Source organism: Cajanus cajan, chromosome 11 (assembly GCF_000230855.2).
Source record: "Cajanus cajan strain Asha chromosome 11, NIPB_CcT2T_4, whole genome shotgun sequence".
NCBI lineage: Eukaryota > Viridiplantae > Streptophyta > Magnoliopsida > Fabales > Fabaceae > Cajanus > Cajanus cajan.
In genome coordinates, this window is record NC_138527.1 from 40,796,183 (window position 1) to 40,868,271 (window position 72,089).

Below are 72,089 nucleotides of genomic sequence, written 5' to 3' on the forward strand. Positions count from 1 at the left end.
CATACTGTGCATATGAGACAGCTTTGGGTATGATTTCTCGACCACCTTTCTTTTTCCTTTTTTAGGAGTAGCATAGCATAGCGTAGCATAGCATAATCTAGTCTAGTGTAGTGTAGTCATTCTAAACACGTTTCGTTACCCTTACGAATTGTAATTCTGTTACCATTTAATGAAAACTTTATTTCTTACTTGTACGATTTTATTTTTTCACTGAAAGTCTTCAATTCTATCATGTCACGAACACGCATAAATTGAAACGCGAAATCGTGCTAGTTCGAATAAAAAGGATCCATAAAACGAAATCCACCGTAAACACTTTTATATCAATCAGTGTTGGTTGAATGAGTATGAAATGATTAACGGTGTATACCAACTTTAGGATTGTACAAAGCAGTGGCAGCATTAATCATGACTCAAGACGTGCATTTCTAATTTTTTACTGGGTTCGAGTGAACACTTACAAAAATAAATTTACAAAATTAATTTTGAAGAGAAGTGAATTAAGTTTAAGTGAATTGTATGTTATATATTGAAGGGTTTTATGTTTAGATGGATACCGGCTATAATATAGATTATCATTTGAGGAAAATGAGATTTAATAACAATCCTATAACGACAATCAACTAGAACTGCAAAACAATAGGGAGGGAATGAGGAAGGAAAAAACTAGAGAACAATGTGTGTGTGAGGTGATGGAAGGTGGAGGAAAGCAAGTTGAAGAAAGATAAGGTTGAGTGTACGACTATCAAAATGGTTACCTCAACTCATTTTTTGAGTGGTTTGATTCGATTCATTATAGGTTAGAGAGTTAAATGGATCAGTCTATTGACTCATTTAGTTTTTTTATAAATATAATTTAAAATATAATTTATTAAACTAAATATCATACATATAACATTAAAATTAATTAAAAATATATAACTTTAAATAATCAAAATAAAAACAAACAAAAAATTCATGTTATTAAAGTGATTGACAAAGATGAAGAAGTGAAAAAATGAGAGCTAAGAAGAGAAGAGTGAGTCGAGAATGAGAGAGAGAATCAAGAGTGATGAGATGATGGGTCATTGGTGGATTGGCAAACAACATGTGAAAGGAGGAGGAGGGTACTGTAAGTGGGTTAGATGGTCAGTCTAACCCATCATCGGTTAAGACTGGCTGGATAGTTTGACCTATCATGAGCTCTATTAGATGGGTTGAGTCAAAAGTGAGTTAGGTTGAGTTTAATTCTAACCAATAGTGAATTTCTTGCTTCTTCTTTTTTTTTGGCTCAACTCAACCAATTTTAAAGGTGGACTAGGATGACCATGGGCTAGAATCCACTTTTTTTTGTACGATGGTATTGATAGGAGTATTTTTCGATTTCGCTTGGAACTAGTCTCTCGAGACCTTAACTACATTAAGGTTGAAACCCATTTTGACAACTTTAGTTAAATATTTTTTCACAAACACATTTGGAAGGAAAGGGGTAGCTTACAAGAGAAAAGAAGAGGAAGAAGAGAGAAGAAAAAGTTTAAAGCTAAAAAGGAAGAGAGATTGTATTTTGTTTTTATTTATATATTTTTGTTGTGTGACCAATGGAAGTCATGTTTTCCGAGCACATATTATTCTTTAATTATCAGATTTGGATAACATATAAACTATACATGCATAGAAAAAAATACAAATCATTTTTTGTTTGTTTTAATTCTTGTAAGTTATTTTTATTTTTGTACCGTCCGACTCTCCAACCGATTAAACTGGCCAACTCGAGACTCTTCGCGCCCTTGACGCTCGAGCCTGGAGGGCTGTGTAGCCTCCAAATCCCCAATTGACCGAATTGACCAAGTAAAGACTCTTTGCACTTTTAACAGTTAAGCATGGAGGGTCACGTATCTTCCAACTCCCCATCCGACCGAGCAAGTCGAATTCAAGATCACTCACGGATTTTCTAAGACTGATTAAGGCAGTAATTTCCATGATTCTCGCACATATTTGATTACGATTATAAATGTGATTTATAGGCTCATTATGAGAAATAAAATGAAGACTTATTTCAAGGGGTTGAGATTGGAGAAAAAGATTCGTATCCTTAAATATGACACCCATATATATAAAGGAAGAATGATTTTACTAATAGTAGGTTACACTCATCAAATGTTCTAGGTTAGGACGACGGCTAGGTTCTCTTAGAACTCATATCACTAGGGTTTTTTTGACCATTATCCTTTGACCGGAACAATTTTGATTTTAGGACTTGCTTATGCAAACAACTTATTTAAGATATAATTTAATAAACTCTTATATAATAAAAGTTTATGTTATAAGTGCGTAAAATTCAATAATTAGTTGCATTTGAATATATATGTTAACAAACACTTGTACAATTTTAGAGTGTTTGGATGTATCATTATTTAATCACTTATAAAATGTTATCTCATTTTAAAAATTAAAATATTATAAATTAAATTTTGACAGAAAAAAAAAAAAAAAAAACGAGACATTCTTACTTATACGACTTAGTGGTGTCATCATTTGGCAATAACATGGCATGCATGGTGACATTATCAATTTCATTTATTATATCACTTTTTAATATAAAAAATTGATGATATAGAAGAAAGAAAAAAACTTGTTGAAATTTGTGGAGATTAAATATAAAAAAAACAAAAATAAGGATTAAAAAAACTAAATTATAAAGATTAAAAATATATTTAAGTCTAAAATTAATTTTGAAAAAATCAATTCTTCAATGTATGTATAAGTAATGCCATTTTTTTATTGGGTCATGGTGATATAATTTTGTTTTCTTAAAATATCAACTATCTCACCAAATTTGGGTACGGTGTTGGATATCGAATATCAACTTAACACTATTTAGAAATTAGAATAGGGGAGAATTTATACGTTATGCAGCATATTTCTTTTTCTACATATACTTTTTTTTTGGGCTAAACTTTATTAAAATTATAAAATTATGAACAAAGTTTATTAAATAGTGAGACGCAATGATTTCAAACAAATTTTAATTATTAATAAAATATGTTAAAGAGTGTGCTTTTAATTTACTAATTAATAAAATGATCCCTAATTCTCTATTTCCTTTGACACATTTCTCTTTGTTCGCAAACTGTTCATTATATTTTCTCCCACAAATATCTAGTGAGCAGACAAGGTTTTACAAAGTAACCCACAACACTGTCGTATTATACGTAACTTGACATGTTGTGATGAGTTGTCAATCATATGCACCGATCAAGCCTCTGATTTCTAATTGCTAAGCCCTTATAAGATGAAAGTATGCATGCACGATGATGATATCCAAAGGACAATTAATGTATGTCTATATCACACGTACTGTCTTTACACATCTCTTCAAGGTGAACTTTAGCCACTTCAATTTCTTCCTAAAACTAAGTTTCTTATAATTGGTCGAAAATGTAGAATTGATTTGCTATATATATTTCATTGGCGCTATTAGTAACATAACCAGAAAAACTAACATGCAAATGCAGGTAAGTAACGAAGGGATGTGAAATATACATTAAATGCCTCAATGAACCTCAACGAAGGAATATATTAGTTTGCTATCGTGAATTAGAAAATTATGTCAATAAAAATACTTGTAAAAAAAAAAAAGATAGAGAGAGAAACTAAAGATGAATGTCTAGTCAACCGGATAAGAAACTAAAAATCCACATTCAGTGTCGGCGTATATCCTTGTGCAATGGGCTAAACGACCACTGTAGCGCATTTTTAAAAACTTATTACCAAAATAATGCTGTTTTGAAACAATTTACACCTTTGGGGCTCTTTTATTGGGTGTCGCTATTGGCCATAGCGACACCCATGACACGTGGGTTTTTTTTTTTTTAGGCTTGATTGGGTTGGACTAGTGTCGCTATAGGCTTGCCCAGTACGCCTAAGTGGCGCTGTGGCTCACAGCGCCCCATTTTTTTTTTTTTTTTTTTTTTTTTTCGTTTTTCAATTATTTTTTACATTATTTTCTTAACAGGCGCTGTGGCCCAGTACGCCTGAGTGGCGCTGTGGCTCACAGCGCCCCATTTTTTTTTTTTTTTTTTTTTCGTTTTTCAATTATTTTTTACATTATTTTCTTAACAGGCGTTGTGGCCCAGTACGCCTGAGTGGCGCTGTGGCTCACAACGCCCCATTTTTTTTTTTTCGTTTTTCAATTATTTTTTACATTATTTTCTTAACAGGCGTTGTGGCCCAGTACGCCTGAGTGGCGCTGTGGCTCACAGCGCCCCATTTTTTTTTTTTTTAATTATTTTCTACATTAAATAAAATTAAGACAAAATTAAATTAAATTAAATTAATTAAAAATTTAAATAAACTTATTTTCTAATTAAATAAAATTAAAACAGAATTAAATTAAATAAATTCAAAATTTAAATAAACTTATTTTTTTTAATTAAATAAAATTAAAACAGAATTAAAATAAATAAATTCAATATTTAAGCAGAAATAAATTAAACGTATTTCAAATATAAATCAATTTTTTTTTTAATTAACACGTGTCAGCCTCTGTGTGGTCACGCAGGCGGTCAATTAATGAGGCGCTATGAGTTGCAACGCCTCAAATTAGCTGTGGACACGTGTCAGCCTCTGTGTGGTCACGCAGGCGGTCAATTAATGAGGCGCTATGAGTTGCAACGCCTCAAATTAGCTGTGGACATGTGTCAGCCTCTGTGTGGTGACGCTCTGGGTCATAGCGCCTCAAATTTATATATATATTTTTTCGTTTTTAATTATTTCTCACATTATATTAGTTAAGTTTTAAAATTTATTTTTTTTAAATTTCAATTATTATTTTGCCTTTTATCAGAAATTTTTTTATAATTTTTTTTTAAAATTTTATATTTAAAAAGAACTTTTACATATAATTTCAAACTTCTCTCAGTCACGAAAACGGCCCAGTGTTTAATTTTTTCTTACTTAAGTTTTAACATTTTTTTTTTAAAATTTCATTTCTTATTTTTCCTTTTATCACAAATTTTTTATAATTTATTTTAAAATTTTTATATTTTTAATACAGGCGCTGTGGCCCATAGCGCCTGAGTGGAGCTATGGGCCATAGCGCCCCAAATAATTTATTTATTTTTTTAAAATTATTTTTTACATTTTATTACTTATTTTTTAAAATTAACATTTTTTTCTTATTTCAATCTTTTTTCCCTTTTACCTGTTATTTTTTTATAAATTTGTAAAAAAAATTTAAATTTTAAAAATATAAGATATATTTTAAAAATATTAGATATATTTTTAACACAGGCGCTGTGGCCCATAGCGCCTGAGTGGAGCTATGGGCCATAGCGCCCCAAATAAAAAAAAATTTCTTCGTTTTTTAATTATTTTTTTTTCGTTTTTAGCCGATTTGAGTCGCTATAGGCTATAGCGACTCTTTGAAGGTCTCCACCAGCTACAACGACTCTATCAATATGGCGTTCATGGCTCATATTCAGACCAAAAAATGCCACGTGTCATGGGTGTCGCTATAGGCCATAGCGACACCCAATAAAAGAACCCCAAAGGTGTAAAATGTTTCAAAACAGCCCCATTTTGGTAATAAGTTTCTAATAGTACCCCACAATGGTCGTTTAGCCTGTGCAATGTGCTACGTCAAATTAAGGATACAGCTTTCGGCAAACATTAAATAAAGTTGTATGTAACCACAAAGATTAAGTAAAGCCGTATGTATGTAGAAACCCAACTCTCCGACAACGAGTCAAACATTAGCCCCTCTTTGACGCAACATTTGTTTATAAACCAAGGTGGACTATATATATATATATATACACATTCCAAGATCGTATTGTTATATCTTGTACCTTATGTATTTTTTTTTCGCTATTACAAATTTATTTAACATTTTTATAACACTGTTTTTAATTTTTTTATTACATTAACTATTTTATATTACACCTCTTTCTTTCTAAATTTTTCGTCCAGTTGAAATACGATAGATTGGTACTTTTAAATTTAATTTTTATGTATGTTAAAATAATATTTGATTGGTGAAAATCATGTCTTTATAATATATTTTTTTTTATTTTATGCTACTGTTTATGAAAAAAATATCACACCTCTTTTTTTTTTTTTTTTTTTCTCGTTCTTATTTTTTTATTATTATATAATCATATATATAAAGTATTCATGCATAAATACAATTTCTCATCTAGTATTCAATAAAGCTCGCTCGTGACAAGCGCATATCCGGCCTATTCCAATTTATTGATCACATGTTCAACTAACAATAAATAAATAAAAGGGATTTTGATGTCAGCGATATTACCTATATACTTATTCTTGGACGTGAAAGGGACAAAGAATCATTAATTAACTGTTGTTTCTCAATGTTGACCAAACAATGGAATAAAAGTAATTATTATTATAGATGGCTGAATGAGAGAAAGAGAAATTTAATTAAGAAAGAATTTTGTTGATTTACATATAAATATGCCAGTAACATCCCATGTATCATTGCATCATTTAACTTATGCTTAGTTGCTTTATATATTATTTATTTGATTAGTTTACAACTTTAATTATTTGTCTAAATAAAATTATTTAATAATTAATATTAGCTTTAATTAGTGTATGAGTTATCAAATATATGTCGATGTTTTCCATATTTACAACGCTCGTACCAAATAAGTGACAACTTCATGCATGGTATCTTATCTATCTGTCATTGGTTTAGTGGTTATTTGAATTCAATATGATAACTAACGGCTTTTAAGTTGAAATGTATATATATATATATGTATATATTATTTATTTTATTTTATTTTATTTTTTTATTTTTATTTTTTTGATAAATCACATTATATGGGGGCAATTTCCTTCGTAAACAAAAGTTGATGATTTAGCTGGTCTAAAGAAAAACTTTCGGTTGGTAAAGTAAAAAGGAAATTCCTTCTTAATCTTTTTTGTTAGAGGGTACTGTTGCCCCTTTTTTTAATAGTCAATGATATTGCAACTCATATACTAATTAATCACATTCACTTTTTGTTTGAATTTTTTTACCTTTTTTTAAAACCTGATGAATATAGATATAGGTAAGTACTTAAAAAATACACTATGTTACATGAGTTACACATACGTCAATCTCCTACTTAATTATCCTTAATTTTCTTCTTTCTCTTTCAGAACCACTAGAAGTTGTTAAAGTTAACTCAGAAGTAGCCTCTTAACTCTAAAGTTCTAACAAAAAATGTCATCTTGCATTGTGATGGAGAATGCTCAACCGACCAATGTCACAGCACCACTGTATTTTGACCTAATGGAACAAGATGACCTCATGTGTCACTCTGTCTTCAACGAGATGTCAACGCGCAAAAGGAAGTCATTAGCTACGAGAGCAAAACGGTGCTGCACTATGCTCTCGACATGGCTGACAATGACATCATCAGAATTGAGCCTTGTTTATTTTCGTCGTTCGTCCTCTCCTTTAGCAACATCAAGGTGCATCGCAAAATAAGCTAAGCTTCTCCACAATCCTCTCATGTCATCGAGGCGGGGCAACTATGGTGACGAAAACTCCTGATGTGATGTCGAGGAGAGCAAGTTTGCGTGGACAAAGACATTATTGATGACAAAATTTCAAGATGCAATGGAGAGAACTATTTTGGACGCTTGGAACTAACTTTGCTAAACACAAATGAAGGAACTATAATACATGTGTTCACAACAAAGAAAAAGGAAAGGAAATATAGTACATCTGGAACTCATGTAATACACTTTGGAAAAAACATGTTCTTGTATTCGGGTGAGTTTTTTTAAGAACTTACCTGTGTCCATATTCATCCGATTTTGAAAAGAAAACTGGTCAAAAATTCAAACGAAAACTTGATGTGTCTAATTAGTACACGTGTTGCGATATCATTGGCTATTAAGGAAAGGGGAATCAATACCCTCTAATAACAATCATGTTAAACTTTACCCGTCAACAAAGTTCATCAGTACCAAGTTTTCACATTTCTCTCTCTATATATATATATGACATAATTTAGCATATTATTAACACTTTGTTTGATTATAAGAATAGAAATAAAATGAGATGTGTAAACACTCTCTTTTTCTAAGTAAATAAAAGTAAAATATATGGATAAAAAAGAAGAAAAAAATTGGAAAGTTCATGACTCCATTTTTTTTATTGAACACTACTAAAAAAACACATCATGTTTTAAGTTATTGATATTCGTTTGAGGTATTTTTTTTCGTCATTATAAAACTTAAAAGAAAAATCTTTGATTTATCTCGATTATGTAAAAATAAAAAACTTATAATTTGATGAAAATTAATTTAAATTAAATTATTTGATTATATTAGATATTATAGTCTCATCTTCCTTTCACTTTGACCTTCTTTTTTGCATAGACATCTTACATTGGGAAAGATAAACCTAAGCATCATCTACTTCTCATAATAAGGAAATCACCAAATTAGAGGACATCTCAAAAAAAAAATATTGGCATAAAGCAGAGCGTGAAATGCAATACTTTATTCATCCATTATAGATTACTGAACATGTAAGTCAATTATTAAAATTATTCTAACTTAAGTAAAGGCTTCGAGTTGAATTTATGGATATACATATTAAATCTTCGAAAGAAGAGTTTTACCGTTCAAAATGATTCTACTTAAATTGAACATAATCACTTCTAACAAATGATACTATTGTGATCTTAAAAAAAGACTAGAGGCACATATGTGTAATATATTTTTGTAAAATGTTTTATCATACAAATAATATTATTTCGGTGTGAAAGACTACGTCAAGAGAATCTCAATAGCTGTACAAGTCCATAACATTTAAAGAGTAACATTCTCAATCCTTGTATATTTGTGTATGAACACGCTAGATTTTGTAGAGAAAATCCCACAAAATCTCAACATCATTATATCTGTATCCATTTTTTGCGTTGTAACTTTAAAAGCTCAATCGATCAACATAAGAAAGTGAATTAGTTCGATGGTTATATAGGATGCAGTTAGTTGTTTGGCTCAGGTCATGGATAGTAAGACCAAACGATACAAATGTAAATAGATGATAATGAATCTCTCTACCACACCAACCATGTGTATTCATTTGGAAATTTAGAATCGTAAACGTATTATTATTAACTTAGTAATGCATTCTTAACTCAAGGGGAACTATATAGCCACAATGTTTTTTTCTTAATCCTAATTGCTAAGCGTAAGAACGATAAATAAATAAATAAAATTCAGAAAACAACAAAGTCATCCCCATTTTTTGCGTGGTTTTTTATCTTGTGGGCTCCAGAGAAGAAAAATCAGAAAACAACAGATAAAAATGCGTAATATTTCTGACTTCTTTGCAATTCCCTGATAAAATGAAAACAGAGAATTGACTACCCATATAAACACAAGCACAAGTTGATCCCCTTTTAGTTCAATTTCTCTAATTTATTTTCAATATTGAACATGGATAGGCTTAGACATCCCTATTACATTCATATACATATGTATGGACATCATATTTGGTGAAAACACAAATATACCCTTATTTTTATATTAATTTCAATTTCAAGTACAATGTTATATTGATTTGATTATATATACAAACCATTCATTAGTGTAATTGTTATGGAAAAACATCATGAGGGTAAAACGAGATAATTAGTCGAAATATCCTTTATTAATCTTTGACAATCATATTCGTACTTATCATCCAACATGTTGATCATCGTCGAGGATTGATCCGAAATACCATCCAAGTACCTTTTATGTAAAATAAAACAAAACAAAACAAATTCCCATTATGAAATTTATTTTGAAATTCTCATTCTAAGAAAAAGAAGTTCAGCCGAATAAAGTTTATGAATAAAAAGTAAAAAAAAAATATTTTAAAAAGAAATAGTCTTTTTTAAAAATTTGAACTTTAGAGATTTTAACTTTTATTTACTTTATTTTTCTCTATTTCAGATCGTCAAATTTAAAAATACATAACTCAAGAAACTTTAACATGAAAGTAATTTTTAAAATCAACATTCTACTCTAAGCATTTATAAAACAAATAAGGATGTGTTGTTAATGTCACTCTGATACAATACTAGCTTTATACCATTGCTAATTAAGTCACTATTGAGTTTTAAACTTCTTTTCTCTTTATTTCAATTTTGAGGATCCACAGACATACTGCCTAAGAAATTACAACTTAAAAATAAATTTTAAACTTACAAAATTATATACTTATTAAATATCTTAGCTTTTAGATTTTAAATTTATTATTTTCTACTATTTAACATAACTTTTAAACTACTACAAAAAAAATTGTTTCAAATTAAAGTAAAATATTACTACCTCCATTATTTTATAATAGGTGTTTAAAGTTATTTTATACATATTAAGAAACAAAATAATTTTTTTTTTATTTTTTCATAGAATAATTTTGATATTTTCTATTATAACCTCTTTCATTTTCGCTTTATAATAAATACATATTAATTACAAGAGTAAATTAATTAAAATTTAAGTAAAGTATAAAAATACAATCGATAACATAACAATTATTATTCTCTTAAAACTTGAAAATGATAAATAAATAAATAAAAACAAAAAGTTTACTAAAATTTTGATAAATTAAAAAAAAAGTACTAAAATTAAGTTAAACCCTTGTGATAAGTTGATATCAATGATGTCTATAAGAGAGTGAGAGTCATAGTTTTAGTTTCTTTTTATGTTAACCTCACATCATAGTGCTCAACGTTATCATTTATTACAACGGTAGTTTGTACTCTTTGGTTAAGTGCCACATTAATCATTAGGAAAGACTTACGTTGTGTGATCAAAATTTTATAGGGGTGGCTTATTAATTTCTTAATTCTATAGTTCTATTAGTATAAGGTTTTTAAATTACTCTCGTAAAAGAAAAATGTTTTAAATTACGTATTTAAATGAGTTAGTTTCCGGATTATTTTTCAATGTGGATATAGATGGGTCTAGTACGATATCGAGACACACTGGTCTTTTTGTTTGGCCTGGTTAAAATAAACCCATCAATAAAATAAGGCCTTCCATGTGAAGATAAACCAATCTGGGCTTGCTCGCAGAAGTTCAGGACCAATTTTGAAAAATTCAAGCATATATACAAGGCTCATGATATATACACCTCCTTTTTTTTTATAAGTACACCTCTTTTTAAAAAAAAAGTATTATAAAATATTATAATTTTTTTTATAAAAAAAATTAATTTTACACTTTTAACTTTCAATTTGTTACTTTCTTCTTCTTATTCACACACTTTTTTTTTTATTTTTCAATTTTCACATGTTACCAAAATAGATAGGGTGAAGGAAAAATAAGGGAGTGCATGTAAAAATTGAAAAAAAGAAGAAAAATGTGTGAAAAAAAAAGTACTAAATTAAATGTTGTGAATGAAAAATTAAAAAATGTAAAACAAAAAATTAAAAATATTTTAAAATTTTAATTTTTTTTTAAAAGGAGCTGTGCTTATGAAAAAAAGGAGGTGTATATATCATGAACCTATATACAATACAGCTAACGCAAACAACTTACTAAGGCCCAACAATAAAGTACCTAAAATGTCTATAGTGTTTATGTGAAATTGATTTTGAATTAATGAAATTATATATATATATATATATATATATGATAAAAAAATTCGTTTATTTTACGAATAAATTTATTTAAATTTATTTCTTTCAATAATATCAAATTTTAATAATACAACTATTAATTTACAAGTTTTTAATATTTAGATCAAATTTACAAATTTTTAAAAAATTTAAAATTATTTAATATTTTATTTTATTAATTTAAAATCAATATATAAAATTATTTTTTAGGTAAATCATAATGACGAATTCGTTTGGCTTTAATTATTTCTAATTTTTTATCTATATTAAAAAAATTTTCATTTTAAACTCATCAATAACTTATACGTACGCTCAAATTATTTTTTTTCTTCAAAATTTACTCATTTTCTCCTAAATTTAAGTTACTTCTATTTTTTGTATTTATTCATTTAAATTAATTACGAATATTAATCTTGTAATTTTAATTTTAAAAATTACTTAAATTATAAACCTGTTTTTTTATTCATAATTATAAATAGATGCGTAAAAAATAATACATGGGACACTTGCAAATAATTCAGCATGTCGTTGTTCAGACTTTCTTTGCTATAGCTAGCATTTCCATTAAACGTTGTTTTGGTTAATTTAAGAAATTCGTTCCCGTACCTGATTTTATGTTTTATAAGGAAAAATTTATATTCTACTCATTCAAAATGGTTTTTTACGAATTGATTAAGGCTCGGATATTGTAATGGTGTTAGATTTGACTTGTTTGCTTGAAATTTTTGCTTTTAACTTATATTAGATAAAAATTTACACTACGTTTGACACGCACAGAAAAAAAAATCCAGTATTTTTTGTCCTTGTTCCTTACATTTATTTTATTTTAATACCTGTAGTTAAAAAATTTAACATTTTTATAATTTACACAAAGAGTAAGAATTAATTTGTAAATATTTTTTTTTCTTGTAAAAAATAAAATGTTACATTTTTTAATTACCAAAAAAATGTAACAATTTTATGTAGGGATCAAAATGTATAATGAGTGAAATATAAGGACCAAATTTTTAATCTTACTTTTAAAAAGAAAGAGCACATAGTGTTTTCTTCTTGTGTGCCTCGTTATCTTAATTTGTTACTCTCTTAAAACAGACAACAAATGTCTAACGAAATGAAATTGTAATTTATTACGTGTCATTTCGTACGTGCTTGAACAGACAACGTCACTCCTATGGAATCCATGATAATTAAGAATTTTGGTACCTCAAATTATGTGAACAAATAAATTTTAAAAAATAAATTAAAATAACGTAAATTTTAGATAAAAATTTATAAAAAATGAATTAATCAAAAAGACTATTTCAAAAAAAATAATTAAAAGATTAATTTTTATAACAAATTTTCTTAATATGTGACAAAATTAAAAAATTAAAAACAAAAAAATATTATAATATTACAAAAATATTAAAATAAGAAAAAAAATACTAAATAATATAATTGAAAAACTAATTTATACTATAAATTAAAAAAATTAACACTAAAAAAATATTAAAACGTATGAACAAAATATTAATATTAAATTATTTAATTATAATAAATACTATATTAAGATGAAATTTAAAAAATATAAAAATAATTTAAAGATATAAAAAAATTTATAAATATAAATTATTAAAAATAATAAATTAAAATAAAAATAAAACAAGTAATTACAATAAACAATATAATATATATATATATATACTACTGTTCTGGTACCCCATGACTACGTAGAGTTTTCCAACTTTCAATGCGAGAATCTGAATCACAAAACAAGCATAAATTGTTGACTCACTTGAATCAAGAAAATTTTGAAAGGCAAGCTCGAATGAAAGTCAATTCCCTAATTGTTATCTATCCTTTTTTCTTTATCAATAAGCAAAATTTTATTAAGAAACACAATATATATAAAGAGAACTTCAACCAAATGCAAAAGTCTAACAATATCATATCACAGATATAAATAAAGATAAGTTACAATTTTAATTTACCAAATAAAACAATAAACACCACTATACTTATCTTGATATTAAACAAAGTCTGCGATATAACTTGATTCGTACCTATCCGATTAAGAGATGGAGAGATCGAGAAAGAACCCGAAAAAACTAAGACACTGATAATACTGAAGACTACAATACTGTGCATGCATGATAGCTAGCTGGTAAAAGTACGTAGTCCCCAGCAATATTGTATCAGCTGGCAACAACAATGTTTTCTTCAGTGTGCCCGGATCCTTTACGACCACTTGTATACAAAAATGATACAACATTTTTTTCAATGAATTTTCTAGATGATGAGAGATTCTACTTTATGAATAAATAAATAAATAAAAAGAAGAAAATGGTTGGTACTATTCATATTAATTAAACACACCGGACTTTGAAGAGCCATATTGTAACACTCTTAAAATATGAAAATATAACTTTTTTTTCTTCTACATATAAAAATATGTGTACCGGGTGTGCTTGGCTAGGCTGAGTATTAGTTATACATAAATTGATTGTTTTATAAAATTAGTTTATAAGTTGATTTAACATATATATAAGTTATGCGTTAAGAACTAAAAAGTTATTAATAATTTATAAGTTAATTGACCGAAAAATCTTTATTAAATTAATTAATTAATATAAAATGACACATTTATTTATTTAATAATGAGAATAAGATAATAACATATAAAAATAATAATTTCTAAATTAAAAAGGTAAAAGAATAGTTTCAAATAAATTAATAGTTAAAAGAGGGGGAAAAGTTAATTAGAGATTATAAAATATTTCAATTAACTTAAAGAAATAAGTTATAAATTCTTAAAATAAGTTTCAATCTTTGTTTTGGACCGCAAAAAGACATATTAAAAAAGTATAAGGAGTACTTAAATCCTTTTACAAGAAGCAAGAAGATCTTATACCAAAATATCTCAAGATATATTCTTGTATAAGAGCAAATTTTTTGGCTAACCAAAATTAGGACTAAGTATATGTTTAACACTAGGCATGGCTATGGGGTGGGGGTGGGTTTCATGTTTCCCGCATACTTAAATTATCCCCGCTCCCGCTCCCTTACTTACTGGGAGTAAAATCTGGGTGCCCATTTCTGTCTCTGGCGAGGTTTGGGTTTTCCTGCCCCGCCTCTACCCCTGTCCCTGCTCCTATATATCTTTTTATTTTTTTTTATTTTTTTTAATAAATATGAAAAAAATTAAATAAAATAAAATAAAAGTAAGATAATACAAATTTTTATATATAAATATTTCTAATTTTGGTTTATATATATAAAAAATAATTTTTTAATTATATTATTAAGCGGGGCGGGAGCGAGACTGGTATTAACATTCCCGTCCCCGATTTTATCAATCGAGAAAAACTCGAACTCAATAAACGCAAATTCGGACAGTACCCACGAGGGCAGGTTAGATTACCCTACCTATTCACCCACGACATTCCCCACACAGTAATTAATTATCTCCACCTAGTAAAGTAAAATCCAATCAACAATGCTATATTCCTTCATCTCATCAAATCATCCAAACCATATCAACACTTGCAGTACTTCAAACTCATAATCCAAGCATTAACATATTCACCATTTTGACAACCCCCGTAGATGTTTCTCTTGGTGTTGATGAAGTAATTAAATCTTGTATCCCTCTCTTATAAGCTACTGCCATGAGTTTAAATTAAAAGAACTGTTCCTTAAATCCTAAAATAAGTTATACTATCAAACAAGTTTATTTTAATGAAAATAGTTTATAATTTGGTTAAATAAATTTATAAGCTTCAAATATCTTACTAAACATTCTGTTAGTTTAACAATTTTAGATAACTCCCGAGCTATTTTGAAATTTCACATCTATCAGTTATTTCTTGACAGAATCCTCATTCAGAGTTAGTAAAAGAGTTAATTTACCTCTGTACAATATAAAAGGGAAAAATAAAGAAAAAGGAAGAAGGTTTTAAATGATTCTTGACTGGATTTAAAAGCAACTGATTTCAGGAATCATTATTACTTGCTAACTTGAAGGTCAAAATGTTTTTGCAGATTTGCCTCGTCACCTTGAGAAGCATGGACAAGAGGAGGGATTCCAAACTCAAGCAGCTTCAAGCAAGGCACTTTGTGAGTACAATTATGACTTTGAGATTCTAGTTAACTTACAAATTTGTACGTATTATAAAAAAAATTGTATAATTGATTAGCATTTTCAACAAGCACCTGAATCTTACTTTCTAAAATAGTTCAATTTTTTTATATTAAAAGTTAATAAAATATTTAAACTGAAGATAATGATGATAATAATAAAGTAAAGGGTGGTATTGTGATTCTAAGGGTGATCCAACACCCTACCATCAAAAAATGAACTTGTTACCTACTTTGCAATTAACTAAGTAAATCCCAATAAATTAGGAATTAGATCTAGTCTTTTCTTAAGTCATCTAAGATTACTGTAACTCACAAATATTTAGCTTTCAAATGTTTGTTTACAATAACACTCCCCCCTCTGCGCCCGCCCCCCTTCCCCTCCTTTTGCTATTAGAGACCAAAAACAAGCCTAGTTAGATCCATATCCAAATCAAAATTAGGTGATGCTATGTAATTGTTTACATCTTAATTAATCACCACGTGTATGTGATGGACTTGCGTGTTCTACGCGATTTCGAGAACAGCCTCGTGCTTCATGCCTTTCCTCGAACATAATAGGACCGGGTCTACCGAACCAAAAGCAAAAGAGGTAGCTAATTAAAGCATCCTCTTGCAAATCTCTTTTTTCCTATAGCTCTTACTTTGTTGATTTTTTACTTTTCTATTTTCATCCAAATATCTTGTTGGTCCTCTTCTACTTTTTTCTCTCTTTCATGAATTGTTTCCTTACCGACTTTATATCTCCTTCCTGTGTTCACATGGTTTGCTTACCCGCGTTCCTCTTTTTACTATTATTTTCAACAATCATTGTACTCTCACCCCCTCCAAAATAAAGCCAGCTAGCCACACTATGAATGTGAGGCCAAGTCTATCGAAATTTGTTTAGATGTTGTTTAACCATTCCCTTGATACGAGTCTATATATGTTCATAAGCTCACTTTTGTTTAATTAGTTGCGTCCGAGATCGATAACCAACTTGTTATTGCCTTCTACCATATTGTAGCTTCATAATAATAAGAAGAAAAACTGACATATTTGATACTCGAACCCTACTAGACAACCCTAGCTTCTTTCCTCAAGCCATGCACACCAAGCTATGGAAGACATTGGTACAAAATCTGGCCCGTGGTTTATGGCCCATATGCTAGGGAATCTTGTTAAATAGATATGTTGCAGCTTTACAGTTATCATTTACAAACTCTGCCTAAGAATATTCGTCCCAATTATTAATAGTATTTAAACATGTAAATAAAGATTGCGTATACACGGAATGCCCTAACTTTTAATATACCCAGTTCTCTTAATAATTTAGTACTAATTGCTAGAGCAATAATGAGTGATTCTCACCAGCTATATGTGGCTGCGGAGAATCTCAACTAATTAACGGTTTGTTTCCATTCCAGTTTTCGTATAAAATAATTTTATACGGAAGTTTCTCACATTTGTCATTATTTATTTACTCATTGGAATATATGCTAAAAGCACACCCTTTGAAGGGGAAGCAGGGTAAGTTATCCAAAGAAAATATAAGGGGTCGGAAATTGATAAACAGTAAACAAGATTAATTAAACTCAACCTCAATCATTGGGGTGTTGGAATTAGAATAATATATATGGAAAGTCTTAACTTTAAATTATTATTATTATTATTGTCATTATAATTGTAATTATTTAAGTTTAAATTATTATTATTGTGATTGTAATTCTTATAGATAAAAAAAAATCAATTTCTTAACAAAAATACCAACTCAGTCATCAATTTTTTCTTTCTAGAAAAACAAAGATTTAAATATTATAAAAAAAAGTATATGAAAAAAGTTAGCATCAGTATTGAAGAAAAAATTAGTTTTTACAAACAAAATTGAGTACATAAAACAGTGTATTTACAAACACGCTGTAGTTGATACCATATATAATATGCAAAACAGCAATATTGAGCATAATTTTTTGTTATTTCTTTGGCTTTTAACACTAATATTAGTTATTCTTTAAAAAATATATTATGCATCCACTCATATTCACGTAAGGTTCCTCATGGCTCGACAAAATGACCTTTAACCTAATCTAACAATTCTAAAGGTGAAGATGTCTCCCTTGTAATTTAACCTCGTATCTATATGAGTGGATTGTTTTAATTACGGATTTAATTGTAACCCATGTTACAACTAATTGAGTAGGAATCATGGACTCGTCTGTCTCTTTGAGTTGTCTATAATTGTGCATTTGAAAAGGGGAATTGATCGAAAAATATCTCTTCCAATAAAATTATAAATTAAAATCACATTACAGTTTAGTGGAATTAGCTGATGTTGAGCTATCAAGCGCGAGCTCAAGTGTTATCTTATTTATCTAATTTAAGTGCTGGCATACATTTGCCTTGCGAGACTTGGGTTATGAAAAGCCACTATAGGCTTGATAAGCCGTACGTACATGGTTATTTAAAAGTGTGCTTTTATCAATATAGTCACCTAATTATAATTTAATTCAAAAATTTATGAATTTTGTTAGAAAATCTCACATATTCTATCTCAATTCTTCATATAAGAATTATATATATGGTAGATAACTTCACTTAATACCAATTTATTTTAAGATGAAATCTAATATGATATTATAATTTAAAATCCATCTTATTGATTTTCTTATTATGATAAGCACTATTTAGACAACTTCATTTAATGTCAATTAATTTTAAAATGAAATCTAACAAATTTAAAATATTTAATAAATTAATAAACTTATCTCATTAACTCCTATAATAATTTGTTTTCATAATCATAATTTTTCAGAAAAGTTATTTAAAACAACCTTTGAACATGACTTTTTAACTTTAACTAGCTTAATTCTTAATTTATACCTCTCATAAAATATTAAGCCAATCAATAACAACAGGGAAAGAGAGAGAAAGCAGAAAAAGATTTGTCTCAAATGAAATAAGATAATCGTCGTTCTTATATTCTTTTTCCAACCTTCTTTCCCAACTCCTATGATGATTCTAGCAACCTAGAGATTCTCCTAGCTCAGACTTTGAGTAGCTTTATTCTCCCAACGATTGCCTGTCTCACATACGTAGTTGCATTGCCATCTCCATAGAAGCGCGTTGAATACGTGCGTCCGTAGCAGACACGCATGTCTATGTTTCAATGGAAATATGTATCATGCATGTTGTTTAATAAAAAGATTATCCATCCTGCGCCCTAGCAAAAAGTATAATAGAAGAAAAATAGAGCGAATTTCGTCAACCACTTCTTTTCGTGTATATTAATTTTACAATTGCGGTTAACGACTTTGCTGTCTTTAAACAAAGTGGCACTGGCAGATGGATAAACCTAATAAAATTAAACGATGCTTTACATTATTAATCATATATACGTAGAGATACTTAGATCGATATCAGATATATGTACCTACAAAAAAATAGAGATAGAGAGATATTATTTTATTTGAACTCCACAAGGGCGTGGGTGTGATGAGCTATCCCAAAACTGGCCACTTGTGTTTAAATTAAACGGTTGGGCATTGAATTTAGAATATTAAAAGAGGCTAATTGGACGTCACTTATCCCTAGTGCTAACCGGAGCTTTCACCCTTGATGTCATGAATCAATGAACAATGAGCTTGTTGAAGTGGTGCTGTGTCCACACTATCCTAACCTAGAACTGTATGAGTGAATGTGTATAACACCTGCTAGCTCCGGCTTGGCTAAGAAATAAGAACGGTGGATCAACGTCATAAACCCTCCCAATCATTGGACACTCATAGAAACACCCAATAAGAGAATTCCAGCTAGTAATTTTACCTTCATGACTAAGCTTAAAATCCAATCTTTTCGAGGGCCCCCAACCGCTGAGGTCACCCTATAAAAAAGTAATATAATGTGCATAACCCCACCACCCTAGTGCCGACTGACTCAAAAGCCATGCCATGTACAAACATAGCTAGTGCATTCCCCAAAATGCCCCTCCAAAGGTTACTAATTGCGTAATGGTAACCCTACGAAGCGTCAATAAATACGACCCCCCTAACCTGCGTTTCTTCCCTTTCTCCCTCCTTCTTTTCCCCCCTCCTTAGTTTCCAACCATGCTTTCTGTTTCTGCTCTTCAGGGAAGCGGAAGCCCATTCCGGGCCTTGGCCTTGGACTGGGATGGGCCTCACTTTTTGGGCTCCAAGCCCACCGTCACTTCGAGTTCCGGCTCGGACGACCCCAACCGAACCCCTGAAAAACCGGCCTCGGACGAGTCGAACCGCGTTGCGTCCGTGACAGAGGAGCGAAAACGCAGGCGAATGTTTTCGAACCGGGAATCGGCCCGAAGGTCACGCATGCGTAAACAGAGACACTTAGAGAACTTACGGAACCAGGTGAACCTGTTTAGGGTTGAGAACCGCGAACTGAACAACGGCTTGCACTTCCTCCTTCACCACTGTAACCGCCTACGAACCGAAAACGAGTGGCTCCGGTCCCAAAGAACCCTGCTACTCCAAAAACTGGCCAACATAAATCAACTTTTGCTTTTCCAACAATTGCAATCATTTTCCTCTGCATGGCCCTGCCATATTCTCGAGACCGAATAAACCTTTCATCACCAATAACTACGTTAACTAATCACAATTCGGCCTCCGTTAAATACACTAAAGGCAGTAACTTGTCTTAATTTGTTGTCTCTGCAAATTATTAAGAGTAGTAAAAGGTGCAGTAGGGTGGGGTTGGGGTATCCGTGCTTTTTTGGGGAAAACGGTAACGGTTTTGGAAAATATATCCTTAGTTCTTTTTTTCAAAACCATAAGGCTAGTTAATATCGATTATTATAGTTATTACTATGTAAAGTATTACTTAATGTTTCACTTGTTCTAGTGTGAATGTTGCTTTTTGTCGTTTCTTGGTACTCAAATCAAATGTTGATAACAAATTATATTTATATCACTAATTTATATATTTTATTTTAATTAAATAATAATAATTATTGTGTCAAAAGAGAAATATAAAAAATATATATATATTATGTCGACAATATATCTCATTATATATTATCAGTTCATTTCTCGACCAACCATTTCGTTATTCTTCATGTAACCACGCAACGAAAGGTTGTGTTGCAGTGTCCAAATCTTATCAGTACCAATCAAAATGACAGCTAACACGAGAATATAGGAGAAAAAAATAGGACAAATAAAATCCATGACAAAATATTGACTCGGAGTCCAACGCCGTAGAAATACGCACTCTGAGATCATACGTACTCTGCATGGATTAGAAGTAATAAAGTTATATATAATTCAATTATAAAATTCTACACGGGCAACACCTTTTTTAAGAAAATATTTTTGGTGAATACCATACAGCATAATCCAGATTATATGGTTGGATAAATATTCTTATCCATAATTTAAATTTTAAATTAAAGGTTTTCTTTTTAGTTGGTTCCTCTCTTTTTGGTTATTTGTTTTTTATTTATTTTATTCCCTAATTTTGTTGACTTAGAGTTTTTAAGATTAAATTTTATTCGATTTTGGTGGCCACATATTACCACTACGAGTGTTGCACATAACTTATATTAATCTCATTATCTAATCACTGGAAGAAAAAAAAAACCTATAATCTATGACACTAATAAAGGGATACTTTATTTTTGGTATCTATATTTTTTTTACCATTTTATTCCTTAACTAATTTCCTAAAAATATTTTTATCCTTTAACTAATTTGTATAATTAACTCAATATTTTAAATTTAACTACATTTTTTTTCATTCTTTTATGACAAGGCGCGGAGTGTCTCACTTTTACTAGTAATTGATAAAAACTATTATTTAAGGTTAAAAATTTAAAAATTAATGCTTATTTTACATTGACTCACAAATAATTTATCCATTCATTATGTAAGTGATATAATAATGATCTTTTTAAGTTTTACTTATAACAAATAACTTTAAATATAAGTATTTGAGTTTTATTTATATTAAATATTTATGTATAGAAGAAAATTTTTGTTTTATCTACAATAATTGTATTTATAATAACAAAACATTTATAGGTATAATTTTTTTTAATGAATGGACACATGAATGCAATGAAAAACTAATTATTTGACGAAAAATATCTCTTTCATTAAAAAAAAAAAAAAAAAAAAAGTCCTGCTAATACTAAAAAAATTTGGAGCACTGATGCTCATTTATTCAGGATTTCTAATTCATTACAAAATTATATCACTACTAAAAATATTTTACAGTGCCAATATTTATTTGTGCGAGAAATCGCTCACTATATATAAATATATTTATGATTGATTTAGTAAATTGACATATCTTGAGAGAAAGATGCATCAATTTCAAGTACCAATGTAGTGGAGTTTTTTTTTTTCTTAAGGCATTTTGTGCTTCAACCCTAATATTTTCAATACTTATCTTCTTAATTTAATTTACTATTTGTTGATGTTATTTAGTTGATAAATTTATGTTTCCATCTTCTAACATATATAAACAAAGAACTTGTGATTTTGGACAACCCCGGCCGGGATGCGTCATTTGTTGCTGGCCGATGTCATGGGAGTGCCTTTTATTAGGCTGTAATTTCGTTCTTTCTTTTCTTGTTTGCTTATGTTAAAAAAAAAAATTAAAAGAGAGAGAGATGGAAAATCGTGGAGGTGTAGAAGTTTCTAGAGTAATTATACATCATTTTAAATATATGTGTAGATGTACTAGATTAAAATAAATAAATATTTGTGTAGGTGTTATTATTAGCTGGCATGCAAGCAGTTGGTGCCAAAATTGCTCGTCAAGCAATGGTCAATTAAACGTTTCCTTGAGAACCAAATGCGTTCTCTACTGTTAACTTTTATGTTGAAGCAATCAAACGTGTATATAATGGGTCTAATATTATGATCTTTTTTAATATTTATTGTAATTCGATTGAAAGTGAGATTAGAATCCATAAAATTTAGAATAACGAAAATATATACTATTCATGGAAAACGAATACGTCATCACCTTTAATCAAGCAAAAGTAAAAACTCTTCATCCCTCCTTATCTTTAATAGAAGGTGATTGGCTTTCGATTAAGAGCAATTAATAAAGAGACAAGTAATAATATAAAGTGATAGATGCATGACTTTAAGCTCATTTTTTTAAACAAAGGGGGGTCATCACAGTCTATAATCAGAGACGTGATTAATCAAACAACTAATTAATAAACAAAGAGCATCCGTACACCTAATTTGTTTATCTTACAAGAATTGCATAGTATATAATTAATTATGCATATAATCTCTTATTTTATTTCTCTTTCACAACTTGAGTAACAACACCTCCAATTCAGGAGGTGAGCAAAATGAATATTCTGAGGTATATTTTGTTGGAATGAGAGTCCAAGCATCCTTAATGATACGTATTTCGTCACAACTACTGCATTGGTTATAATTGTAGAAAACGTAGGGGAGTTGTTTTACCTTTTTGTTTTTTATTTAAATAAATTCAAGTCAAAAAGTGATCTAAAATAAATTCTATTGACCCGCAATGAGAGTAGAGGATATTAATTTAGGAAACTCAGAATAATTATATTTGAACAGTTACAAAAAAAAATTTCTTAAGGTTAATGTGCATGTACATAATTACCAGATTTTCCCCGACAACTATATATAAGAAATATACGAGAGAACAAGAAAAATACACATTAACACCTTTTTTTTTCTCATAAAAGTCACTACATATAGTTGGAATTCTCAGCGGTAATCATAGGGTCTTGAATATCTCATCATTGAAGTAATGAGAATTATATATAACTTTCGATCTATGCACTCATAAACCTTATAAAGACTACTTTTTTATTTTATTATTTCAATTGGTATTAGAGCATAATAAATATTGTAATTATTCATTAAAGATTGTTTTGCCCAAATTTTTATTAACCCTAATTTTAAAAATTATAAATTATGAAAGATTATAATAAATGTGTTTCAATTTGCATGCTTTTTTGTTTGCTTATTGAGAAATTAAAAGTGCGATTATTGATTCAAATAACTTTTTTTATTAAAGAGATTAGTTTGACTAATATTAAAGTATAATAAAAAGATTATCATAAAAATTAGATATAATGAAATACAAAAAGTGATATTATAAATATAATATATATAAATATAAATTTATTTTATATATATTTATATATAATTTTAGTATTGATTTTAAATATTATTTAATAATAAATATTATGTGTCAATATAATGTATATTTATATTTTAAGAATACATCTCTTAAAAATAATATATATATATATATATATATATATATATATATATGCGTGCGCACGCGCACTTTAAGAATTTTTCATTTTAATTTTGGTTGACATATGTATACATGCACTAAGTAGGATCATAAAAATTGCACTAAGTAGAGATCGAGGAAAAATAAAATATTTTGAATACTACGTCTCATAATTTTGAACTTGTCAATTATATTTTGAAAATAACTTTATCTATAATGAAATAAAGAAATTAATATTTATTTACAGGTTTTTCAATAATTGAGATCACACAAGAAAAATGACAATTCTTTCTATTTTTATTTTTTTTTATCCTATTTCATCTTCTTGTTTTCTTCAATAGTTCAATTATATCAGAGAGACCCCTCTTACAGCCACTTATATTTTATTGTGTATGTTAAACTTCATCCTATGAAAATACTTTTAGCCAAGAAAGTGAAGAAACCCTACAGAAGATTTCTATCAGTAGACCACTCTAAAAAAATATATGTAATGATGAGCGTGTGGGCCATAAGCACTGCATCATGGGTTGAGGGCCTACTTGCAAGCCCAATACTACCCGTAAAACCATCTACCAGTAAAATAGTTTTTGCATGGTTCGGATTTGGATTTTCGCTTTAAAATACTCCCAAAACAAGTACTTTACTTTGTCACTACATACATATTACATACAGAACTAGCTTTGAGCACAATAATAGTGTTGATTAATAAACACAAACATCGCTTTCTCCATTCATCGTGGCATGTGGAATAGTGAAGCGTGAATTGAATTAGAAAGGGACACAAACTTCCAAGCACTTTATTAGGGTGTTAAAAACTTAATCTTATTTTTTTAAAAAATATATATTTACATGATATGCTCTGTCTCATAATAAATGTCATATTAGAAAATAAAATATTTTAAAATAAGTGTTATATTAATTTTTGATGCAGTTTTCGTTACTTATTTTTTATCTATACCTTAATAATATCATGTAGAAAGAGATTTTTGTATTACATTAGGTTAACTTTGTAAAATTATTGTTATTCTTTATCTATTTATTAATTTTCTTCGATATGTATAACATAACCTAAGAAGATACTTATCATTAAATGAAAGAAGTACAATACAACTATGAAGCAGTACATAACCAATATGAAAGCATCTTTTGAGTGTAAACTCTTACTCACAAGTCACAACACGGGGAACTAGCTATATTTTGTTATATACATATATTATAACATAAATGAATCTCACATAAATTAGTATTATTTTTTTAGAATAGTTCATATATCAAACTGTGATATAAGCAAACAAAGAGACTAGTAATGATGGTGAGTTTTGCACACATCAATGTTAGTCAAGTAGGCTATTGTAGTGCAAATCATTTGATTTGCCTCTTAATACTCTAATAATTAAGTGTTATCTTACTCCTCTCCTCAAATTGAGGAACTTGCTTTATTAATGATTCTTAAACAAAAGTCTTTAATATTGAGTGAAGGACATTATTAACTTGCCTTTTAGTGGATTGCTTTATATATAGCCCTTGGATTATCAAATCCAATTAACTTGTTGCACCTTTATCAATAGTTTATGAAGACACGCACTATTGTATTAACCTCTCTTTTGATATTGATATTTTTTTTCTCTAAAAAATACACATTTTTATATAAATCTGTGATTAACATTAATAAAATACATATTTTAGTTATGTTCAAAAATAAAAATTAATCACTATAAAAGATAATTTAAAATTATTTTTATCAAAATAAATTATGTTAAACTTAAAAATTAAAATATAGTTGGACTTTCAAACTTTTGACGCAAATTTTGAAAATGTTCAATAGTTATTAAAAAAGGTATAAATTATTGGTGATAATTTTTTTTAGCAAAAAATTAAAATTAAAATTAAGACAAGACATGATCCTATGTAGATTTAGAATTAACTATCAATTTCATTAATTTTTTTATAAAATTATATATTATTTACGCTATTCTCAATATAAATTCACACAAAAAGATATAAATAAAAAAAAATTAAGATTGGTTATATAAATAGTTACTAAATTAGTCAAAGACTCAAAATCCAATTATACAAATACAATGCACATCCGAGAGCTTAAAAAGGCGCACTTTAATATACTTGTTGGGTTTTTTCATTTTATTAGTATATTCAAAGATTTTTTTTAAAAAATATTTTGCTTGTATGTCTTTTGAAATAAATTTATTTTGTTTAGTTTACTCAATGATGAAAGATTGGAAAGTTTACATAAAATTTTACATTTAAATTTTATTATTGTCTATTTTATGATGAATTTTTTTTACAATAATGCTTTATCTAATTTATAATAGGTCGTTAAAATTTTTAAAAAATTATATTTTAATTTTTAATATAAATATTATTTTATTTATATTCTTAATAATATTTTTAAAAATATTATCATTGTAATGCATTTTAATACTATGTGTAATTTTTTTATAGACAAAACCTACTTTTATTTTAATATCAAGGGGTATTCAGTCAAATATTGAAACTATTATTTTTTTTTTTGAAGTTTGATAGATGTAACAACCTTAACACATTGAAATGAGAAGAATTCAAATATTTGTACATGTGTGAGGTAGTGTAGTTGAAGATGATTATAAGCAATTAATTTATATTACTTATACTAACATAATATTTCTACCTTTTGATAACTCAACATTTAAAAACTTTACAATTAAGTGTATTTCACCTAAAATAATTTAGGGATGGGTTATTTTTTACAAAGTTTTTCAAAAAGTGTGGACAAAATGAATACTCACAAATAATTTTGACCAATGAAAGATTTTGACTCATGAAAAATTGTATGAAGTGTTATCGAGTGAAATATGGTAGAATGAAATTACTAAGATGTCAAATTTAAAGAGTGTTACAATAGACACTAAATAGATAAACATCCCTTCCTAATTTAAATTTTTGTGTATGAAGAATTAAGATTTAAAACTAACTACTCTTATACAAAAGTCTGGTTGTGCAGACTTATTATGTGACTAAGAGTAATACAAATAAAACGAATTACAGATTTATAAAAATGTAAAAGATAACAAAACAGTGTTAATATTATAAATATTTTAATAAAAAAAGTTAGCCAAAGAAAGTTATTTTATTTTATTTATGATAAACACCATTTATATACATACATTTATATTGTATAAAAATCTTAAAAAAATGTTGTAATCTTAAAATAAATGATAAATCGGTAAATACTAAATTGCATCCCGTGAATGATTAGAAGATTACACGAATGGAGGCATCAAAATTTGGGTCAACAATTTACTGGAAACACCTTTTAGTTAGTGTAGACTCAATATACGTTAGAAATAATGTATAACAAAAACATTATGGCACCTTTTATGATCTTTAAAATAACAATAGATTACATTCGCTGGACGTTAACGACAATTTAAGTGTAAGTTTAAAATTCTGTCAAGTTTTTGTTTTAATTTCTTATTAGTAATAGATATCTATTTCATGTATACTACAAAATTTGTTTCGTATTTTAGGCCAAGCACCTTTTGGGTGGCATTTCAAATCATGTACCTAATTCATATATAATATAACAATGTTATAATTTGTCATATACCCAATTCGCTGAGCTAATATATAGCCAACTGGTTTTTTTTTTACAACAATAACACAAACAAGTGATATATTCATCTATTGTATTTTTTATATATAAAATAATAATAATAATAATAATAATAATAATAATAATAATAATAATAATAATAACTAGAATGCACAATTAAAATTTGTACACTATATCTAATATTAATAGATTTTATGTATGGTGATTATTTTTTAATGTTGAAGAATTAAACTAACATGTTGACTATAAATCCATTTTAATGCGGGTTTATCCATATTTTATTTAATCATGAAGCTATATGGATTATTTCATGTTAGATCCAGTATACTCAACCAACATATTCAACACCAATTCCCATTATATATTGACCTGTTTTGGGGGGAAAAAGAAATTGCGAGAAAATAAGAAATAGAGAAAAATCAGAAAATAGAGGATATATATATATATATTATAGTTCTTCTTATTTGGCAGAGTGAAAATGGAAAAGGAGAGAAATAAAAAAAAAAAAACTTAATTATAATTTTAGTTCATTTATTTTTGTTGATTTTTAATTTTTAGTTCTCTATTTTAAAATAGAGATATTTAATTTTTTTAATTTTAAAATTATAAAATTTTGATTCTTCTATTAAATTGACGTGTATTAATTATTAAATTGTAATATTTACTCATATCGTTTAGTAATATTTTGAAAATAGAAAATAAACTAAAATAAAAATATATAAATAAAATTTATTTATAAAATAAATATCAATTACTCATTAAAATGTATACAATCAATCATTTTATATATATATATATATATATATTTTTTAATTTTATTTATACATATCACATAGTTAAATATTATTTTATTGAATAATATTAAATTTTAATAATTAAAAAATATTAAATTTAATTAACAATAAGATTAAAAAATTTATTTTTAAAAACAGGGGACTAAACATCTCTATTTTAAAATAAAATGACCAAAATTACACATTAATAAAAATAGAAAGATCAAATGTGTAATTTAGTCCTATAAAAAAAGAGTAAATTTTACTCTTTTTTTAATTTTTATTTTCACTCTCAATTTAGTGAAATGAATAATAACAAGGCTCTCCATAGTTTGTGGCAGTTTTTTTTTATGGAGATTAGACAATGTAAGTAACATATGTTTTTTCCTTTCACTTTTAAAATACGAAAAATATAACATCATTTTAAGAATTGTTAGTGTTGTTTTTATTTGAAACTAGTTTTATAGTTATATTTTAATAAAGTACGATTTTGAAGAAAAAATTATTTGTTTTAAATTTAGAAAAAATTATAAACTTGAATAATCCTTTTTAGTAAAGTCGAAAAATAGTGTGTCGTTATCTTTTACTATTTTCCTTATTAACATAAAAAAATTAATTAGAGTTTTATCTGCTTGCTATTATTTTAATTAATAATTTTTCTTAGTTGCATAGCAATTATATTTTAACTCTTCTAAAATAATTAAAGAACTTACAATTAATTAGATTTTGAAAAAAAAAATCATGGATTTAGATAAGTTACAAATGTGTGTGAGTTTAAATAAAAATTGTAAGCTTGAATGCTAAAAGGGTTTTTTATTAAAATATAGGAATTATGTTTGGTGTATTAAAATATTTAATCGAGAATTAAATGAATTAGTTAGATGACTATTAGATTAAGTCAATTAAGTGAGTGAACAGCCTTAAATTAATAAGAGATAGTTTTAGCTTAGTGGACTTAGTTGTACGTTGAGTGAAGCCCAAATACGTGTGTGTTTTTTATTTTCTTTATTGAGAACCTGGTGAAGCCCAAATGGCCAAACATTTAGACGTTTTTTTTTATTTCTCCCTACCTGTCGGACTGGATGGTCTGTTGGCAGTCCAACCCATTTCCTACTACCCAAAGTCACTACCTATTTAGCATTATTTATTTATTTATTTTCTCTTCGGCTGTGCCTTCTACAGTTCTACCTACTGATCCATCGCTCATAACCTTAAACACAAACATATTATATATTATATTTGAAGATGATAATGTCTAAAAGAGTAAAAGAGAGAGCATAAGAGTTTTAGTGTCTTTGGTCATCACTAATTGTCAAATTAAGAGTTTTAATTAGTAATTGAATCGAGATCTATGTCGATTTTTTATGGAAAGTGTCTTTTCAAATTAAGAACTAATATAAAACTTAAAAATATGTGCTTGAGTCAATTTATTTTTGACTAACTGATGAAGAAAACTTATAAAATTGGTTTTGAAAAAAAATGATTTTTCCTTTAAAAAAAAAAAGTAATTCCAAACATGCATTAAACAAGGTTAATGTGTGAGCGTGACACTGACTATAAATATGACCAGTGGCCGTAAGAAAAGAGTAAAATATATGGGCCTTAGCCCTTAAGCTTGATGCTGATGATAAATACACCTCCATTTTTTTATACATACACCCCCTTTTTTAAAAAAAATAATAAATTTTTAAATTATCCTTAATATTATTTGAAATAAAAAAAAATTATCCTGGAAAATTTTTTTCGGAGGTGTATTATTTGTACATAATTATGGAAAGTTATTTCCGGAATACTAAAATTACTATTCTGGAAATAACTTTCCGTCGGAATAATTCTGGAAAATACTTTCCGTAACACTAAAATTACTATTGCGGAAAGTTCTTTCCGGAATTATGGTAACAAATACATACACTATTAATATTCTGGAAAGAATTTTTTGCAATAGTAATTCTAGTGTTACGTAAAGTATTTTCCATAATTATTTTGACGGAAAGTTATTTCCGGAATAGTAATTTTAGTATTTTAGAAAGTACTTTCTGTAATTATTCTGACGGAAAGTTCTTTTCGGAAGGCTCATGATATATACACCTCCTGTTTTTTTTTATAAGTACACCTTCTTTATTTTTTTTTAAAAAATTATAAAATATTATATATATATTTTTTAATTTTATATCTTTAACTTTCAATTTTCTACTTTTTTTTTTCAGACACTTTTTTTTTCTTTCAATTTTTATATGCTACCAAAATAGGTGGGATGAAGGAAAGATAACGGGGTGCATGTAAAAATTGAAAAAATATAAAAAGAAGAAAAAAGATAGATCTGTAAAAAAAAAGTACTAAATTAAATATTGTGAATGTAAAATTAAAAAAAAGCAAAAAATTAAGAATATTTTAAAATTTTAATTATTTTTTTTTAAAAAGAAGGTGTATTTATAGGAAAAAGGAGATGTATATATCATCAATCTTTAAAAAACACTTTTTAGAATAATTTTTTTTATATTTCAAATAATATTAAGGATAATTTAAGAATTTAATATTTTTTTTAAAAAAGGGTGTATGTATAAAAAGATGGAGGTGTATATATCATCAACCTAAGCTTCAACGTCTTTGTTTGGGTCATGGCCCAATACTTGTGGATAGATTCATTAAAGTGTAGAGCATAAAATCATCTGAAATCAGGGTTTTTGATTATCTTGTGCGGCTGTGCGGTGTTCCTACTTCCTCTGTTTTCCTATCTTTTTGCAGCGCCTTTCCTTCTCGAGTCATGTCTCATGGCTGAATTATTTCTTGCTAGTTTTTCTTTTTCATTTTTTTTTAATTTAACATTTGGAATTTCGTTTCTGCGAATGTTGATTTTTATAATATTTTTCTGTTTTTTTTTCCTTCAACTTTATAAAAACCAAGGGCTGTGATGACCGATAAAATTTCTCGATTCTGACAATGACCAAAGCAAGTTGTTTGCTCTGTGACTGATGACAGTGTTTGTGCGTGTCTGAGCCTACCATTTCCTTTCAAGTTAAATTTAATTGTTAAAACCCAGAACAATTCTCAAACAAACAAAAGATGCCTCATACACTTTTCTCTCTTTAAATGTTTCATATAAATGATTCCACTACACTTGGCTCTTGATTTATTTTTCCGATTTTTCATCAGTAATGCACTGTAAGCTGATATTTATGGTTACAGGATACGGTGCAGATTTTAGTGTAAACAAACTTGAGATTCCCATTTTGGTTTTAATGCGTGTATTGAGAACAAATGATCATGGCCTCCGAAAAGCACACAGTTTCTTTTTCGCACTATCTTTGAAGTTTACAGACTTGATTTTTTTTTAATGATTTAGGGGTGTTAGGACTTAAGATTTTCTCGATACACCTCTTTATGCAAATTTTCTTAATATATTCTTTCATGTCTATAATACATGTATTAATGATGTATGACTCATTTAAAGTGAATTTAAATAGATTAAGCCTAGCTCAATCCTATAAAATTAATTTATAAAATATAGGTTACTTTTTATTTATATACTATGAACTTAAATTTTTCCCGATACACTTCGAATTGCACCTCAATAATTATTTACTTTATTGTTCAAGTAAATGCAAACAAGAGTTCTCCCTCTTCCACTTGTACACAATCATGGCTACCCATGTCACGTTGGGACAATTTAGATCTTGTGAGATATCATAATGCATCACTTTGTTCCGTAACCCATTCACCCCCCCGATTTGACCTGATCATTATATTTTGTAGGACAGCACACCGCTCACCTTAATTACATGCATGAACATCCTGGAATCTACTCTAGAATGACGAGGACATCAATAAGATCTTGAACGCAATCGTGATAGGTTTTACCAGTTTTCTCAAGGCAAAATTATTTTTGAATTTTCTAAAACCCTGAAAATAGAAGTTCAATGAGCAATATATCAAATTGATATATAACCCGTGGAAAATCATTGTGCTTGTTTGGATTCTTACCGGGGATCCGAATTTTTTATCAAATTCAGGTGTCAAAATGTACGGTGTTTACATGAGAATCCAAACACACCTAATTAACAAAATCTAAATTTAACGGTGTAATCAATTTTAAATCTTACTTAAATCTGACAAAATTATTCTTGGTAATTAATTTATCCTTTTTTATTAACATTTTTCCTTCTTTGTTTACTCTTCTCTTTCTTCACATATCAAAAAAGGAAAAACAGAGCAAAGTATCAAATTTTCTCACAAACATGAATGCATAATTTCGTTGTAACATTACAAAGTTAGAATAATAGTAAATCCAATTAACTATAATAATTGATTCTACGGTTGGGTCCTGGTTAAATTTTTTTATTCTCTTCGTCAAAATGGATTTTTCAACTCAATTGTTTTATAATTCTTTTCATGTTGAAATATATATTGCATTCACAATATCTAGTCTTCAAATTCTACAACTACATTGTTGAATTATACTTGAATATTCATGGTTTTCTTGGGTAAAATTTAAGAAATAAAATCATAAACAGATTTTTCTACAATAATTAAGTAATTATTTGAGCATATATATGGAGTTCATTATTGATTTAATTTTGTAATGCAACAATGAAACCACACATTTATGTTTGTGAGAAACTTTGATTACTTTGCTCTAATTTTCCTTTTTGATATGTGAAGAACGAGAAACATAAACGAAGAAGGAAAAATGTAAAAGAAAAAGGATAAATTAATTACTATAAGTAATATATGTCAATTAAGAAAAATTATTGTAAATAAAGAGGAGACTAATAAATTTTATCAAATTTTAGTAATATTTAAAATTGATGTTACAATGTTAGATTAAAAGATAATAAAAAGTTGAGATGTAGAGTAACTTTATAGAATTACTTTTAGAGAAAGAAGAAGGAAAAATAAAAAAAAATGATAAATTAATTACTATAAATAATCTATGTCAATTAAGAAAAAATATTGTAAATAAAGAGGAAACTAATAAATTTTTATCAAATTTGAGTAATATTTAAAATTGATGTTACAATGTTAGATTAAAAGAGAATAAAAGGTTGAGATGTAGAGTAACTTTATAGAATTACTCTTAGAGTTATTTGATCCTCTCCCCCCACCCCTCTCTCTCTCTATATATATATATACACACTCACACACACACACACACACACATATATATATATATATATATATATATATATATATATATATATATATATATATTGTTGAGATGCAAACAAAGTATCAAATTAAACAAAATATCAAATAATTTTTAAATTTTAAAAAATTTAAGATAAACTTATTTTTAATCCCTCAAATTTAAAACTAGTAGCTTTAGCCCTTGTAATTTTAAAAAATTTTACTTCACTTCTAATACTCAAAATTTGTTAAAGAATTTGTCAAATATTATTACATAAAATCTATCTACCAATGTCTTTGTTAGTAAAACCATCATATTAAACTTAATTAATACGGTATAATTGTCTCAATCTATCATTTTTAAATATGTTATTAATGAACTAAGAGGCTAAAATAATATTTTTAAAAAATATAGAATTAAAAATAAAAATTTTTAATTTGAGGGACTAAAAATAAATTTATCTTAAATTTAAAAAATTAAAACATATTTAACCAAACTTATAATATAATTTTTAATTTATATTTATAAATTCTTTTTTATATGTTATTTATATTATAATATAATTATTAACTAATAATTTAATTTATTTAAAATGTATAAGTAAATTAAATTTTTTAAAAAATATTATGGATCTTTGTGAGTTTATTTGAACTCGACAACACCTAGTGGAGATAGGGATGAGTTTTAAAAATATAAACTCATATATTTAAAATGGTAAAAATATACATTTTGTCCTTTATATTATTTATTAAATTTAATTTAGTCTCATTTTAATTAATTGAATCAATTTAGTCTCACATCTTTAAAATGTATTTCAATGTTTAATTTTTCGTTTAAATACTTAATGGATATGATACGTGTCATGCTGTCATGCCACATGGCTGGACATCATGACACATGGTTGGACATCATGACACGTGTCAAATTCGTTAAGTATTTAAACGGAGAAAATAAAAAAGTAAACATTGAGATACATTTTAAAGATGTAAGACTAAATTGATTCAATTAATTAAAGTGAGACTAATTTAACACTAATAAATAATATAAGGGACAAAAAATATATTTTTTCCCTTTAAAATTCATACATGAACTCATCCTACCTTTTATGGGGACACGGACGAGAAGAGCAAAATCTGTTTCCGATTTGCCTCGTTGTATTCCTACCTCCTACCTTATCTGTCAAAGACTAATCCTTTTGAGGATAATTGTTGTTGCAAGAATGAAGGAATTTTGTATATGACAAAAATAAACACGTGATTTCTTGTTTAACAGATTTTTCTCACAAGATATGAGAATGTTCTTAATCATTAAACAAACTCATCGAATTTAATAAATTTTCTTGAGTTGTATATCAATTGATTAAATTCAATCATATAAAATCTGAACCAAGACATTGTAAGAGTTTATAAACTCATTTGAATAATTTTTAAATTTGTTTGATATGAGAGTTTATAATTTATTTTTGTAAGCTAATTTTAGGAGTTTATAATTTGTAAGTTCTTAATTTTTTTCTCTTTCCCTTTTTATCTTTATTAATTTACTTGATTTTTTTTTAATTTAAAAATCATTTTACCTACATATTTATCTTCCTCTTATTAATAAATAAATTTCATTCATTAATTAGTTAATTTATTAATTAATTTTATTGAATATTTTTAAGTCAATTAATTAATTTATAAATTTTTAATTTTTTAAGCTCCTAACTTATATATATCTTATAAGCTTTCGATTTATTTATAAACTTTCCACCATCTTCTAGTTTTATCAAATACAGTTTGTGTTCGTTCATTCAATTCAATGATTAAGGACGCATTATGAAAGATTAAGAAATAGGGTAAAGCAGTTGAGTAAAAGATAGCTTCAGAACGAACATTGTTATAACCGTTACTTACAAATTTGACCACTTATTTATTAATTTTTTTTGAAAGCATTTGACCACTTATTTGATCACATTCTTATTTGTATGTTTTGAATAACTAAGGATCACCGACTTCATAATTTTTTGTATTAATAAGGATCACATTCTTTAGCAGTATCCGGCATTCTCAATCGAGTATTTAAATATTAGTTAATAAAAAAGTATAAAACTGTGCAGAGTAATATTGTGAATGATCTCATAAACAAAAATAAAAAGAGAAAAAGGAAAGTGAAGTGAAACAGGAGAGCGTAGAATAAAGTAAAAGAGAATGTCTTTCTCATGCACGGATCCCAACGCATGGCGGGAAGTAGTCCTAGCATTGCATTGCTTGCTGGAACACATTCTTTTTGTTTAGTTTAAAGGAACTTGCTTTGTTCCCTCTACAAATCTGTCCCTTCACAGTTCACACACCCATTTATACACAAAACTACTTGCTGTTGCTGGATTTATATACACAGATAGATAGAGTTTAGATTTGGCCTATTCAGTTCTTCAACTAACAAAAAAGTATATATTTAACAAAACAAATATGGGTTCTATAAGGGGAGGAAAGGCTAGGGTATAGTCTTGTAGATATGGCATGATTATTACTTGGTAGTTCATCTGTTTTCCAATGATTGAGTTGTCTTACCTTAAATTTGGCTGCAATAGTGAAGTTGAGTACTCTAGTGATCCTGAGTCTTCAAGATGAAGAATGGCGATACCATTAACATGATCAACCATCAAAATAGTTGGTTAGGTTTCTCCCTCTCCCCACAAATGAATATAGGTCTTCCTTCACACCCTCATCAGACACAACTTTCAGCTGCTGCTGTTGCTGAAATAGTTCCACCAAACTTTTACCACCAAACACCTCTTCATAACTATGGCCTTTACTATGGACTCGAAGGAGAACATGTTGGAATGTGCTCATCCTTGCCTATCACGCCCCTTAAATCCAATCCCTCGCTCTATGGAGTAGAAGCTCTAAGTAGATCACAAGCACAAGGTTAGCTCCAACTCAGACTTATTCTTTTTTTTTTGGTGAGTATTTTAATTATTCAACTTCTTGAATAATTTTTTTATTTTTATTTATATACTACGAAACAATGGCAACTACTTCAGCAATGCATCTCAGCTTAGATAGTATGCTTTGCAACCAACTGTCGTGGAATGGACTAAACAATCCAAGTAACCTAAATCACGTACAACAGAATATCAGCCAGCAACAACTCTCATACTACTCTACCTTAAGAAACCATGATGTGATTTTAGAAGGGTCCAAACACCAGCTCTCAAATATAGCTGAGGATGAAATTTCTGGTCTGAAGAGTTGGTACTCAAGGGACTTTCCGACGAGCCATGCACAGGAGTCAAGGATTGTTCCTGTGGAGCATAATGGAGGTGAATCTGGATCCATTGAATCAATGGCATATGGGGATTTACATTCATTGAACTTGTCTGTGAGTTCTACCTCACAATCAAGCTGTGTTACAAGTTCATATGCCCACACTGATACAAAGAAAAGGGGGCTTGAAATGATGGACCAAAATCAGAAGCAAATAGTTCATAGGAAATCCATAGATACCTTTGGTCAAAGAACTTCTCAATATAGGGGTGTAACAAGGTTTGTTCTCTTCTGGTCTTTTCTCAATCTTGCTAGTACTTGTGGCACATTATAAGTGTTATATTGAACAATAAGGCTATATGATGATGCTTAATAATTCCTACCTCTTCTGTTGTGCTCTTTGCTCAAGAAGCTAATTAAGATTCTTGTAGGGGTTCAAGCAAGACCAATGATAACATATTTAACTGTTTATTTCTTTTTATCTTTTGCTTTAATTTCTAAAGAACGTTTGTTCATCAGGCATAGGTGGACTGGTAGATATGAAGCTCATCTATGGGACAACAGCTGCAAGAAAGAGGGGCAAGGCAGGAAAGGAAGGCAAGGTAAGAAAGCGACTATTTTCTCATCACTTTACCCTTTTTTTTCTGTGAATATTTTTGATCAAACAAATCTATTGACCTTAATTTTATTCTCCCTTGAAAAGTTATGCATTTAATGCTGATCCTTTTTTTTTTTTTTTTAAATTTATGTCTTATCTTTGATTCGGTAATGATTCCACTCAAACATACGACGAACCTCAGTTTATCTAGGTAAGGTTCTCCAATTTCTTTTTAATGTTGATCAAATTCGTAAGGATAGCTAGATTAACTTCAAGTTAAAGATATCGTTTAATATTTTGCTCATGATGATAACAATAGAAGAAAAATCAATCCTTACACAAGTGATTCCAAAATTTTTATTATAGGGGGTTATGATGTGGAGGAAAAAGCTGCAAGAGCTTATGATATGGCCGCACTCAAGTATTGGGGACCCTCCTCTCATATAAATTTTCCAGTAATATGATTACTATCTTTCTCATTAATCTCTCTTCTGAGTTTTGTTTAGCTTCAAGGATTTGTTTAAGTAACAATACTATTGTATGTATGATCTTTTAATAGTTGGAAAATTATCAAAAAGAACTTGAGGAAATGAAGAACATGACTAGACAAGAATATGTTGCTCATTTACGAAGGTAATATTTTTGCTTCAGTATCATCTTGAAGTGAACAACTAATCCATGTTCACAAACATGACATTCAAATTCAACTATATCCAATCAGGAAAAGCAGTGGATTCTCAAGAGGGGCTTCCATATACAGAGGAGTAACAAGGTCTCACAGGCTAGCATTTACACATTATATGCATTGAAATTTAATTTGACAGGATTTACATCTGGTAAAAGAATTTCCTTTGTTCTAAACTTCGTTCGTTCTGATTAATATGGTAGCAGGCACCATCAACATGGAAGGTGGCAAGCTCGAATTGGCAGAGTGGCTGGAAACAAAGATCTATATCTTGGAACTTTCAGTGAGTTTTTTCACATTCTTGATTATTCTTTTTCCCTGTTATGTTAATAATATTTTCTTTACTAGCCACCACTGTATCTTCACGAAACATGTTTCAAATAGGAAATGACAGAGGGAGCTTTATGACTTAAAAGCTAGTCTTTGAACTTTTCTTTTCAGTCACAAATATAAGGCTGATCACATCACTTTAATATTGAAGAGCACTGTTAGTCCCGAAGGCAGCTTTTATCAAAGCTGTTAGTTCAGACTTCAGAAGGATAAATATTAATCATACCTTCAATTAATATACTTAATTATAAAATTCTGATATCATTCTCTTGCTTTAAGCTAAAAAAATATTAATATATAATTCCAATACACTGTGGGTACTACGGAAAGCTAACTCTTATCTTTATTGAAATAAAACTTTAGGTACCCAAGAGGAAGCAGCTGAAGCCTACGACATTGCTGCTATAAAATTCCGTGGAGTTAATGCTGTTACTAACTTTGATATAACAAGATATGACGTAGAAAAAATTATGGCAAGCAATAACCTTCTTAGCAGTGAACAAGCCAAGAGGAACAAAGAGATGGAGGATGAAACTAGAAACGAGGCTATTGTTAATCAAAAACCTTCTACATATGAGCAAACCGAAGAAAGCGTTCTAATGCAGAAAAGTTGTGAAAGCCAATCAGAGTGGAAGATGGTTCTCTATAGATCCTCCCAACAACAGTATGATCACAATATTCTACCAAGAATTGAGAGTTGTAGAACGCAACCCTTTTCAATGGCTTTTGGTGACATATTTCATCAAGAAGTAGAGGAATTGAGTAACATGGGAACACACTTGTCAAATCCTTCTTCTATGGTGACAAGCTTGAGTAGCTCAAGAGAAGAGAGCCCAGATAAGACAAGCATGCCAATGCTCTTTGGAATGCCTTCAACAGTGTCTAAATTGTTGACTAACACTCCAACAAGTAACGTGGATTCTTGGGATCTATCTTCCAATCACAGGCCTGCGCTTTCTTTGCCTCAGATGCCAATTTTTGCTGCTTGGACTGATGCATAATCATATCCTATGTTAGTTTCCTCTATCAAAATGGCAGAAGCTTGTTTTGCATGCATGTTAACTGTTACATTAAACATTTTGCTCGTACGATGAGAACAAACTCCTAAGATTTATATCCTAGTCAATTCGCGTATCATCAATTTATCTGTGTTAGAATCTTGTTATCTAAAAGTAATTTGAACCTTAACTAATTCTAATCATGTTAAGTTATTTGTATAAATTTTTCGTATACAAAAAAATTGAAAATCTCATTTAAAAGAATCAAATTCTTTATCGGTTAGAGCTTGATAAGTCTATAAAATGGCTTCTAAATATACCAAAGGTTTCTAAGACAAGAAAAGAAGTTGATAAAACCATGGATATAGAAACGGACAAGAAGACTATAATAAGGGTTATGATTGAGAGGATAAAATTATCTTGGCAATAATGGGGAAGACGCTATTCATCATTCGTTTCAATTTCATCATTAGTTTCCACTTTGTTGGTCGTCGCAAGTACAAAAACAGCTCATTATGTGTCACAATCATGCAAGGATGGGCCTAAGATCTCTCTTTATCATGTGGAATTTTATCACAAGTGCATCCTGGAGCACTTCAACAATATTTATTAAATATCTTCAAATTTTTAACATTTTTTATTGATGGAGATTAGAGTTGATATTTAACATTTCTTTCATTAAACCATTTAAATTTTTTTGTGAATGTTATATAGTCTTAATTTTTTCATATTTCACTATTTTTACTCGCTTTACATTTTTTATCTCTCTTTCTCTCTTATTAATTAATTATATCACATTATTTACCATACTTATCATTTAATGTCTCTTCTCTTCTTTTTTCTATCTTTTTCCAAATATGTATACATGTGTAATGTGTTAAAGCACGATCTTCCAATAAACTTAAAATAATTTAATGAGTAATATATATTGATATTATTGAATGTTTCTAAAGGACGGGTCCTTGTATTATTTTATTGTTTGAGGTCAGTAATCCATATCAGCATGTCATTACTATTGGTTCTTCGCGTCCATTGTCATCATTACTTAATCACTTATTCTTATTGAACTTTGTCTAAAGGCAGCAGATATTCCTTACCCAATTCTATCAAAGGGGCTTAGCTTAGGTGCAAAAATAGATTCCCTCAGAATGACCTTACGTGATCGATCTGATTAATGACTTAATGACCTGTATCTAGTTACAATTTGTCTACTACTTTAAAGAAAGTCCTTTTGTTGGAAATCCCTTTTCAGATTTTTCCTTTATTATATATAGGCACTCTGTAATCCCAATGATGGTGCTCGTAAAAGCAATCAGGTTTATATTCTAATGGGGCTTAGGTATCGTAAGTGATTAAACTCACTCACCATGGGTTCGTTCGTTCACACGGTCTATATTACATGTATTCTCATTTTCTCTTCTGTTTATTATCTGAATTAAATCACGACACTATGGCAAGAAGGAAGAAACTAACACGTAAGCACACGTCGGAAAGAAGAGGAATATTTATAAATTGAACCCCAAGACCACTATTTAATTTGATCGCTCAATATTATCTGAGATTCGAATATTCATGAATTGAAAGTATGCGTACAATACTTTGAAGTAAATGTTTCTTCATTCTCTCGGGGTACTGGCTCACACTTTATCCTTTGAAGTAATCCGATTAAAGTGTTATTTTTTTCTGAAGTATCATAATTCTGCATGCTAATCACGATCCAAACACGTCACCACACACTTAATGCAAAAGCTTGGTGATGCTTGTTTATTCAATTAAAACAAGGATATTCATGTGAAAAAGAAAATTCTTAAGTATATGTCCATTAATTTGGTCATACTAGTTGTACATGTCGTGAAGTCTACATGCAGCAGTAGCACCTTTGTGTTGAAAAAACAGCATTTTGTATGGGCATAAACTAACAATGTTTGCCTTTAATTAAGTGAGCATGCCTTAAAAAAGAAAAGGTGACATGGTAATCCAAACATGGAGCTGTACAAGGCAAAAGCAACAAGGATAGCATGCCGACAACAAGATTAAAGTGGACAGAATCATATATATTAAAAATATAGAACAGCGCGCATTGTTAAGTCAGAAAAAAATATTTTACAATTTTATTTTAAGCCTAACTTAATCTCAAAACTAATAAATAAGGTGAGAATTGTCCTGTATACTTTATTTAAACCCTATTTCTAATGAATGTGAACATATTTAGAAATAAGATAAACTCAAATATTATTTTAAAATTTGAGTTTTGTACTAATCCAATTCAAAAACTAACTCGGATGAGAATCCGCCACCTATATATTAAATAACATGAGAAATTGCGCTTTAGAGACGCTAGTCAGACACTATCTAGTAATTAGGCTTTTTTCACGATGATTAATGAGCCATGCAGAAGAATGGAGCAGTTGAAAGGTGTATGGCTTCATGGGCCAGAGAGTTTGGATTGATAGTTATCGGATTTTATGTGAAACTTGAAGCCTGTACTCTTCATCTTTTTTTTTTTTTTTAATTGCCTGTATTAATTCTTCTGTTCTGAATCTTCTGATAAATCATTTAGATTTGATATTGATCATCGGAAATCAAAGGGTCATTTTTAAGTCACTAAAAATATTATCATATACTAATACTTTAATTTTTATTATGCAAAAATTACATTAATGAAAATAGTTTACAATGCTTAAATTTTTTTATCGTGATTTCGTTCTATATATATATATATATATATATATATATATATATATATATATATATATATATATATATATATATTATATATAATCGGTGTGGATTATCATGGATTTTCAACATTTTGACGGTGTATACGTAGCTATGGACTTAATTAGACTAGACTTAATTTTCATCATATTTTTAGAATTCACGGCCTAGAGGGGGGAAAAATTAAGAAAAAAACGTATAGAACTCAAAAATGAAAGTATATTCAAAATATGGGATTGAGGTTTTTCCTATAGATGATTTTAAGCTATGGTCGCAGGAACCTAAAACAATGCGATATTAAGACTGTAATAGATGAAAATCATAATTTAATTAAAATATTAATACTGTATATATACTGCTCTAACCCTTACTATTAGACATGAAAGTTAATTTAAACCAAAATTATTGTTATATCAGTATGATAAAATGTGTATGCATGGTCCAGAAAAGAAAAATTGATGGACCGTAATACTTTACTACACTCCTAATACTTTTAGTTTTATATGCATGTATGTTTAAAATTTATTATTCACATGACCAAGACTCATAATAACACAATTAATAACATGCCTAAATACTTCTAAAGGAAACTTTTAAAGTATTTCCATATACAGTTGAAAAATGTGATCATTTCCATTATATATATATATATATATATATATATATATATATATATATATAAAGTTAATCTAAATTAACCAGCTCTTGTACTCCAATCCTAGCCATGCGTCCTCACCACGGAAGAATATATTTGTTTGTGTCCATGAATGAGTATTGACATTTAATGAGAAGAAATATTTTTGGTGGCCATCCTTTTAGTGTGGACATTCTCCCGTGCTTGATGGCTTTAATGCGGGAGGGAGAGAGGATTATTGTTATGTATGTGCGTCTCGGCTTCATCTACAAATCATTATCTAATTCAGGCCAAAAAGAAAAGAGTTTGTCCAACATTATGCAGCCAAAGTCTTATTCAGGAATCAAGAGCTACTATTTCGATTCTCAAAACCTTTACAACAAAAACAAACAGAATGTGACTTTGTCTTCCGTTCCATCGCCATGCTATTGCTACCTAGCTATATAGTGGCCACGTCTGGAAAGGCTATTTTAGTTGTCGCTACGTGCCCTTGTATTTTTTCTTTTCTTCATATATATGAAAGCTTTTATACATGTTGAATATATAAGCCAACTTGTTAACTTAGAAGCTGCCTAATTTCTAATTAAGGATGTCATAAGACCTAAACTACTACCCAATACAAGCCCATAAAAAAATCTTTAAAATAAAGAGGGAAATAGTCTAAATGAGTTTGGTCAATGGAAGTACAGACATTTAGCCACAAAAAAATTATAGGGATATATATATATATATATATATATATATATATATATATATATATTTTTTTTTTTTTTTTTTTTTTGAAAGGGACATACATATATTATTTTCAGTATTTCCAATACAAATATTATCATCTTATAAAATTGCTATCGATCAAAGATGAGATCTTAATAAAGATATTTATTAAAATGTGAGTACGAAGATGAGTATTGCAAGTACTTTATCATCATAACTTTTAACCGTAATATAATTTATATATTAAAAGTGATTTTTATCATAATAATTATGTACCTACCAAAAATGTGAGTACACGTCTATGTTTGTTCTTTCTCCAAAAATAAAGAAAAATCAATATCAGGCCTATGATGCTTATGTACCTACCAAACAAGAGCAGAGAATTGAGATTTGATTTATATACTGTTTCTCGTTAGTTAAACATAGGTCACATCCAACAGTGTCACAGACAAACTCGAAAATATCCTATTGTCTCGCATTATCGCATAAACCAAAACCAAGATGCTATCCGATCAAATTCAAAGCCAAGAATAAGCATTACTCTTGTTCTATTATTGTGGGTCCATATTGGGCTACGGGAGGTCGAAGATCCATGGCATTACAGGGCCTCATATTTTTAGCATTCAACTTAAGGCCCGTATTCGATATTTGACACCACACGAGTCTCGTGGGCCCCTTTAGCATCCGTGAAACAACTATGTCTTACAGTTCCAAGCATGGATGCTGTCCCCAAGAGTATGTTGTTGTGTCTACATACTACACTCATGTTGGGCCCTTTGTTACCCCTTGGTGAGGCAAATATGGGCCCAATAGGAATGGGACCACCTTCCTTAATAATGAAGCCCAACTAGATCTTAAGGCCTGTGACCCAAACAAAAGAAAGGAATTAGACCTAAACAACTTATCTTGATGCTGTTTACACAGCTTAACATCTCCATCAAGTTGTTTTGATCACACATCATTTGCTAGATATTACATTATTATGCGAGAAAGAACCATTAACTTGATGACTTGTTTGAATTGGATTTTGTGAGATGGAGAATCAAATTTCTCCGCCCAAAGAGACTTAGAGAGTAAAAACGGCTTGCCTAAGTTGCGTAACAATTTTAAATTGCGCGTCTCTGGGGACCTTTAACACTTAATAAACCATGTTGCATTAAAATACTATGCCCTCAGATCAATGCAACGATTTAAATATTAACACCTAAATTGTGAAAAGGAAGAGGGGGATTGGGGGAAGGGGTTAATACTTTTGGAACATATTTCGTGTCAAAATAAATTAATGCCTACGACTTTTTGACAATACGGAAAATAAGGAAGGTGCTGCAATGCATATCCTATATATTATAGATTTTTTTTTTGTTACTAAATGCATATCCATTTTGATGTCGAGTATGAGTATGACTTTGATTAGGACAAATTCCACCACTATTATTTTCTTTCACTTTTATTATATAGGCAAATGTTTAGTAGTAGTGTCTAACGAGTCAAAAATAAAAATTAGTTAAACTTACTCATATATTCTGAATATGATTTTTTTAAAAAAATTTATCACAATTTCTAAAAAAATATTATTAATTCTTTAACGAAAGACTGATAAAGAAGACCATTTAAAGTATCTTCAATATCAATTAATGAATTATAATAATTTTTTTTTGGACCAATTCCCAATCCGCAATCTCTCATGGAGGGAGCAAAACAAACAAAATCTATCATCCCCACTCTTCAAAGGTGCAAGATACACGCTTCTTTTAGGTCTTACCAACAGGCAGTTCCCAATGGACACTTACATATAATTAACAAAATGTTCCTACAAGTAGAATTTGATTTTCAATGAGGTACCCTATAGTATGATTAAATAATTATACATTGTTCCCCCATTTGGCTGTATTCTAAATTAAAAGAGGTTTCTAATATAACAACAAAAAAAGGTCTACGTGATTAGATTTTATTAGTAACGATGTGATCTTTCATTTTCTTGTTTACGTACAATTATTAATAAGTTGTTCCTTTTTCAGTTTTTGGCAGGTCTAATTAATGAGTTGGGTTACCCTGGTTGACAATTGCCTTGGATTATATTCCATTTATTTGGAGGTTTCTTTTTCTTTCTTCTTTGGGTAAAATTTGTTTGGAAGCTTAATTAAAATCAGTGTTGCTGAATGTTTATTTAAATATATATACTTTAGAAATAGTGTCATTTGTAGCAATGAAAATTCGGAGTGAAAACATTGGATTGTATTCCTCGTGTGTCTGGTATTATTGATGTAAACATGAAGTGGGAGGTAAGGTAATGTGCATTGATGAAACATTGTTGTGTTTCTTGACTTTGATAGAGTGTGTGTTAATTAATAAAGATGGTGTTCCCTTTTGTGTCCGCAGGGATCCATGTGCGATCTATAGAGGACTATCATCACTCTTACACTCGGGATGTTATGCAAGCCAATAATGTGCTTCACGTCAGATATATAGCAAATCAACTTCATGGCACACTCCTACTAGTTACTTTTGTTGAAAGAACCAACATGGATTTATAAATTTAAGTAAAACTGATACAGGTATATTTTTCATGAAATAAAACAAAATACATGGTATTTTATGTTTTTCTCTTTTATTTTTCATTGTCCAAAGGAGAAGGGATTGTTAATCCTACATTATTATTTCCCATCACCCAATTGATGGCCCAAAATTAAGTGCAGAATGCCAGACACAAATTGCTATGATTAGTTTAATGTCATTGATTGATCATCAGCAGGCGTAATGATAAATATCATGGAAATTATTAGGTCCCAGTCCAGATGCTATATCATACAGAACGAGTAGCATATGAAGTACATTGGCACTCCAGGGTGTCATGCGTTTTAAAATTATATAAACAGGAAGAAAAATGGCATAAAAAGAATCAATTAAGTATTTTTTTTTTTCATAAAAAATGAAGTATGAAGAAAATTGATATATATAAATGTGACAGTGTTAAGATGAAGATGAAGGTAATTGGATTTTGACATTATTTGAGCGTGGAATTAGAGAAAATGGCATAGAAAGTAGAAAGCACTAAAGAGGGGTTTAATTTGATACGAGTAATAAGAAAGAAAAAGGAAAGCAAGGGTGGAAATAGAAAAGGTGGTGGAAGAAAAAGTCAATAATGTCCTTGGCGTATTGTCGCTGTCTAAGTCCTCCTATGTGCAATTGGAAAGGCCCCACTCTGGTTCCCTCTTGACTTGAGTCTTGAGTCCGCAGTGGGCACGCGCGCAAAGCCAAGTGGTTCTTCACTCGTACAAAATAGAAATATAATTTGAAGAAAGGGGGTGGGTGTGGATGAATGTGAATGTGAATGTGAATGTGAATGTGTGAGGCATGGATGTGGGGAGACTGTTGTGGCTGTGGGTGATAGCGATCCCGGGGACGTTATCAGATCCGAGCGACGAGGCATGCCTTTTGCAGCTGAGGAAGTCATTGCAGGATCCAAACAAGGTGCTCCAGAACTGGAGGGAAGAGAACTTGGCGAAGCCCTGCAACGACTCCACATCAAATCTGCAAGGAGCCATCTGCAACAATGGGCGGATCTACAAGCTGTCGCTGAACAACCTGTCGCTGGGAGGCACCATATCGCCCTTTCTCTCCAACTGCACCAACCTCCAGACCTTGGACCTCTCTTCCAACTTCCTGACAGGCCCAATCCCCCCGGACCTCCAGTCTTTGGTGAACCTGGCTGTCTTGAACCTCTCCTCCAACCGCCTCCAGGGGCAGATTCCCCCGCAGCTCACAATGTGCGCCTATCTCAACATCATCGACTTCCACGACAACCAACTTACTGGGCCTATTCCTCAGCAATTGGGCCTCCTCGTCCGTCTTTCCGCTTTCGACGTCTCCAATAACCGCCTCTCCGGGCCCATACCCCCCTCCTTGTCCAACCGCACCGCCAACTTGCCCAGATTCAACGCCTCTTCCTTCCTTCGGAATAAGGATCTCTACGGTTACCCCTTGCCGCCCTACAGAAAACAGGGTTTGTCCATTTTGGCCATTGTTGGGATCGGATTAGGTAGTGGCCTTGCTAGCTTGCTCCTTAGCTTCACCGGGGTTTGTATTTGGTTGAAAATCACTGACCGCAACATCGCTCTCCAGGAAGCCAAAATCACCCACCTTATGCCTGATTATTGAATTTAATCACTCTTCTTCAATTATTCAATTTTTATTTTTATTTTTATTTTTATTTTTATTTATATATCTTCTTCTTTTTTTCTCATAACCATCAACTGTTGTGTATTATTACTACTATTATTAGCTTGGAGATTGGGTTGATTTTGCTAATTTGACATGATTCGGTGGGTTGGCACTTGGCACTTGGCAGGAGAGTAGGGTAGGTTAGTGGATGAAGCGCTGCGCCGTTCAAGGTTCAACTGCAAACTTGTCTGCCAGTGTGCTAAAATATATATATACAAACAGGCACAGCTGGTGGAGTATCATTTTCTTTTTATTATTTTTATTTTTATTTTTATTGTGCCCTGTTTTTCTCACATTATCGGAGCTACTGGGGTCACCAACATGGATTGGGACTTGTCTTCTCCTGGAATCACTTCCTCTTGTTCACTTCTTACTTCTTAGTCCAACATCAACTAGTCAACCTTGTCATTTACAACCTTAACCTATGCCTCCCTTAGTTTATTATTCTTTTTAAACCATGCAATGCAATGCACTATACTTATCATTTTTTTACAACCAACCAAATTAGTCATAAATATTCTCTAACTATTCTCTGTAATGAAATGGTAGTATTATTTTTTATATTTAATGGTACTTTTAAGAATCATGATGTTGGACAAAGTGTGAACATAAATTAAAATTTACAGCCATAAAGTAACGAGAGGTTAAAGTGAATCTAGTGCTTTCCATAATTATGGTCAGTGGCCAGTGGGTTCCTTGTTTATTTGCTACACTACCTCCTATTCTTCTTTTTATTTTTTACTTACTCTCTAGTCTCTCAGGCCTGCTTTCTCTTCGCCTACAACCTAAGTGGGCCTAGGCTCGTCACTTGAGTTTCGGTTTTTTTCATAAAGTCACTGTTATCCAGAATCATCTCATTATAACAAAAAAAAATGTAGAACCATCTCATGTACTTTGCTTCCATTTCTAACAAACGGACACTATATTCTTGTTTCTTTAACTACATTCCGTTATTCAGGGAGGAAAATGCATGTTTCGATAATTTTTTAAAATCACGTCTTTCTTCACTTTTACGCAGAAGCTCCCTTTATTAGCTTCAAATCACCACCTCAAGTAAGAACTCCTGCTCTTATAGTTATAAGGTGATGAGTTTGAAAATATGCTAGAATGGCGTTTAGCTCAAGTTGAAGTTTTGACTTTCCAATGCATAAACAGAAAATTCATGTTAGTGAGGAATTGAGTGCATATTTGATTCCACATCTACCATCTATGTTTAAAGAAAAATTACATTAAAATTAATAATATAAAAGCAACTAATTGTTCCTTTCACTTATTTATATTTAACCAAAAGTAATATGAATTCAAAAATACCTCGAGTTGAATGTGGAACTGTAATCCAAATGGCATCCTTACATGTTGAAAAAGTAATGCTATTTATAAGTATTTGATAGAATGTAAATGCAATTTGTCAAAATTCAATGATTAATAATATTATAATTAAAAATTAATTATAGTGAAGATTGTAGGATTCATTCCTGTTAAGATGCACTAAAGAGAGTACCTCACACATATTTATATTAGTTTAATATTATTCATTTTGAACTTATGTCCTTATGACTGTATTTTTTATTCTTTCAAAAAAGCTCTATATATATAAAATATATATATACTTTATAAATTTATGTTTATCTTCTTCTTTTTTTTTGTGATGTGGGACTTTGATTATATATTTAACTATTCAAATTAATCATCTTTTGAATCTCATTTTTCTTTTATTTCTCATTATTGTCTAGCGGAAAAGGAAGCATTTAATGTATGAGAGTTGTCAAAGTGGATTTATATAGTATTAAACAGTAGGCATTAAATTTAGATTTTTTATAACAAGCATGATATATCGAGCAGTTACTCTGATTAGTAGAAGATGATGATGATTAATTTAATAGTTTTTAATAAAATTTATTGAATTAATTGAATGTCAATGCGACAAGAGACCCAATTTTAGAACACACTAACGTGGTTGTGTGACAGGATTAAGTTGCTCCTGTTCCAAAAACTGGGGAGAAAAAAATTGAGAATAAACAAACATTTTATAACTGAATAAAATTAGAGCAAGATGGGAGTAGCAATAGCTATCTTGGATATGTATTGCTAAACTTGTCTATTTTGAGAACAAACAACAAATCATAGTGATGATAGCGTTGATTGGTGTATAAAATAAAATATATTGAAGGAACACCGAAAGTGAGATGAGTCAAAGGTGCTTTCATTCCGTTCATTAATGGGTTCTCCGAGATTGGCATGAATGTGATGATGGAGCTGGGCCCGTAGCCCCCACCCATGTTGCTTGGTTTTATGTTATTATTCTAAAAGTTGCAGAGGATATTTTGGCCTAGCTAGCTAATGGAATTTCATCATTGTCACTTGCTCCTTCTACTTGCTACCATCACAAGGAAAGTGCACCTGCTTTTAATCATCTCTCGCTTTCCGCTTTCTTAACACCTGCCATTGTGCCCCAAACGCAGGGAGATGTGATGATCATGATATGCGTGATTTCAATCACCCTCCTTATTTTATAACGTACTCACTCACCCATCCATGCACTTGCCAATTCAAAACTTGGTCTTTTCCTTTTATTTTTCTACTTCTCTAAAAAGTTTATAATTTTACGTAATCATGCGTATCAATCTAGGTGCCCTTAACCTTAAGTAGGATATTAAATTTGAATAGTGAGTGAAAAACGGTGATAGTATGTAATTACCTTTAATTACTTGACTCGATTCCTAGTAGTGATTCAATTGGATACGTACTAGGGGTCTTCTTAACCAAATTACGTAGTTCAATTTTCTATTCAGTTTAAACTTTACATATGTGACGAATATTTATCCAGCACCACTAAATGTTCAAGGATTTTGGTTGGCATTTTCACCAAATCTGCTACGATGTTTAATTGTTTATGACTTTCACGGCGCAAATTATGAAGTAACACTGCAGTGATTTTTTTCACTGTAATACGTCGTGTAAAAGTAAGAACTACTGCGGTGTCTCCTTTGTCAAAACGTTAAAGGCTATCATGGATGATTGTTGAATTGGTTTTTTTACAAAGAAACTGCATCATATCATTTGCAAGTTTTCTCTTATCATTCAATATTTGAATGGTTATTAGTCTATCCCTAATATTAAGAGCACCTTTATTTGTGGAATCGTTTTTTTTTTCTTTTTCTTTTCTCTCTCATTATTTACTATAGGGAAAACAAATATTAACATATTTTTTTAACATCTCCATCACCAATGCGGAAACTCAATAAATAAATTTAATTTAGTATTTCTATATTAAAAAAATTACCTTTTGTATAATATTATATCATCTTCATTACCATAACTCTATTAAAAAAATCAATGAATTAATAATCAAATTTAGTAACAAATCGCCTTTTTTCTTATTATTGGGTTATAAAAATTTTAATGACCATAATTTTAAAAAAAAATTACATACATTGTTTCATCACCAATTGTATGTTTTTCTTGTAATGATTTCTTTAAATAAATAAAAAAAAAAAAAAAAAACATGTAAGAACTTGTTTTTTCTGCAAAAGGAAACGAATTGCGGTCAACAATGGAGAATTCACATGATGAAGAGAGCTCACAAACAAAATCCACTTGTACAACAGAACGCTTATCTCATTGCACCAAAGTTGGTCTGCATTGAACATGAGGAGGGGATAGACTATTGTCTAAAGTTTTCTTGGATGATCGAATTATAAGGATTTATGTAGTCTTTGCTGAGGTGCTTTTGTTGCTCTCGTGATCTTGGAAAAGACTTGATTTTAACATAAGGTTTAATAGTTATAAAATATTAGTTATTATAAAAATCAATATATATATTACTTTGATGTCAATGAAAAATTAGTTTACATTAATAATGCATTGTCCTTTTTCTTTAACATAATAAGGATAAGCTAAAAAAATTATGACACCTACAAAGTTATATATATCATGTATGTGGATAATGACACTTACCTGGTAAAATTTGACACGACGATGACAGAGAAAGGATAATGGAGGTTTGGATAACTTTTTTATCATAACTGATGAAGATCCAACTTAGCAATCATAAACTAGAGCTCAAATTTTGTCTCTTCTACAACAAATGTTAAGCATATATTGGCGTGGATCAAGTTTTTCGTTCTAAATTTGGCATATTATGATGAAATAAGAGTTTTCTACTAGCTAGGACGCTAGCAATGAGGAAGCTAGAAAAGGTGGATAACAACATGTTGAAGATGGAAAAGTATTAGGATTGGTGTTGATAACATCTGCATTTGGAATTATTATTATTATTATTATTATTATTATTATTATTATTAATTTTAAGAGTTTGAATGTGATATATCTTCTCTTTTGTAGATTTTACAAATACAGAAAAGTATAAAACTTATTTTGATAATTATGATTTGTTCGTACCATTATTAATGGATTTTATTTTCAATAAAAAAAATTCAAAGAAGTTTTTGTTTATTTAATTTTTTAGGAAATTTCTTAAACTTAAATTAATTTATTATTGGACAAAAGTTTTCTTTTTTGGTGATAATACTTGTATTAAAAAGACTGATTGTTGGAATTTAAATATTTATGTACCGTGTGAAAAAATTATTATGCAAATGACTGATTAAACCAAATAAAATTAAGAATTGGTGATAAGTAAAATAAATTTGGTCTTGGGATTTATTTTCAAAAAAAAAATCATTCATGATATATACATCTCTTCAAATTTTTATTTTTATTTTTTTTATAAATATGTCTTTTTTTATTTAAGTTAAGTCTTTAAAAAAAATCTATTAATTTGTTAATTTTACATTTTCAATTTTCAATTTTACATCTTCAACTTTCAATTTAGTATTTTTCCTTTTTTTTTCACACACCTTCTTTCCTCTTTTCAGTTTTTTCATGGATTCTCGTACTTTCTTCTCAACTTCACTTATTTCGGTAAATAGTCTTAATTCTTTCAATTTTAATATCATCATCTTCCTCCCTTCCTTTTTTAGTTTTTACACTATTATCCTCCATATGTTTTTTTCAGTTTTCACATGCACTCGTTATAGAATTCATGAGTAATGACATTGTAGGCGTGTTTGGCTTCTTTGACAGTGTCAAGAGTATTGAACGAAATGTGCATTTTTTTTCCAAGTGCTTTCTTTCCTTTCACACTTTTGGAAAGCACAAAATTAGATTTAATTTTTTGAAAAATATTTTATGAGACATTAATTTGAGTGTTTCGAAAAATACTTTCCAAAATATTAAAATTAGTGTCCTGAAAAATATTTTTTAGAAGTGTGTTTTTTGTATGTTTTCGAAAAAACACTAAATTTACTATTTTAAAAAGAACTTTTTAAAGTTATGTAAAAAAAAAATACTTATAGAAAGTATTTTCTAGAACACCGATTTTATTATTATTTCAAAAAAATATTTTTTAGAACACTAAAAACAAACTTTAAAAAAAAATCCTAAAATATGAAAAATTAAAAATTTAAAGTCAACATAATATATCTGCTCTTTATCGTCCATTTTATACGTTAATCACGCACGTAACTCAGAAAAATTCAATCAGCTCTTTCTTCATGTTATGCATAAATAATATTAAATAAATTACAAAAATTATAAATAAAAATATAATTTAACACATCCGTACCTTGTATTGAATAAAAGAAATACTAAAAATTGAGTAAAAAATTAAGGTTTAAAAAAAGATAAAAATGAAAGTGAAAAGTAGAATTTAAAATATATAAAGATAATGTATCACTGTTTTAATTGTCAGAGAAAAAAATAAAAAATAATAAATAAAAAAGAATAAAATCAAGAAAGAATGGTTAGAAAAAAAAATGAAGAAAGGGGTTAGAAAAAAATAATTTTAAAAATAAAGCTTAAAATAAGAGTGAAAGACATTTTAGAAATTTTTATATAAATAGAAAAGGTAGGGGTGAGCAACGGGTGGGTTTGGTCGGGTTCGGGTGAAAAATGTCTAACCCGTTCTAAACCGGCTTTGAAAAAATGTGACCCATATCCGACCGACTGAGCTTTCGATTTGAGGCGGTTCGGGTTGAAACGGATTCGGATTTAAGCGGGTGGGTATAATCGGGTTTGAATTTTTTTTAGACCAATTTATCTTAACGAAGATGAAACTTAAACGATAAAAAAATATTTTTAAAATAGTGTATAAAAATAGAATGAAGGTGACAATAGATGATGTAAATAGATTCGTAGTTGAAACATTTACAAACTAAAGAAGCAAAAATAAAAGATAACAAAATTCATAGTTGTTACATGGAAAAGAAATATAAAGTTAGATTACAAAACCATAAGAAATCACAGTCACACAAAATGTACTCAAAATGGAGATAAGAAGATGGAAAAGAAAGACAAAGAAAGAAGCAAAAAGATAACTCTAAAAATGGACTAGTGCGTTGAGAAGTTGAATGAGGAAGGAGAAGACAAAATAAATATCTAAGTTATGAGAAAAAAGAAAAAAATAAGTTACAAATTGATGACTATATTATACTTGAAATAAAGACTTTTAAATTTGGACCATTGTTGTTTAGTTATACAAAAGTAATAAAAATTTAAATTTATCTCATTTTCGGTTGGGTTCGAGTTTTAGCGGGTTTAAAAATTCAAAACCGAACCCGCCCAATATAACCCGTATAAAATTAAAATTTTAACCCGATTTACCCATAAAACCCGCCCGAACCCACCCAAAAACAATATTTTTTTTCGGGTTTTTCGGGTTCGGTTCGGGTGTCGGTTTAATGCTCACCCCTAAGAAAAGGATAGGAGATGCATTTATAAAAAAATAATAATAAAAAAAAATAGGAGTTGTATATATGATAAGCGAAAAACTATTGTGTGAGGTCATTTAAAATTAGTGTTTTTCTTTTTCTCCTTTTAGACTGCTTCGGGGCTCTTCGTCCGATCCAGATGGTGTCAGAGCCTTTTTTTATTTTCTTTCAAGGTAAAACAAAAACTTTCCTAATTTTAAATATAAAATAAATTATATTAGAAAAATACTTATTTTACATGTGCCAATAAATATGAAAAAAATTAATAATGATAAAAAAAATTCAGACGTATCAATATCGTAGTTATTTAAAAAATAAATAAATAAAACCTCTCCAATACGGTGATGCCGCAATTGTAAACCCTTTTAATTTCCTTTGTTGGGCCAAGGATTCCATCGGCCGAAATTGTCGGTAACTGGGTGCTGTAAAGTTATTTTTATTTTTATTTCTGTTGGGTACCAAAATTCTTGGCTCAAACTAATGTGGATTCTCAACCGTGTGTTCTGGTTCATGTATATACACCTCCTTTTTAAAAAAATATATTAAATTTTTATAATTTTTTTAATTTTACACCCACAATATTTTATTTAGTAAATTTTTATACATCTTTCCTCTTCTTCTTTTTTTTCCCAATTTTTACATGTACTCCCTTACCTTTCCTTCACCCTACCTATTTTAGTAGCATGTAAAAATTGAAAGAGAAAAAAAGTATGTGAATAGAAAAGAAAGTAGCAAAAGGTGTAAAATTAAAAAAAATAAAATAAAAATGACAATATTTTATAGTTTTTTAAAAAATAAAGGAGGTGCACTTATAAAAAGGCTCATGATATATACACCTCCTTTATTTTTTAAGTACACCTCCTTTATTTTTTTTTAAATTATAAAATATTGTAGTTTTTTTTTTAAATTTTATAATTTTACATCTTCAATTTTCAATTTGCTACTTTCTTCTTCTTTTTCACACACTTTTTTTTTCTCTTTCAATTTTTACATGCTACCAAAATAAGTAGAGTGAAAGAAAAATAAGGGGGTGCATGTAAAAATTGAAAAAATGAGGAAAGATATGTGAAAAAAAGTACTAAATTAAATGTTGTGGATGTAAAATTAAAAAAATTTAAACAAAAAATTAAAAATATTTTAAAATTTTAATTATTTTTTTAAAAGGAGGTGTACTTATAGAAAAAGGAGGTGTATATATCATGAAGCAAAAGAGAGAGCTGATTCCAGAGGCCAGTGGACTCAGGGACACATCGGTGAAAAACATGACACAAACCAAAATAAAAAGAATATACACACATAAGAAGGAAAACTAATACAACAGATATTTGGGCTGGGTGGACCGTTTCGCAACTGTATCTTTTTTTTGTCAACAGAGTTCATTATAACGGTTCAATAATGGCCCAAATAGAGAAACATTGGCTCCAAAAGTGTGGCACCAGAGTACACAACAAAATCACTGTGAAAACAAATACACTCACTCAGACCCTGACCCTTTTCAAGTGCTAGTAGTTGGGTATGTTGCCATTTATTTGGACTTCAAATTAATTTACAATGTGGCATTAACATTGATTGGGCCCTCCAATTTGGACTTGAAATTTGTGGGAATAAATTCTAACACAAAATGAATTAGATGAAGGATCATGATATATTCCTTTTTTTTTTTTTTTTTAAATAAGTACACCTCCTTTTATTTTTTTAAAATTTTATATTTTTAACATTCAATTTAACACTTTCTCTTTTTCTTTTTTCTCACACATTTTTACCTTTTTTTTCTTCAATTTTCACACGTACCTATTTGTCTTCTTCCACTCTCCACCTATTTTAGTAGATATTAATTCTTTTAAATTTTTACATTATTCTTTTTCTCCCTCCATTTTCAAGTTTCATAATATTATCCTCCCTCTCCTCTTTTTTAGTTTTTATATATACATGAGATGTAGAACTGGTATTTGACAACATTATAGGCATAGGCGACTTCCTTAATAATGTTATAGGTGTCAAATTAAATGTGCATTTTTTCTTTGAGCACTTCCCCCATTTACATGTCTAAAAATTAAGTTTAGTGTTTCAAATAATTTGTGTTCTAAAAAATACTTTCCAGATAATTTGTATTCTGGAAAACACTTTCTAAAAATGTGTTATTTAATACAATTATGGAAAGTTCTTTTTGGAACAATAGATTTAATGTTCCAAAAAATATTTTTTTTAAAAATATATAAAAAAAATATAATTTTAGAAAATATTTTCCGGAACACTAATTTTACTATTTCAAACTATTGAAATTAATGTATACTTATTTTAAATATAATTTATATATTTGAATATAATTTTTATATAATTTATTATAAATTTTAATTATATTATATATAATAAATATGTTTGTACATTACACATGCTAAAATACTAGTTTATCTTCATTCACGTATAATAGAATGTTATATTAAATTATTTATAAATGTAGTTATCTATATATTATTTAAAAATGTAATTAAAAAAGAGTAAGATAAAATGAAAACAAGTCTGAATTATCTCTATTTTTATGTTTTTAAAAACCATAAAACAATAGTAGTCAAACTAATTTTCAATTTTTAATTTTTAATATTAAAGCATTTTTAAAAACAGTAAACAAACAACAGCATATATATATATACCCATTTTTCCTTGAGAAATTCTATGGTACCCATCTTATTTGAGAGGGTACCGGTACAGTTTTTTTATATTTTATATTTTTAATAATTTATTTAAATATTTATAATATTTTATTCTTTTAATTTTTAAATTATTTAGTCATTTTATTTTTATTTTATATATTCTAATTTATTTATAATAATATTATTATATATTTAAATAGTTTAATTTTAATAATTTTTTAAGTATATTTTAATCTTTTCATTTAAAATTTTTGAATTTCTATATTTTAATTTTAATAATTTTTTAAGTATATTTTTTGTCTTTTTGTCCTAAATTTTTGAATTTCTATATTTATAATTTTAATAATTTTTTATTTATACTATTTCTTAATTTTTTCTTTTTTTTAAAATATTTTATAATATTATTGAAATCTTATAATTTTAATCTCTATAATTTTATCTTACTTTTCATTTTATAAATATAATTTAGATTATTCATTTTATAAGTAAATTAGTTTTTCTTTTAATTTTTATAAGTTTACATAAAGAATGTATTGAAACCCCTCAATCTTTGAGGGTACCATAGCAACTCCCTTTTTCCTTTTCTTTTCGGTTCTTGAATGTGGCTTCAGGAGCATGTTTTTAGGGTATTGATACGTCTTTGGGCTCAAGTGAGTGTAACCCAGACAAGCTAGACATAGGTTGGCCCAATAATGTTGAAACCCAATGACTCTTCATTTTAAAATGTCCCCGTGTCCACAACTTGTGATTTTATGGCTAATAATAATCCTCCAGCAACCAGCAACCAGCAACTTAGGTACTATTATATTCGTTGCTACCACCAGTTCATTTTATATGTGTGTTGCGGAGAAATTCTTGCTACATGTTTAACATCACATTCACATACTTCTTCTACTTTTATCCAGCTGTTTCTGGTTGTTTGGAACTATGATCGTATCGTAACAACCTATTCACTTCTCATTGCAGTCCTTTTCTTGATACTAACTACTCATGCTATTATGCTTTACTTTAGGATATATGGTACCAATGAGAAAATACTATTTTGTCCCAATTCTATCGTAATTTATTTTATATCCTGAGCACAAGTCTTTGTTTAACAGCTATATCTGCTCCACCCACGAAATATTTCAATCATCTACTTTCCTTTTCTCCTTTTCCCAAACCAGTTTATTATTTCCTTAAAATACTGACTGATTTCTACTAGAAAAAAAAAAATACAAAAAATGAGAGAGAGAAAAAAAAGGTCACAATGCTTCATGCAATTTCACATGGTGACGACTAGACAGATTTTATAAGACTATGGATGTGAATTTAATTTCAATTTATCATAAACTTCGGAGTCTACATATTTAAAAAGTATAAAATATTTTAATAAGAAATTGAAAGGTGAAGAAGAGCATAAAATAAGAGTTGGAGATAATTATGATGAAGTGAAAGAAAACAAAATGCAGGAGATCTAGATGATGATGAAGTTGGATGTGGGCCTAGGAAGAGCTTTCATGTTGGGCTGTAGCCAAGGACGGAGCCAAGGGGGGACCTACGGGTGCCACGGCCCCCCAACAATTTTAATTTTTTTTTATATTTTTTTTTATATGCTTTTGATACTTTAATTTTCATTTATTATAAATTATATATTATTTATTCTCGGCCCCCCAGTATTGAAATCCTGGCTCCGTCCCTGGCTGTAGCAGTCCCCATTTGGAAGGAGAACGAAACACAGACTAATTGGAGCTTCTCTTGTTGATTTGGACAGGTGATGCAAATAATTTTCCGGAAGAGGTTGGTTTGTAAGTGAAAAAACCCTTCGATAATGTGTATAGGCCACACTCACTTCCTTCTTCTGTCTTGATAGTTACTCACCATGACCCACATGACTTTAATAAGACAATATAACAATTGGTCTGAAGGAACTATGTCGGACTAGAACCACCTTCATGCTCCTCACTCTTCACTTCATAAATATTACCTTCTGACTTTTTTTGGGTGAGGTATTAGCTTCTGACTTTCATGTACCAACTTGGCTTTTATTATTGAATTTTCAAATAATTATTTGTCTCCTTTTAAAAACAATAAAAATAACCATTAGTGTAGATGTATCAAAATATGAAGATAATTTTCTAAGTCTTCTTGATAAGTAATCAGTCATCAAATATTCTGAAGGGTAAGTTACTTAAAAAAGACATTCACGTTCAGTTTAAAAGAATTAATGTTAATAATAAATAAGATAAAAAAAGTTTTACCCACATCTATTATTCTATTTATATAAACTATAATAGACATTATAAACATTTATCTCCGATTACCAATTAGATAATAAATTTTTAATGATGATTTAGTATGATGATGTTCTTAATAACCTTGATTATCCATTTTCTCACTTTTTCTGCGTAATTGTGTTGACGAGAGAGACTTCATTCCACTATCTTAAGTACTAGTCGTTGAGGTGCAAGGTGTAACTATCGAAAGAATCAAACCATGAGAGGGTGATTTGGCTATCAAAGGGGTCAAACCATGAGCGAAGCTTGATTATTGAAGAGACCGAACCATGAGTAAGAGTTTGCTTGTCAAAGTGGCCAAACCATAAGTAGGATTACCGTATGGATCGAATCATGGTGAGAGCTTGTTCATCAATGAGTCTCATTAGGTGTCTTTTAATCCTAAAGATCTTTTTTCAATTGATCGTGAAATTTTTTATATTCGATTAGTTGGATACCTATACGATATAATTTATATAATTGCTTAAACCAACTAGTACAAAATTATTTTAATTAAATCAATAATCTTAAATTTAAAGTATATAAATATTGGAAAAAAAATTATCACTAATAAAGTCTTACTATGTCCGAGTAAACTTATCTTTCATGCAAGATATTTGTGGTATGTAAAAAAAAATAGTACAATTTAATAGTTGTCTTAACCATTTCAGTTAATTAATTTCAAGTAATGTATAATTCTTTTATGTCGTATTGTTCTGGCTAAAGGGTGGACTAGAGTTTCTTCCTAGGTTAAGCGTTAGAGCCAGAGCATTCAAAAGTGTAATCTGCCTCCTCAACTCTAGGGTTTTGGGTCTTATAGTTTCTTGTTTATGGGCCTTATGGGCCCCGAGAATGTGAGGATTTCCTTGACCGTTCTTATCGGGAAGATACTTGGTGAATGAGGGTTGGACCTTGCCCTTGCTATCAGATAGCTTCTATACGGGGAGGTTGGGTCGGGCCCTGACCGACCAGATCCATACTAAGGGTCCAGTCGAGTATTGACCGAGTAGGCTCTCATAGGCAAGTGAGATCGGGATGCGACTGACTTGGCTTACGCAGAGATGCCAAGTCAGATATTGGCCGAGTGACTCTTAGAGAGGGGGTCGGTCAAGGTTGTAGTCGGTCTATCACCGATAGAGAGGTCAGGTCGAATTCCGACCTAGACGGTCCACGTATGAAATTAAATGTTGCTATATATGATTTGTTGTTAAGAGTGAGATGTGCCATAACTGAAATTGGAGTAAGCCTCGAGCCTTCACTGAAATGCCAATTCTGGTCGATAGTAATGGCTATCATATAGCACGCCTTCAAGTAGACAAAAAATTTCCTATTGGAAATACATATTTTTTATTAAACAAAATGCTCCAATATATATATATATATATATATATATATATATATATATATATATATATATAGATGTATGTAGATAGATAGAAAGAGATGATCTACTTACTTCAAGAATAAATTTATCCAAATTTGTTTTTTTCAATAACTCAAGTTTTACATTAAATTTTAACAATTCAACTATCGAATTAAAAAAATTTTATACATAAATTAAATTTGTAATTTTTCAAAATTATTTAATACTTTATTTCATTAATTCAAATCAATGCATAATATGTTTTTATAATTATTTATTAATTTAAAATTAATGAAATATTTTTAAAAAATTTGTAGACATAATTTATGTATTACTAATTAACTTTTAGAATGAAATTATTAAAATTTGATGTATAATATAAGTTATTGAATTAAATAAGTATAAATGTCTTACATATTTACAATTATCATGCCAAACAGATATTTAATAATAGAAAAAAACATAAACAAAATGTTAGTTTGCTTTGCATTGATGAGAACCAGGTTTTCTTGCAACCTTGGGGTCAGAATATTACAAGTGGAACTGAATTTTCCCCCTTATAAAGAATAAGAATTGATGGTGTACAGTCTGTAAAATGGAAAATGATGGACATGTTGCTTAAAATAAGGCTTTGTGCACGTGAAAACAGATTTATCACATGCTTTTGTTGGATAGGAAATTCAAATTTTTAAATCATTAAATTTGTGGTTTTAATCTATTGAAAATTATAATGTTATTGAAATTATAATTCTTTTTGAAAAAAAAAACATTCAAATTTAGAAAAAAGAGAGAAAAATTTGAAGGTGTTAGAAATATGAGAAACCATCATCGACTCAATAATTATTGAAAGAAGCCGTACCCCGCCACTATATAAATGGGGATTTTGGGAACTTGTACACACAAAATGAGGTGGAGTTTAATTAGTATACACAAAATTATAAATTCTAAACTTTTGTTTTCTTTATACACAACAAAAAATATCTAATTCAAATAAAATTATTTCTTGTAAAACACATCCATGCGTTTAAAAAAAATAGGACAAGAAGCGAATCATGTAAAATTGTAAATCTTGTGTTTGAGATCATTACTTTCCTTTACTTAGGTCCCACAATTCTAATAATTCTTGCTCGCATAAGGCTACATCATCCGTGTACAATTGCAGTGTTGTATATATATATATATAAAAGAATTTATTTATTTTAAAAGTAAATTTTGATAGACTTGTTTCGTTAATAAATTATGATTTATGTCAAATATTAATAGTTTAACTACTAATTTAAAAAATTTTAATATATAAATTAAGTCTGTAAATTTTTAAAAATTTAAAAATTATTTAATAATTTATTTTTAAATTAATGTATAAAATATTTTTATAATTATTCGTCAATTTAAATTAATGAAATAAAGTATCAAATGATTTTCAAAATTTTTAAAAATTTACAAACTTAATCTATGCATTAAAAATTTTAAATTAAACAATTGAATAATTAAAATTTGATGTATAACATGAGTTATTGAGTGAAGTAAATTTAGGTAGATTTATTTTTAGAGTAATTGGATCTATCCCCCTCTCTCTATCTCTCTCTCAACTGTTAAATTATAACTCCATATCACCATGTATATTTTTTTTAATCAAATTTTGTTAAAATTAAACAACAATTTGAAATATTGTTCATATCTTAGTATATTTTGAAATGAATGTATTACATCAATTTTTTCCTATAAAAATGAGGTATCAAATCATCTTGAATTAACATAAAATTTTGTAAAAAAGTAAAAAACTTCCAACCTAACGATAAGTTTTGAAAAATTTACATGAAAGTTATTAAGTGGTGTAATAACTGAAAAAACTTATATTGGTATCGTTTGAACTCTCTTCTCTCTCTCTCTCTCTCTCTCTCTCTATATATATATATATATATATATATATTAAATTTTAATGATCCAATCATTCAACTAAAAATTCTCAATGTATAGATTAAGTCTACGAAATTTTTTAAAAAATAAAAATCTATTTAATACATTATTTTATTAATTCAAATCAACGAATAATCATAAAAAAATATATTTGTTGATTTGAACCGACAAAATGAAGTACCAAATAATTTTAATTTTAAAAAAAAAATTAGACTTGATTTATGCATTACAAAAATTTAATTTAACAGTTGAATCATTAGAATTTAATATAAATCTTTGATTATTGAGTGTGTGTATATATATACATATGTCTCTCTCTCTCTCTCTCTCTCTTTTTCTATATATATATATATATATATATATCACAATATTTTGTAAACATGTTTAAATGAGTAAACATTCAATTTAATTTTTTAAATTTGGTATTCATGAATTTTTTTTATGGTATTTGAGTCCTCTGTTATACAAGTTAGCCTTTTCATTATACTCAATTATTAATTATGTTAGTTTCTTGAATAGTCAGGAGTCAAGTGTCAAGTTAGCACCTATTATCCTATTATCTCTCTCAGTTAGTTATTCTTTCTTCTAATCACCTAATATTTACCATAATGCAAAGTTTTAGTACTTTTCAAATAACAACAAGCACTTTATCAATTTAAGTATTTTGGCCATTAGTGTTTTAGTTAAATTGGAAGGTTATTGTTAGATTTTGTAGGATTTCTTGTAGTTAAATTTTTCTGTTTCGATCATTCTTTATTTTTTCATTATGTTTTGACTATATGTTTTTTTTTATAAGCAAAAGAAATTTAAATTAAAGGGAGTAGAAGAGGTACTCCAACCCATTACAAGAGACACATAGACAAAATTAGAATCCAGGCTAGAAAGAAACTATGAGAAATACAAACTCGGGTTATAATACCAACTTGTGTAACTAAAAGAACACCTAGGGACAAAACTATTAATCCACTTCCATGAACGCAATTTAATATTATCCAACACTTCCTTGCAATCTGTAGTACCTTGTTGAAAGATAATGACATTTCGATGAAGCCATAGTGACCAGATAACAGAAACCCAAACCACCCGCAAAAAGTGAGAATGTTTTTTATATATACCAAGATTCGTCCAATATAAATAAAGAGAAATTAAAGAATTTGGAAAGACCACCGCAACCTCCAACCAATTAGCAACAGCTAACCAAGTATTAAATTATTGAATTTGAAATTTAGTAAAATAAGTGATTATTCTGAAAGATCTCAAACAATGATTTATTGATCGAATATAAGTGTTCTTTTATGTTTAATGAATCGTAAAGTTCCTCAGATAGAAGTGGGAAAGAGATAATGAGAGTGGATGAGAAAAAAATAACCCATTCAAATGTCACTTTAGTTATTTTTAAATTAAAATAAAAATTAAACCTTACTTTGTCATAGTCCAAATCTACTTAATTTATAACTGTTGCATGACAACTAGGAGAGAAAATACATGTTAACGTGACAATTAATTATTGATTAGTATGTGATCAACAAAGTTAGTAATTGAATATAATAAAAGACTAACTTGTATAATAGAATTAAAATTTAAGAATCTAAAAGACACAAAAAAATCTTTAAAAAAACTATTGGTCACTTCTAATATCTTTCAGGGACCAAATTAGATGTTTATGCATATTTAAATACAAATTAAAGCATGCTTAGATACAAATTTGAAATATTTTTTAGATCATATATTGAACATAACACTATTCTTTAAATATATTTAAATATAAATTAAAAGTGATTTTTAGATTTTTTCTCTATAAAATTATAAATATTTTAAATTTTAATTATTTAAATGAATTTTAATATTTTAAGAGATTTATCTTTAACTTTCGGTGAAAGAATATCCTAAATTAAGAAAATTAATTACATATACTTAAATACTTTTAACCATTAAAAACTAATTATTATTATTATTTTTTAATTATGATGGATATTTTTGCTTTCAATAAAAAAGTATATTTTTATTTTCTTAACATATGCCCTTAGGTACAAATTGAAATACTATTAATAATTTTTTTTATCATAATAAATATTAATTTCTTAAACTTTATTAATTTATAACAAAAATTTGCAGACTGTTATAAAGATCTATATTGAAACATAGTATGAAATATCGTTTTAAAGTGATTAATAATTTTATTTTAATTTATTATTAATACTCTCATACTTCACCTAAATAATATATATATATATATATATATATATATATATATATATATATATATATATATATATATATATTCCTATCTCAATTACGGTTTACCTTATATTTATTTTTAAAAAATTTATAATTAAAATTGGGAGGAAAAGTCGTGCAACGTTCACACACAAGTATAAATTATAAAATGAAGACAATGACTTTTAAATTTCACTATACCCTACAATTACGTGGCTAGTCTAACCTCCAAATTAAATATAAGCCCCACACGTATATATAAATGTTCACAAAATATGAGTAGTAAGCTTTAGTTTAAATGTAAATAATATATACAGTTCTATTATAAATATACCATCATCTAATTATAAACTACTATATATAATAATAGTTTTATTAATTTTTATAATGATTATTTTGTAAATCATGCTTACGTTAGATGTCTACTACACTCCAAGTTTGATGACTAGGAATTTTGTCAATGATTCGGGGATCTAAAAGTTGCTTGAAGGAATAATCACTACAACAAAATTTATTTTTAATGACAATTATTTAATGGCAATAATTTAATTGCCACCATATGTAAAAATATTAATGGCTAATATATAATAGCCACTAAAAATATATTTATATTACACTAAAGTTTACTATTAGCGACAATTATTTAGAAAAAGTTTAAGTCCCACATTGATTAGAGATAAGATAATTAAATAGTATATAAGTGAGTAATAACTATTACCTTACAGGTTCATTTTATAGGGTTTACTCCTAATTCACTATTCTAAATTGGTATCAAATCACTCATTGTTACCAACTTCAATAGTGCTATAAAACAATTAGAGACCAACTTTGACCTTATAAATCTCACATCGCTTAAAAGACAACATAATTAAAAAATAAATTAAAAAATATATAAATAAAAGACAACTCTCATCTTACAAATCTCATATCGAGTAGAGATAAAAAAGTATACAAGTTATGAATTTAGAAAATGAAATTATAGGAATATATAAATTATTTAAAGTAAAGGAGACAATTGAAAAAAATAACTTTTAATAGCCTTTAAAATGGCTACTAGAATTGCCACTAAAAAAAATAAGTTTTTCCGACAATTTAGTAGATCTTTACCGGCATTTTATATAAATGCTGGTAATAGTATTAGCGACACTGGATACACCAGCCATTAATTAAATGCTGGTAAAAAAATTATGGCCATTTATATGGCCGCTAAATAATAAGTTAATTGCCACAAAAAACTAGTTTTGGTGTAGTGAATTCCAGTATCTCAATCAAACTCAAATTAATGTAAAATTATATATTTTCGTAACTGATACAGTGAAAAAAGATACCGATACTATCTCTTTTTATTTAATCAATTGTTTGAAAATATATTTTATTTTATTTATAATTTTAAAAAGTTAAAGAATAAATGACATTGATGTAAATAAAAAAGTTAAATAATAAATGATATTGATATAAATAAAAAATTAAATAATATTAAACAATTCCTGTATATATACGAACATCTAATTTTTTTTAAAAAAATTTCTTTAATGAAATAAATTTTAGAGAATTTTTTACCTTCTTATTTAATTTAGTTTTTATTTACATAATTGTTTATAAATTAAATTTTAATATTTTAAAATAAATTATGAATAAATAAAAAATATTATGTTACAGTATAAATTGTTTATTACAAATATAAAATAAAATTTATATATTTAAAAGTACATATTTATATAAATTTTAATTATGATATATATATATATATATTTAAACATATTATAAATTTTAGTTACATATAATAAATATTTAGTCCATACATTACACAAATTAAAATATTAATTAATTGTTATTATTATTTTCATATACACTCATTAAAAGAGAAAGAAATAATAATATCAGATATTATAATAGTAAATAAATAGATAAATTTAATGTAAATGATAATAAAAGTTAACTCCTATATATTAAACACAAATCTCTCTATTATAAAAGTGTTTTTAGAGATTTTTCTTCAATGAAAAAATTTGTAAGAATTTTTTTAACTTTTTTATCTAATTCAAATTTTAATTATCATAATTATTTATGAATTAAATATTAATATTTTAAGATAAATTATCAATAATTATAAATAAATTTTTTGTTATAATACTTATAAATCTAAATTTATAAATTTAAAATTATGTATACTAATTTAAAATTATATATATATATATATCCATATTTAAACAATATTTATTTATAAATATAATTTATTATAGATTTTAATTATATTATATATAATAAATATGTCTGTTTATTGTATATACTAAAATATTATATATATATATATATATATATATTCTTTTCAATTAGTATATTGTAAATTAAGAAAATGAAAATAAATAAAAAAATATATATAATTTGAGCTGAAGATGAATCAAAATATCTGGATATGACCCGCAATTGTAGTGTGTGAATGTGAAGAACGATATCGCGGTCGATGGGCCGCTTCTGTTGCATGCGGCTGAAGGTCCTTTTCTTCCCGAACGTACGTCGTCGAAACAATTTCCTTATTTCTATTTTAAACCCTAAATATTTTATTAATTAAACTAAATTTTAATACTTTTTAAAAATGAAATTCTCAGGCATTTAGTTTTTATTACTAGAAAATAAATTTTCCCAAATACCCTTATTTAATAAGCATTTTCTCTATCAACTATTAAGTTTTCTTTTAAATAAAAAAAATAAGATAATGAGATACTGAATTAAATAAGCATTTTTAGTTCAAATTTAATATTTTTAAATTCATGGACATTAATCTTAATGAGCTAAAAATCTAGGATAGAACGAGTATTTTTAACATTTAATGTGTACGTATAATTAAATTTAATTCACACGCAGTTTCAAAGTTCTAGGCATCTACCTTCAATGTGAAGCACACATTTATAAGTTCAAGTTGATTTTCGACTCAATCAAATATGCTAGGACTTTTGTCCGAGACAGTGGTTCAAGAAATTTAGTTCTTGAGCATTTATATTCCCAGAGAGCTTTCATATTCCTATTCTTGAAGATTGTGTTCTGTCCGGTAGTTATAAGAGTATTATTCCCTATCATTGATAAAAAAAATATATTCCTACCTGAGCTTTCATATTCTTCCTCTTGAGCATTTATATTAAAAACTAACTCTTGAGCCTTTTACTTTAAAATTCTGCATGACAGATATACTAAAAGAGCTGGTATATGTATAGGAAATACGTTAACCTTGGTGTGCTAATTAATGGATTAGAGTCTAGAGATGTTCACTGATATATATATATATATATATATATATATATATATATATATATATTATATATATATATTATTTTTATTTTCCACTCTGAGAAGTCATGCATGAGTAAGACAAAGGACCATCGGGGAATGGACGGGGTCACTAGGAACCAACAACATTAAATAAAGGAAGTAATGTGGATCATGGCAATGTCTTCTGGTAAAAGAGTAAAGCATGAACTAACATGAGCATCATGTTAGTTGTCATGATAGACTCACTAACTCTAATGATCCTAGTGGCTTATGTCTATGTATGTTCCGGAGTGTGTTATGGGGCACTTAAACGGGGGTTTCACATGCCCTAATAACCCTTCCTTTACTACAAACCACATGGCCTCTTATATCATTTGGCCCTTTTCTTTATACGCATCCCCGTTTAACTAACTCGTGGATACTTGAGTTAGCTTGAGAATAGATATATAAAATTATAATTTCCTTTTAGTCTAAGAGGGGGGATTACATTGGTTGATGTAAATTCATTTGATGCTATTTCTAAGTGGTCTTCTTGTACCAAATAGTGATAGAAAATGATTTATCTTTTAGCACTCTTATCCTTAAGTTAATGTGTGGAGTCAAGAGGTGAAGGGTGGAACAAAAGGCAAACTTGCTAAGACTAATTTGAGGTTTAAATAATTTAATTAACTTATTTTTACGGTAAATGTCATTGATTGAATGACTTGTTTTTAGAATGTTTAAACAAATGATTGTTAATAATTAGTTAATTTTTATTTATTTATGATCTTAACTATTTCATCTTTGATTTGATCTTATTCAAAGAATTTTCAGCTGAATATGTTTACTAGAATAATTTTACCTTGTCTTGGATCACAACATCTAAAACTCAAAATCTATTTGTAATTTTAAAGAAAAATAATTTTATCACTTAAACATAATTTATATTCTATATATCTTACTATTATTTATCTATATCAAATATGCATGATATCCATGTTATTGTTTTTTTTTTTTGGATACGATAGTATTGACAAGACTATTTACCAGTTTTATTAGAAACTAATCTCTTTCAAAATCTTGATTATATTAAGTTTACCTTTCTCTGTTTTTTATTTTAATAAAACTCAAGACTCGACATGTTATTTGGTTTATTACTTCGTGTACAAGATAAAATTAAAGTTTTTTTTCTTATTATTTTAAACTCATTTTATTATATCCTAATTACCAAACTTACTCTTAATATTTTAAAAATATAAAATGCATACAAAGCAATATACAGTGGTCAAATTGTTAACAAATTCAAAACATCTGAACAATCCTAATTTCATGCTTAAAATTGAATATTAAAAATGTGAAGTTTTCAATAATAGATGTTTATGAGTGATTGAACATTTGAATTAGCTCTAATTAATATCATATTAGTTCAAAGAAGAAATTTTTTCAAAAATGCATATAACAAAATCTGAATATCATACATTTAATGAAAAAATGTATTTTAGGTTTCAAGATATTAAAACTAATTAGTTTTAGTTTCTACATTTTAAAGATAGTTGTTTTAGTTATCTTTAAAAAAAAATTTTTTTGGTAGAATTCGTCAAGGATCCTATATTTTATTCTGACCTAACAAGAAACAAATCTATCGCATTTCAAAAAATACAACATCCAAAATAACCTTTATTAATATAGAGATACTAAAACTAACTTTAATCAAAACTTAAGGAAGTGTAAGACATATTTTATCCTATTCCTAACAAAAGGATTTTTTTTCTTTCTAAAATAATAATAATTCTAGAACGGTAAGAATGGTTATATCGCTGTTGGAACTTAAAACCTTTCATAGCCTTCTGTGTGATTTCCAACCTAATAAAGAAGAAAAAAAAATGTTTGAATATAAATTAAAAGTATTTTAAAGAGTTTTTCTATATAAAGCTTTTTTTAATGATTTTTTTTTTCAAAAACATTTGTAGGAATGTATCCAAATATATACTCAAAGTATTGTAGATCAGTAGATGCTTTGCCATTTTTACCAATTAATAATGATTTGGGTGTTGTTACAAAATTGGAAGGCTTTTGTTTCATGTCTTTAGTTTTGTGCTACCGTAACAGTGTTTTTAAGAGTTGTGTTTGCTAGAGCTAGAATGCCATCAATTGCATCAATCAGATAATTCTACCCCAATTAGAGACCGTATTTGTTATTGTCTGCCCGGAAAGAATTGTATGGGGTACCCTCATTCCAGGCTTGTCCATGTATTTGGACAACGTTATTAATTCACATTATATCTCTAGATTGCTGGTATGCAATTTAGGGGTGAGGACTTGAAACCCTTTTGTCTTTACTCTATAGCATCCCATTCCTCTATGTTTAGGTCGCTTTCAAATTTGATTCCTTGCATTTATTTAATAGGCTAATTATTGTTTTTTCCTCCAAATAAAAGGTTTAATGAGAGAACAACACTTTCTTTTATACAAGTTATAGTGGTTTCTATCATTTAATTAAATTGTTGAAAGATTGAATATTAATATTAAGTATAAAATAGACTAAGTTAAAAAAAAAATATTCTTTATATATTAATAATCTTTTGTAATGAACATTTCTTATGACATCATAATTTTCCATATATATTTTGTCAATGTAAAATATTTTCAAAAAAAGAAGTCAATAAAATAATTGAATTTCATGACTTTTTTTTCTTCTCTCTTTTTGAGTAAGTGCTCTAATCATCAGACAAAAATTGTATCCGAAAATGTTTATATGGTCATATTAGTTAAAACTGGTGTCTCATGATTTTTTTTTCAACGGTAGACTTTCAACGGTAGACTTTCGTTAAAACGTGTGGTATGCATTAATTTTGAAATGAGACTAAGAATCAATACTTAGCTACTAATTCAGTTCTCATTATGGACAAATGTTTGTTATAGAAAAATTTATTATTAATTATTAACAATTATTTAACAATAAAAAATTAATTAATTATCTCTATTTTATTATTTAATAAAATATTAATAAATAATAAATAATAGTCACTAAAAATATATTTATAGAAGTAGTTATTAAAAATGATCGATAAAAAAGTAAAAGTAATTTTTAATTCATTTTATTAAGAAAAATTTAAATTCTACATCGACTATAAATAAGATAATTAAAAAATATATAAGTAAAAAATAATCTTCTTCTTACAAGCCAATTTTATAGGGTTGAATTAGGTCCATAACCCACTATTCTAAAATGATATCAGAGTTATCAGAAATTTAATAGTTTTGGACATGAGAGAATGCATTAAAAAAAATACAAGTTCTACATCGATTAGAAATAAGATAATTAAAGAGTATTTTGCATCGATTAAAGATAAGATAATTAAAGAGTATATAAGTGAAATACATGAAAATTAGGCATCCTTTTAATTTTATCAAGTTTAATAGTACTAGATGTGAGGAGATGTGTGTATTAAAAAAAATCAAAATCTCACATCAAATATAAATAAAATAATTAAAGAGTATATTAATAGATGATATAAAAATTAATTAATAATCATTTCTTAAACTTTTAATGATAATAGTAAAATATCAATAAATAGATTAATTATTCAAAAATTAATATTAGTAACCATTATAAATAATATGATCATTATAAAGAGTTTTACTAACATAATAAATAATTAATAATAAATATTTTATTCACACTACATTAATATATAAATATTAGTAAAATATTTTATAATCATTTTTATTACTCACTAAAATCAATATTGAATGTCACTACAAAAATTATTTTCATTGTAATGTTTATATAAACGAAGTCTATTGTATAGTGTACTGACCGCATTTTGTACCCGGGCTCTCAGCCCGGGTTGACATTATAAGGGTCATCTCGGGCACGCGTTGAACAACGTCAGCCTGGAATCCGGACAGACCACGCCCGAGCCCGGAGATCTCGTCCCAGGCCAAAACCGTTCTCCAATTATACCATATTATGTCACAACGTGATCATATCATATTATATAAATATCGTATCATATCATATCTTAT

General features: G+C 28.2%; 3 protein-coding genes and 1 non-coding gene across 4 annotated transcripts; all 4 read left to right on the plus strand.

Annotated features, from left to right (window-relative positions):
• Positions 1–19,819: 19,819 nt before the first annotated feature.
• Positions 19,820–20,311, plus strand: LOC109811178 (uncharacterized). Its single transcript, XM_020374840.3, has one exon. The coding sequence runs from the start codon at positions 19,820–19,822 to the stop codon at positions 20,309–20,311; it is 492 nt and encodes a 163-aa protein (XP_020230429.1).
• A 10,965-nt stretch (positions 20,312–31,276) lies between these two features.
• LOC114916676 (small nucleolar RNA snoR126) lies at positions 31,277–31,374 on the plus strand. The gene has a single exon (XR_003805258.1). It is a non-coding gene; the product is annotated as a small nucleolar RNA snoR126 (small nucleolar RNA).
• Positions 31,375–35,698: 4,324 nt separating this feature from the next.
• Positions 35,699–39,497, plus strand: LOC109811164 (AP2-like ethylene-responsive transcription factor ANT). The gene is made up of 9 exons (XM_020374823.3): positions 35,699–36,404; positions 36,521–37,022; positions 37,263–37,345; positions 37,544–37,552; positions 37,708–37,796; positions 37,901–37,974; positions 38,063–38,113; positions 38,233–38,309; positions 38,720–39,497. Exons 1-9 carry the CDS (start codon positions 36,104–36,106, stop codon positions 39,355–39,357), a joined length of 1,824 nt encoding a protein of 607 aa, XP_020230412.1. The 5' UTR covers positions 35,699–36,103; the 3' UTR covers positions 39,358–39,497.
• A 7,041-nt stretch (positions 39,498–46,538) lies between these two features.
• Positions 46,539–48,062, plus strand: LOC109811157 (receptor-like protein 44). The gene has a single exon (XM_020374814.3). It carries the CDS (start codon positions 46,775–46,777, stop codon positions 47,576–47,578), a length of 804 nt encoding a protein of 267 aa, XP_020230403.1. The 5' UTR covers positions 46,539–46,774; the 3' UTR covers positions 47,579–48,062.
• The last annotated feature ends 24,027 nt before the right edge of the window (positions 48,063–72,089 follow it).

Coding starts and splice junctions, on each gene's coding strand:
- LOC109811178 (XM_020374840.3), top strand. CDS start 19,820: ATGCTTTCTGTTTCTGCTCTTCAGGGAAGCGGAAGCCCATTCCGGGCC.
- LOC109811164 (XM_020374823.3), top strand. CDS start 36,104: ATGAAGAATGGCGATACCATTAACATGATCAACCATCAAAATAGTTGG. Junction 37,797..37,900: donor CCTCTCATATAAATTTTCCA/GTAATATGATTA, acceptor ATCTTTTAATAG/TTGGAAAATTATCAAAAAGA. Junction 38,310..38,719: donor TCTATATCTTGGAACTTTCA/GTGAGTTTTTTC, acceptor ATAAAACTTTAG/GTACCCAAGAGGAAGCAGCT.
- LOC109811157 (XM_020374814.3), top strand. CDS start 46,775: ATGGATGTGGGGAGACTGTTGTGGCTGTGGGTGATAGCGATCCCGGGG.